Source organism: Bombina bombina, chromosome 2 (genome assembly GCF_027579735.1).
Source record: "Bombina bombina isolate aBomBom1 chromosome 2, aBomBom1.pri, whole genome shotgun sequence".
Lineage (NCBI taxonomy): Eukaryota > Metazoa > Chordata > Amphibia > Anura > Bombinatoridae > Bombina > Bombina bombina.
This window is the reverse complement of record NC_069500.1, coordinates 358621996-358694084: the sequence shown is the minus strand read 5'-3', so window position 1 is coordinate 358694084 and position 72089 is coordinate 358621996. Positions and strand designations below refer to the sequence as shown.

The 72089-nt window shown below is 38.3% G+C and overlaps 1 protein-coding gene across 1 annotated transcript; it reads left to right on the top strand.

Annotated features, from left to right (window-relative positions):
- The first annotated feature begins 47352 nt into the window (after nucleotides 1-47352).
- Nucleotides 47353-59979, top strand: LOC128648863 (uncharacterized). The gene is made up of 5 exons (XM_053701757.1): nucleotides 47353-47426; nucleotides 47669-47826; nucleotides 48949-49078; nucleotides 49588-49721; nucleotides 58127-59979. The coding sequence occupies exons 2-5, from the start codon at nucleotides 47707-47709 to the stop codon at nucleotides 58928-58930; spliced, it is 1188 nt and encodes a 395-aa protein (XP_053557732.1). The 5' UTR covers nucleotides 47353-47426; nucleotides 47669-47706; the 3' UTR covers nucleotides 58931-59979.
- Nucleotides 59980-72089: the final 12110 nt, after the last annotated feature.

Below are 72089 nucleotides of genomic sequence, written 5' to 3'. Positions count from 1 at the left end.
GGGGGAACTCTCAGTTCCTTGAAGGAGGTTTTCTCGGATTTTGTACAATTTATGCAAATCACTTTCAGGTTTGAACACCTAGGAGGTGGATTACCTCAGTCGATTATCTCTTCATCTTTTCAGCAGGTCTCTTCATTAGAAGTTTTTTGACCAGATTGTGAGGCAATAGGGTCTCTCAGACTAGACCTAATACCTCTTGTTTACTCCACAAACTTTACAGTTATTGTGCCAGATCCAGTGATCCACGAGCAGAATTTGTGGATGCTTTTAGCAGTTCACCAGCTGTTCTACTTCCAGATTCATAGATAGGATCATACAGTAGTTCTATTTGATCAATCTAAATCCGCAGATCATGGTATGCAGATCTGATTCAGTTTTCAAGTCTTCCTCTTTGGTCTCTTCCTTAGGTTAGATGACCTTCCAGGTCTCCTTTTTTCATCAGGATCTCAAACCTTTCAACTTAATGGCTTAGAGATTAAACACTTAATCTTAAACAGACATTTTTTTTTAAAACACATTTGTGGAGACATTAACCCCTTAGTGACCACAGCACTTTTCAATTTTCTTACCGTTTGGGACCAGGGCTATTTTTACATTTCTACGGTGTTTGTGTTTAGCTGTAATTTTCCTCTTACTCATTTACTGTACCAACACATATTATATACCGTTTTTCTCGCCATTAAATGGACTTTCTAAAGATATAATTATTTTCATCATATCTTATAATTTACTATAGAAAATTATAAAATATGATGAAAAAATGGAAAAAACACACTTTTTTCTAAATTTGACCCCTTAAATCTGTTACACATCTACAACCACCAAAAGAAAACCATGCTAAATAGTTTCTAAATTTTGTCCTGAGTTTAGAAATACCCAATGTTTACATGTTATTTGCTTTTTTGCAAGTTATAGGGCAATAAGTACAATTAGCACTTTGCTATTTCCAAACCATTTTTTTTTTTTTAAATTAGCGATAGTTACATTGTAACACTGATTTCTTTCATGTAATTGGCAAGAGTCCATGAGCTAGTGACGTATGGGATATACAATCCTACCAGGAGGGGCAAAGTTTCCCAAACCTCAAAATGCCTATAAATACACCCCTCACCACACCCACAATTCAGTTTTTACAAACTTTGCAAGTGGCAAGTGGGCCTGGCACACACGCTGGCAGGCAGTCAACTGCAATTAGATTACACTAGCAGACTGATGTTTAACAGTCAAAAAAGTTTTTTTTTTAAATTTACACTACTGTTACAACAGATATGAGTGGTGGCACTAGTTGGCAAGTGGGCCTGGCACACACGCTGGCAGGCAGGCAACTGCAATTAGATTACACTAGCAGACTGATGTTTCACAGTCAAAAAAGTTTTTTAAAAAAATATTTACACTACTGTTACAACAAATACAGGGAGTGCAGAATTATTAGGCAAGTTGTATTTTTGAGGATTAATTTTATTATTGAACAACAACCATGTTCTCAATGAACCCAAAAAACTCATTAATATCAAAGCTGAATAGTTTTGGAAGTAGTTTTTAGTTTGTTTTTAGTTATAGCTATTTTAGGGGGATATCTGTGTGTGCAGGTGACTATTACTGTGCATAATTATTAGGCAACTTAACAAAAAACAAATATATACCCATTTCAATTATTTATTTTTACCAGTGAAACCAATATAACATCTCAACATTCACAAATATACATTTCTGACATTCAAAAACAAAACAAAAACAAATCAGTGACCAATATAGCCACCTTTCTTTGCAAGGACACTCAAAAGCCTGCCATCCATGGATTCTGTCAGTGTTTTGATCTGTTCACCATCAACATTGCGTGCAGCAGCAACCACAGCCTCCCAGACACTGTTCAGAGAGGTGTACTGTTTTCCCTCCTTGTAAATCTCACAATTGATGATGGACCACAGGTTCTCAATGGGGTTCAGATCAGGTGAACAAGGAGGCCATGTCATTAGATTTCTTCTTTTATACCCTTTCTTGCCAGCCACACTGTGGAGTACTTGGACGCGTGTGATGGAGCATTGTCCTGCATGAAAATCATGTTTTTCTTGAAGGATGCAGACTTCTTCCTGTACCACTGCTTGAAGAAGGTGTCTTCCAGAAACTGGCAGTAGGACAAGGAGTTGAGCTTGACTCCATCCTCAACCCGAAAAGGCCCCACAAGCTCATCTTTGATGATACCAGCCCAAACCAGTACTCCACCTCCACCTTGCTGGCGTCTGAGTCGGACTGGAGCTCTCTGCCCTTTACCAATCCAGCCACGGGCCCATCCATCTGGCCCATCAAGACTCACTCTCATTTCATCAGTCCATAAAACCTTATAAAAATCAGTCTTGAGATATTTCTTGGCCCAGTCTTGACGTTTCAGCTTGTGTGTCTTGTTCAGTGGTGGTCGTCTTTCAGCCTTTCTTACCTTGGCCATGTCTCTGAGTATTGCACACCTTGTGCTTTTGGGCACTCCAGTGATGTTGCAGCTCTGAAATATGGCCAAACTGGTGGCAAGTGGCATCTTGGCAGTTGCACGCTTGACTTTTCTCAGTTCATGGGCAGTTATTTTGCGCCTTGGTTTTTCCACACGCTTCTTGCGACCCTGTTGACTATTTTGAATGAAACGCTTGATTGTTCGATGATCACGCTTCAGAAGCTTTGCAATTTTAAGAGTGCTGCATCCCTCTGCAAGATATCTCACTATTTTTGACTTTTCTGAGCCTGTCAAGTCCTTCTTTTGACCCATTTTGCCAAAGGAAAGGAAGTTGCCTAATAATTATGCACACCTGATATAGGGTGTTGATGTCATTAGACCACACCCCTTCTCATTACAGAGATGCACATCACCTAATATGCTTAATTGGTAGTAGGCTTTCGAGCCTATACAGCTTGGAGTAAGACAACATGCATAAAGAGGATGATGTGGTTTCATTGACTATTTTGAATGAAACGCGTGATTGTTCGATGATCACGCTTCAGAAGCTTTGCAATTTTAAGAGTGCTGCATCTCTCTGCAAGATATCTCACTATTTTTGACTTTTCTGAGCCTGTCAAGTCCTTCTTTTGACCCATTTTGCCAAAGGAAAGGAAGTTGCCTAATAATTATGCACACCTGATATAGGGTGTTGATGTTATTAGACCACACCCCTTCTCATTACAGAGATGCACATCACCTAATATGCTTAATTGGTAGTAGGCTTTCGAGCCTATACAGCTTGGAGTAAGACAACATGCATAAAGAGGATGATGTGGTCAAAATACTAATTTGCCTAATAATTCTGCACTCCCTGTATGAGTGGTGGCACTAGTTGGCAAGTGGGCCTGGCACACACGCAGGCAGGCAGGCAGGCAACTGCAATTAGATTACACTAGCAGACTGATGTTTCACAGTCAAAAAAGTTTTTTTTTTAAATATTTACACTACTGTTACAACAAATATGAGTGGTGGCACTAGTTGGCAAGTGGGCCTGGAACACACGCTGGCAGGCAGGCAGGCAACTGCAATTAGATTACACTAGCAGACTGATGTTTCACAGTCAAAAAAGTTTATTTTTTTTAAATATTTACACTACTGTTATAACAAATATGAGTGGTGGCACTAGTTGGCAAGTGGGCCTGGCACACACGCTGGCAGGCAGGCAGGCAACTGCAATTAGATTACACTAGCAGACTGATGTTTCACAGTCAAAAAAGTTTTTTTTTAAAAATATTTACACTACTGCTACAACAAATATGAGTGGTGGCACTAGTTGGCAAGTGGGCCTGGCACACACGCTGGCAGGCAGGCAACTGCAATTAGATTACACTAACAGACTGATGTTTCACAGTCAAAATTACACAGGCAAAAAAAACAAAAAATGACTGATGTTCTAGCCCTAAAAAGGGCTTTTTGGGTGCTGTCCAAACAGCAGAGATCAGATGAGTCCTTCAGGACTGTAGTGGACACTGAATACACTAGCCTAGCTATCAATTTCCCTAAAAAATCAGCAGCAGCTACACTGTCCCTCCTCTCACTAACAATGCAGGATCAGAATGAATCTAAAATGGCTGCTGCCCAGGAGCTGGGAGGGTCTGGGAGGGAGTTTCTGCTGCTGATTGGCTGTAATGTGTCTGCAGACTGTGAGATACAGGGTCAAAGTTTACTCAATGATGACGAATAGGGGGCGGATCGAACATCGCATATGTTCGCCCGCCGCTGCGAACGCAAACAAGCTATGTTCGCCGGCGAACAATTTGCGACATCACTATTTATTATTCTTTAGTAGAAAGCTTATTTTTTGTTATATACATTTCTTACATTTGGCTAGAGAGCTGCAGAATGGTGAATATCAAATTATAAACAAAGTTAAATCAAATAATTGTGTTGTTATTAAAATTTTGGTTATGTAAAAGTATAGACTGGATTCTAGCAGCTTTTCACAAATTATTTGTGCCACACCTGATTTATTTAAAGGGACAGTCTACCATATAATTGTTATTGTTTTAAAGATAGATAATCCCTTTATTACCCATTCCCCAGTTTTGCATAACCAACACAGTTATATTAATATACTTTTTACCTCTGTAATTACCTTGTATCTAAGAACCTTCTTCCAGCCCCCTGATCACATGACTGTGACTGTTTATTATCTATTGTCTTAAATTTAGCATTGTTTTGTGCTAAATCTTAAATAACCCCCTGTGCCTGAACACAGTGTTATCTATATGGCCCATGTGTACTTTCTGTCTCTTTGTGTTGAAAAGAGATTTAAAAGCATGTGATAAGAGGCAGCCCTCAAAGGCTTAGAAATTAGCATATAAGCCTACCTATGTTTAGTTTAAACTAAGAATACCAAGAGAAAAAAACAAATTTGATGATAAAAGTAAATTGGAAAGTTGATTAAACTTAAAAGTCCTATCTGAATAATGAAAGTTTAATTTATACTAGACTGTCCCTTTAACAGTGAATTTGCATGGTGCATGCGAGCAGGAGCTATATAGAACAGTGGCTGTACCATTGTTATCTAATCTTTCCCAAATTAGGATACTTAGGTGTTTGTGTGTTCCTTTGTAAATTTATGGTTAGGGATTTTATTTGTAAATATGCAACTGGAGTTTATTGAGCATCTGCAGTGATTGCATCATTAGTATGATCTTATAGTATTGTGCATAGTAGAATTTGCAAACCAGGGTATAGATGGTTCTTTTAGGATTTTAATTATTTGTAGTGTTTTGTGAGTGCTGTGTTTCAGTGAATGTCAGTATATGTGTTGAATTTCAGGTTAATTGTGATTGTTTAAAGTTTGTGTCGGCTGTTAATGTTTTGTTGTGTGGAATGTACAATTGGTTTTAAATGTTTTCTAAGAGATTGTTATGTTTTTCTCTTTTGTGACTGCGTGTGGAAGCGTGCTGTATGAATGGCATATTGAATAGTGAGGTGTATTTGATGTGGCTTGCTATTGCGAATAGTATTCTGCATGCATGAGTGGAGGGCATGATTTGTCTTTTAGTTTATTGTTATATTGTGTTTGCGTGCCACATGGGATGTTTCACGCAATCAAGGGGGAAATATTGATGAGTATTGATGAGTATCTTTATGTGAGTTAGGTGATTATTATTTTAAGTAAGAAAGTGAACCTAAAATGTTTTTGTTTTTCTATTTTGTTCTTAACACAATATTTGTATTTGCAGGATGAGATCATGCCGCTGTATCTAGAGATTAAAGACACTAACTGAATTATTTTTGAGTTTCCATATTTAGGTAAAATCTGTACAGATAAAATTCCATAAGTGCACTCTTCAAAAGATTGAAGATTGAATGCAAGTAAACCTTTTAAAGAGAAAAAATGAAGATAAAATACCTTTTGTCAAGCTTGTTTTAACCACCATACTGCAGTAAAAGGTGCTGAACTATCTGTGGATCCATTCTTTGCTTTGCATGCTGGTACCAGCCCCAGAACTGGACTCTGGGTAATCCATGACTGTTTCCTCTGATGTGTGTCGTCAGAACATAAAGACTATCCTTCTCTGGACTGTGCCTTGCCGGTTGATATTGAGGACCTGTTATGCTGTTATAGGGTCAACCAATTAAATTAGGGGAGTATTGTTTTAACTCGAGTACTTATATTTCTTGTTTTGTATGCTATTGTATTGGTGTTATTTTCTGTTGATCATATTAGTTATAAGAAGTCATAAAGTTTTGTCTACAGAAAAGCATGCCTTATTGGTATTAGTGTACATTGTAGTTTATGTACTTAAATAAAGTAACCCTTTAGATAAGCGTCACTCTAAACCTTGCAGTATTGTAACCTATTGAATGGCCCACTGAGTATAAAAAAACAGAATTTATGCTTACCTGATAAATTACTTTCTGTTACGGTGTATTCAGTCCACGGATTCATCCTTATTTGTGGGATATTCTCAATCCCTACAGGAAGTGGCAAAGAGAGCACACAGCAAAGCTGTCCATATAGCTCCCCTCAGGCTCCGCCCCCCCCCAGTCATTCGACCGACGGTTAGGAGAAAAAGGAGAACCATAGGGTGCAGTGGTGACTGTAGTTATTTTAAATTAAATTTGAACCTGACTTAAATGTATTCATTCCACGGATTCATCCTTACTTGTGGGATACCAATACCAAAGCTTTTAGGACACGGATGAAGGGAGGGAACAAGTCAGGTCACCTAAACGGAAGGCACCACTGCTTACAAAACCTTTCTCCCAAAAATAGCCTCCGAAGAAGCAAAAGTATCGAATTTGTAAAATTTGGCGAATGTATGCAGTGAAGACCAAGTCGCTGCCTTACAAATCTGTTCAACAGAAGCCTCATTCTTAAAAGCGGATGTGGAAGCCACTGCTCTGGTGGAATGAGCTGTAATTCGTTCAGGAGGCTGCTGTCCAGCAGTCTCATAAGCCAATCGGATGATGCTTTTCAGCCAAAAGGAAAGAGAGGTAGCAGTCGCTTTCTGACCTCTCCTCTTACCAGAATAGACGACAAACAAGGATGATGTTTGTCTGAAATCTTTAGTTGCTTTTAAATAGAATTTTAAAGCACAAACCACGTCAAGATTGTGTAAAAGTCGTTCCTTCCTAGAAACTGGATTAGGACACAGAGAAGGAACAATAATTTCCTGGTTAATATTCTTATTAGAAACCACTTTTGGAAGAAAACCAGGTTTGGTACGCAAAACAACCTTATCTGCATGGAACACCAGATAGGGTGAATCACACTGCAAAGCAGACAATTCAGAAACTCTTCGAGCAGAAGAAATGGCTACTAAAAACAAAACTTTCCAAGATAATAACTTAATATCTATGGAATGTAAAGGTTCAAACGGAACCCCTTGAAGAACTGAAAGAACTAAATTTAGACTCCAAGGAGGAGCCACAGGCTTGTAAACAGGCTTAATTCTAACTAGGGCCTGCGCAAACGCCTGAACGTCTGGTACAGCTGCCAGGCGCTTATGTAACAGAATAGACAGAGCAGATATCTGTCCCTTTAAGGAACTAGCCGACAGACCTTTCTCCAATCCTTCTTGGAGAAAAGCCAGTATCCTTGGAATCCTAACCTTACTCCACGAGTAGCCCTTGGATTCACACCAACCAAGATATTTCCGCCATATCTTATGGTAAATTTCCCTAGTGACAGGCTTTCTGGCCTGTATCAGAGTGTTTATAACTGATTCAGAGAAACCACGCTTAGCTTGGATTAAGCGTTCAATCTCCAAGCAGTCAGTTGCAGAGAAACTAGATTTGGATGCTTGAAAGGACCTTGAATTAGAAGATCCTGCCTCGATGGCAGTTTCCATGGTGGGACCGATGACATGTCCACTAGGTCTGCATACCAAGTCCTGCGTGGCCACGCAGGCGCTATCAGAATTACCGAAGCCTTCTCCTGTTTGATTCTGGCTATTAGCCGAGGGAGAAGAGGAAACGGTGGAAAGACATAAGCTAGACTGAATGACCAAGGCGCTATTAAAGCATCTATCAATGCCGCCTTGAGATCCCTGGATCTGGATCCGTAAAGGGGAAGTTTGGTGTTCTGACGGGACGCCATCAGATCCAATTCTGGAATGCCCCATAGCTGGGTCAGCTGAACAAAAACCTCCGGGTGGAGTCTGATGACTTAGAAAATCTGCCTCCCAGTTGTCTACCCCTGGGATGTGAATTGCAGATAGATGGCAGGAGTAATCCTCCGCCCATTTGATGATCTTGGATACTTCCTTCATCGCTAGGGAACTCTTTGTTCCTCCCTGATGATTGATGTACGCTACAGTCGTGATGTTGTCCGACTGAAATCTGATGAATTTGGCCTCCGCTAGTTGAGGCCATGCTTGGAGCGTGTTGAATATCGCTCTCAGCTCCAAAATGTTTATCGGGAGAAGAGATTCTTCCCGAGACCATAGACCCTGAGCCTTCAGGGAGTTCCAGACCGCACCCCAGCCCTACTGGTGTCGGTCGTGACAATGATCCACTCCGGTCTGCGGAAACTCATTCAATGAGACAGGTGAACTTGAGACAACCACCAGAGAAGAGAGTCTCTGGTTTTCTGGTCTATTTGTATTTGAGGAGATAAATCTGCGTAATCCCCATTCCACTGCTTGAGCATGCACAGTTGCAGTGGTCTGAGATGAATTCGGGCAAAAGGGACTACGTCCATTGCCGCCACCATTAAACCAATTACCTCCATGCACTGAGCCACAGAAGGCCGAGGAATGGAATGAAGAGCTCGGCAGGTGTTCAACAGTTTGGACTTCCTGACCTCTGTCAGAAAGATTTTCATTTCTTCCGAGTCTATTAGTGTTCCCAGGAAGGGAACCCTTGTAAGCGGGGACAGAGAACTTTTATTTTTACGTTCACCTTCCACCCGTGAGACCTTAGAAAGGCCAGAACAATGTCCGTATGAGCCTTGGCTCTGTGGAAAGACGACGCCTGTATTAATATGTCATCTAGGTAAGGTGCTACTGCAATGCCCCGCGGTCTTAGCACCGCCAGAGGGGACCCTAGCACCTTTGTGAAAATTCTGGGAACGGTGGCCAACCCGAAAGAAAGGGCCACAAACTGGTGATGTTTGTCCAGAAAGGCGAACCTTAGGAACTGATGGTGATCTTTGTGGATAGGAATATGTAGGTACGCATCCTTTAGATCCACGGTAGTCATATATTGACCTTCCTGGATCATCTGTAAGATTGTCCGAATGGTTTCCATCTTGAAAGACGGAACTCTGAGGAATTTGTTTAGAATCTTTAGATCCAGGATTGGCCTGAAAGTTCCCTCCTTTTTGGGAACTACGAACAGGTTTGAGTAAAAGCCCAGTCCTAGATCTGCAATTGGAACTGGGTGTATTACTCCCAGTTTTAGGAGATCTTCTACACAGCGTAAGAACGCCTGTTTCTTTGTTTGGTCTGAAGACAAACGAGAACTGTGGAACCTTCCCCTTGGGGGAGAATCCTTGAATTCTAGAAGGTACCCCTGAGCAACTATTTCTAATGCCCAGGGATCCGGAACGTCTCTTGCCCAAGCCTGAGCAAAGAGAGAAAGTCTGCCCCCTACTAGATCCAGTCCCGGATCGGGGGCTACCCCTTCATGCTGTCTTGGTAGCAGGAGCAGGCTTCTTGGCCTGTTTACCCTTATTCCAGCCCTGCAAGGGTTTCCAGGTTGCTTTGGGCTGGGAAGCGTTATCTTGCTTTGCGACAGCAGAGTTTGCAGCAGGTCCGCTCCTGAAGTTGCGAAAAGAGCGAAAATTAGCCTTGTTTTTGGCCTTAAACGGCCTATCTTGTGGAAGGGCATGACCCTTGCCCCCAGTGATATCTGAAATAATTTCTTTCAGCTCTGGGCCGAAAAGGGTCTTCCCCTTGAAGGAAATATTTAACAGTTTTGTTTTGGACGACACATCCGCCGACCATGATTTGAGCCAAAGCGCTCTTCGCGCCATGATGGCAAAACCTGAGTTTTTCGCTGCTAGTTTAGCTAACTGGAAAGCGGCATCAGTGATAAAAGAATTAGCCAGCTTTAGAGCATGAATTCTATCCATGACCTCATCGTATGAAGTCTCCCTCTGGAGCGACTCCTCCAGGGCCTTCGAACCAAAAAGCCGCTACAGTAGTTACAGGAATTATGCAGGCAATTGGTTGAAGTAGAAAACCTTGCTGAACAAAAATTGTTTTCAGCAATCCTTCCATGAAAGCACAACTGTCCTCTATTGGTATAGTTGTACGCTTAGCAAGTGTTGAAACAGCCCCCTCTACCTTAGGGACCATCTGCCACTCGTCCCGCCTGGGGTCGTTTATGGGGAACATTTTCTTAAAGATAGGGGGGGGAACAAAGGGTACACCTGGTCTCTCCCACTCCCTAGTCACAATATCCAACCACCCTCTTTGGGATCGGAAATGCCTCAGTGTAAACAGGGACCTCTAAAAACCTGTCCATCTTACACAATTTTTCTGGGACCACCATGGGGTCACAATCATCCAGCGTAGCTAAAACCTCCTTAAGCAGTACGCGGAGGTGTTCCAGCTTAAATTTAAACACTAAGGAATCTGAATCTGCCCGCTGAGAAACTTTCCCTGTATCAGAAATTTCTCCCTCAGACAGACCTTCCCTCACTGCTACTTCTGAGTTTTGTGAGGGTACTACAGATAAATTATCCAAAGCGTCTGATTGCTCATCCTCTGTATTTAAAACTGAGCTATCGGGCTTTCTTGGAAAAACTGGCAGTTTGGATAAAAATGCTGCAAGGGAATTATCCATGCGGTACTAGAGGTACTAGGCATCGCTTGCGCGGGCGTAACTGGTGTTGACACATGGGGAGAGGAAGAAGGACTATCCTCATTACCCTCTGTTAAAGAATCATCTTGGGCTACATTTTTAAGTGTCACTGGATGGTCTTTAAAATGCTTAGATGTTTTAGCACACTTTACACAAAAATGCAAAGGGGGTAACGCCATAGCTTTTAAACATAAAGAACAAGGTCTATCTGAAGTCTCAGACATGTTTGACAGACTTATACAGCACCACAATACAGAAAAAAACACTTTTTGTGTCTTTAACCCCTTAGTGACCAGACCACTTTTCAATTTGTTGACCATCTGGGACCAAGGCTATTTTTGCATTTCTGTGATGTTTGTGTTTAACTGTAATTTTCCTCTTACTCATTTACTGTACCCACACATATTATATACTGTTTTTCTCGCCATTAAATGGACTTTCTAAAGATATGATTATTTTCATCATATCTTATAATTTACTATAAAAAAAATATAAAATATGAGGAAAAAAATGAAAAAAAATGCACTTTTTCTAACTTTGAGCCCCAAAATCTCTTACACATCTACAACCACCATAAAATACCAAAGCTAAACAGTTTCTAAATTTTGTCCTGAGTTTATAAATACCCAATGTTTACATGTTCTTTGCTTTTTTTGCAAGTTATAGGGCAATAAGTACAAGTAGCACTTTGCTATTTCAAAACCATGTTTTTTCAAAATTGGCGATAGTTACATTGTAACACCAATATCTGTCAGGAATCCCTGAATAACCCTTCAAATGTATATATTTTTTAAAAGAAGACAACCTAAGGTATTAAACTTGGGGTATTTTGACGTTTTTCATGCAACCATTTTACCACCAACCTATGCCAAAGTTTGGGGGGGGGGGAAAAATAATTTGATTTTTTGACAAAATAGCAATTTAAGAATACATTTACTGATAATATTAAGGGTTACTGCTAAATAACACCCTAATATGTCTTCAGCAGCATCTCCTGGGTACAGTGATACCACCCATGTATAGGTGTGTCGGGTTCTCGGGGGGCTAAAAGCTCTTATTTTTAGAGAGCGCATTCCAGTTTTTCAACTTGGAATTTTCACATCGGTCATCATGCACCAATGTCCTATTTGGGACATTTCTGAAGCTGGCCAATGGAATTTACCCCCATAAAACCATATATTTTTGAAAAGTAGACACCCTAGGGTATTTCAAATGCTGGTATTTTAACACTTTCCATGCACTAATTCAACCACCAGTCTTTGTCAAACTTTTGGGTAGTCATTTTTTTGTGTTATTTTTCACACACATTGTACTTTAGGCATGGATTCTCAGTTCCTGTTATGTGTTACTGCCAAACAACACCTCAATATGTGTTCAACAACATCTCCTGAGTACAGTGATACCACCCATGTATAGGTGTGTCGGGTTCTCTGGGGGCTAAAAGGCCTTAATTTTAGGAAGCGCATTCCAGTTTTTCAACTTGGAATTTTCACATCGGTCATCATGCACCCATGTCCTATTTGGGACATTTCTGAAGCTGGCCAATGGAATTTACCCCCATCAAACCATATATTTTTGAAAAGTAGACACCATAGGGTATTTCAAATGCTGGTATTTTAACACTTTCCATGCACTAATTCAACCACCAGTCTTTGTCAAACTTTTGGGTAGTCATTTTTTTGTGTTATTTTTCACACACATTGTACTTTAGGCATGGATTCTCAGTTCCTGTTATGTGTTACTGCCAAAAAACACCTCAATATGTGTTCAATAACATCTCCTGAGTACAGTGATACCACCCATGTATAGGTGTGTTGGGTTCTCTGGGGGCCAAAAGGCCTTAATTTTAGGAAGCTCATTCCAGTTTTTCAACTTGGAATTTTCACATCGGTCATCATGCACCCATGTCCTATTTGGGACATTTCTGAAGCTGGCCAATGGAATTTACCCCCATAAAACCATATATTTTTGAGAAGTAGACCCCCTAGGGTATTTGAAATGCTGGTATTTTCACACTTTCCATGAACTTATTTAACCACCAGTCTTTGTCAAATTTTTGGGTAGTCATTTTTTTGTGTTATGTTTCACACACATTGTACTTTAGGCATGGATTCTCAGTTCCTGTTATGTGTTACTGCCAAAAAACACCTCAATATGTGTTCAATAACATCTCCTGAGTACAGTGATACCACCCATGTATAGGTGTGTTGGGTTCTCTGGGGGCCAAAAGGCCTTAATTTTAGGAAGCGCATTCCAGTTTTTCAACTTGGAATTTTCACATCGGTCATCATGCACCCATGTCCTATTTGGGACATTTCTGAAGCTGGCCAATGGAATTTACCCCCATAAAACCATATATTTTTGAGAAGTAGACCCCCTAGGGTATTTGAAATGCTGGTATTTTCACACTTTCCATGAACTTATTTAACCCCCAGTCTTTGTCAAATTTTTGGGTAGTCATTTTTTTGTGTTATGTTTCACACACATTGTACTTTAGGCATGGATTCTCAGTTCCTGTTATGTGTTACTGCCAAAAAACACCTCAATATGTGTTCAACAATATCTCCTGAGTACAGTGATACCACCCATGTATAGGTGTGTTGGGTTCTCTGGGGGCTAGAAGGCCTTATTTTTAGGAAGCGCATTCCAGTTTTTCAACTTGGAATTTTCACATCGGTCATCATGCACCCATGTCCTATTTGGGACATTTCTGAAGCCGGTCAATGAAATTTACCCCCATAAAACCATATATTTTTGAGAAGTAGACCCCCTAGGGTATTTGAAATGCTGGTATTTTCACACTTTCCATGAACTTATTTAACCACCAGTCTTTGTCAAACTTTTGGGTAGTCATTTTTTTGTGTTATTTTTCACACACATTGTACTTTAGGCATAGATTCTCAGTTCCTGTTATGTGTTACTGCCAAAAAACACCTCAATATGTGTTCAACAACATCTCCTGAGTACAGTGATACCACTCATGTATAGGTGTGTTGGGTTCTCTGGGGGCTAGAAGGCCTTATTTTTAGGAAGCTCATTCCAGTTTTTCAACTTGGAATTTTCACATCGGTCATCATGCACCCATGTCCTATTTGGGACATTTCTGAAGCCGGCCAATGAAATTTACCCCCATAAAACCATATATTTTTGAGAAGTAGACCCCCTAGGGTATTTGAAATGCTGGTATTTTCACACTTTCCATGAACTTATTTAACCACCAGTCTTTGTCAAACTTTTGGGTAGTCATTTTTTTGTGTTATTTTTCACACACATTGTACTTTAGGCATGAATTCTCAGTTCCTGTTATGTGTTACTGCCCAAAAACACCTCAATATGTGTTCAACAACATCTCCTGAGTACAGTGATACCACCCATGTATAGGTGTGTTGGGTTCTCTGGGGGCTACAAGGCCTTATTTTTAGGAAGCGCATTCCAGTTTTTCAACTTGGAATTTTCACATCGGTCATCATGCACCCATGTCCTATTTGGGACATTTCTGAAGCCGGTCAATGAAATTTACCCCCATAAAACCATATATTTTTGAGAAGTAGACCCCCTAGGGTATTTGAAATGCTGGTATTTTCACACTTTCCATGAACTTATTTAACCACCAGTCTTTGTCAAACTTTTGGGTAATCATTTTTTTGTGTTATTTTTCACACACATTGTACTTTAGGCATAGATTCTCAGTTCCTGTTATGTGTTACTGCCAAAAAACACCTCAATATGTGTTCAACAACATCTCCTGAGTACAGTGATACCACCCATGTATAGGTGTGTTGGGTTCTCTGGGGGCTAGAAGGCCTTATTTTTAGGAAGCGCATTCCAGTTTTTCAACTTGGAATTTTCACATCGGTCATCATGCACCCATGTCCTATTTGGGACATTTCTGAAGCCGGCCAATGAAATTTACCCCCATAAAACCATATATTTTTGAGAAGCAGACCCCCTAGGGTATTTGAAATGCTGGTATTTTCACACTTTCCATGAACTTATTTAACCACCAGTCTTTGTCAAACTTTTGGGTAGTCATTTTTTTGATATTTTTCACACACATTGTACTTTAGGCATGGATTCTCAGTTCCTGTTATGTGTTACTGCCAAAAAACACATCAATATGTGTTCAACAACATCTCCTGAGTACAGTGATACCACCCATGTATAGGTGTGTTGGGTTCTCTGGGGGCTAGAAGGCCTTATTTTTAGGAAGCGCATTCCATTTTTTACACTTCCCATTTTCACATCCCATGCACCCATGTTCTATTTAAGACATTTCTGAAGCCGGCCAATGTAATTTACCCCCATAAAACCATATATTTTTGAAAAGTAGACATCCTAGGGTATTTCAAATGCAGGTATTTTAACACTTTCCATACACTAATTCAACCACTGGTCTTTGTCAAACTATTGGGCATTCATTTTTTTGTGTTATTTTTCACATACATTGTACTTTAGACATGGATTCACAGCTCTTGTTATGTGTTACTACCAAAGAAGACACCAATATGTGGTCACCAACATCTCCTGAGTTCAGTGATACCACCTATGCATAGGTTTGGTGGCTTGTTTGGGCGGTGCAATGCCAAATGTCTGACATGTGTTTGTGATTTTTTTTCACATTTAACATATTTTCTTTGCCTATCGTCTATCGCCTATCGTCTATCGGCCAATGAAATTTACCCCCATAAAACCATATATTTTTGAGAAGTAGACCCCCTAGGGTATTTGAAATGCTGGTATTTTCACACTTTCCATGAACTTATTTAACCACCAGTCTTTGTCAAATTTTTGGGTAGTCATTTTTTTGTGTTATTTTTCACACACATTGTACTTTAGGCATGGATTCTCAGTTCCTGTTATGTGTTACTGCCAAAAAACACCTCAATATGTGTTCAACAACATCTCCTGAGTACAGTGATACCACCCATGTATAGGTGTGTTGGGTTCTCTGGGGGCTAGAAGGCCTTATTTTTAGGAAGCGCATTCCAGTTTTTCAACTTGGAATTTTCACATCGGTCATCATGCACCCATGTCCTATTTGGGACATTTCTGAAGCCGGTCAATGAAATTTACCCCCATAAAACCATATATTTTTGAGAAGTAGACCCCCTAGGGTATTTGAAATGCTGCTATTTTCACACTTTCCATGAACTTATTTAACCACCAGTCTTTGTCAAACTTTTGGGTAGTCATTTTTTTGTGTTATTTTTCACACACATTGTACTTTAGGCATGAATTCTCAGTTCCTGTTATGTGTTACTGCCAAAAAACACCTCAATATGTGTTCAACAACATCTCCTGAGTACAGTGATATCACCCATGTATAGGTGTGTTGGGTTCTCTGGGGGCTACAAGGCCTTATTTTTAGGAAGCGCATTCCAGTTTTTCAACTTGGAATTTTCACATCGGTCATCATGCACCCATGTCCTATTTGGGACATTTCTGAAGCCGGTCAATGAAATTTACCCCCATAAAACCATATATTTTTGAGAAGTAGACCCCCTAGGGTATTTGAAATGCTGGTATTTTCACACTTTCCATGAACTTATTTAACCAGCAGTCTTTGTCAAACTTTTGGGTAGTCATTTTTTTGTGTTATTTTTCACACACATTGTACTTTAGGCATAGATTCTCAGTTCCTGTTATGTGTTACTGCCAAAAAACACCTCAATATGTATTCAACAACATCTCCTGAGTACAGTGATACCACCCATGTATAGGTGTGTTGGGTTCTCTGGGGGCTAGAAGGCCTTATTTTTAGGAAGCGCATTCCAGTTTTTCAACTTGGAATTTTCACATCGGTCATCATGCACCCATGTCCTATTTGGGACATTTCTGAAGCCGGTCAATGAAATTTACCCCCATAAAACCATATATTTTTGAGAAGCAGACCCCCTAGGGTATTTGAAATGCTGGTATTTTCACACTTTCCATGAACTTATTTAACCACCAGTCTTTGTCAAACTTTTGGGTAGTCATTTTTTTGTGTTATTTTTCACACACATTGTACTTTAGGCATAGATTCTCAGTTCCTGTTATGTGTTACTGCCAAAAAACACCTCAATATGTGTTCAACAACATCTCCTGAGTACAGTGATACCACCCATGTATAGGTGTGTTGGGTTCTCTGGGGGCTACAAGGCCTTATTTTTAGGAAGCGCATTCCAGTTTTTCAACTTGGAATTTTCACATCGGTCATCATGCACCCATGTCCTATTTGGGACATTTCTGAAGCCGGTCAATGAAATTTACCCCCATAAAACCATATATTTTTGAGAAGTAGACCCCCTAGGGTATTTGAAATGCTGGTATTTTCACACTTTCCATGAACTTATTTAACCACCAGTCTTTGTCAAACTTTTGGGTAGTCATTTTTTTGTTATTTTTCACACACATTGTACTTTAGGCATGGATTCTCAGTTCCTGTTATGTGTTACTGCCAAAAAACACATCAATATGTGTTCAACAACATCTCCTGAGTACAGTGATACCACCCATGTATAGGTGTGTTGGGTTCTCTGGGGGCTAGAAGGCCTTATTTTTAGGAAGCGCATTCCATTTTTTACACTTCCCATTTTCACATCCCATGCACCCATGTTCTATTTAAGACATTTCTGAAGCCGGCCAATGTAATTTACCCCCATAAAACCATATATTTTTGAAAAGTAGACATCCTAGGGTATTTCAAATGCAGGTATTTTAACACTTTCCATACACTAATTCAACCACTGGTCTTTGTCAAACTATTGGGCATTCATTTTTTTGTGTTATTTTTCACATACATTGTACTTTAGACATGGATTCACAGCTCTTGTTATGTGTTACTACCAAAGAAGACACCAATATGTGGTCACCAACATCTCCTGAGTTCAGTGATACCACCTATGCATAGGTTTGGTGGCTTGTTTGGGCGGTGCAATGCCAAATGTCTGACATGTGTTTGTGATTTTTTTTCACATTTAACATATTTTCTTTGCCTATCGTCTATCGCCTATCGTCTATCGCCTATCGTCTATCAGCCAATGAAATTTACCCCCATAAAACCATATATTTTTGAGAAGTAGACCCCCTAGGGTATTTGAAATGCTGGTATTTTCACACTTTCCATGAACTTATTTAACCACCAGTCTTTGTCAAATTTTTGGGTAGTCATTTTTTTGTGTTATTTTTCACACACATTGTACTTTAGGCATGGATTCTCAGTTCCTGTTATGTGTTACTGCCAAAAAACACCTCAATATGTGTTCAACAACATCTCCTGAGTACAGTGATACCACCCATGTATAGGTGTGTTGGGTTCTCTGGGGGCTAGAAGGCCTTATTTTTAGGAAGCGCATTCCAGTTTTTCAACTTGGAATTTTCACATCGGTCATCATGCACCCATGTCCTATTTGGGACATTTCTGAAGCCGGTCAATGAAATTTACCCCCATAAAACCATATATTTTTGAGAAGTAGACCCCCTAGGGTATTTGAAATGCTGGTATTTTCACACTTTCCATGAACTTATTTAACCACCAGTCTTTGTCAAACTTTTAGGTAGTCATTTTTTTGTGTTATTTTTCACACACATTGTACTTTAGGCATAGATTCTCAGTTCCTGTTATGTGTTACTGCCAAAAAACACCTCAATATGTGTTCAACAACATCTCCTGAGTACAGTGATACCACCCATGTATAGGTGTGTTGGGTTCTCTGGGGGCTAGAAGGACTTATTTTTAGGAAGCTCATTCCAGTTTTTCAACTTGGAATTTTCACATCGGTCATCATGCACCCATGTCCTATTTGGGACATTTCTGAAGCCGGCCAATGAAATTTACCCCCATAAAACCATATATTTTTGAGAAGTAGACCCCCTAGGGTATTTGAAATGCTGGTATTTTCACACTTTCCATCAACTTATTTAACCACCAGTCTTTGTCAAACTTTTGGGTAGTCATTTTTTTGTGTTATTTTTCACACACATTGTACTTTAGGCATGAATTCTCAGTTCCTGTTATGTGTTACTGCCAAAAAACACCTCAATATGTGTTCAACAACATCTCCTGAGTACAGTGATACCACCCATGTATAGGTGTGTTGGGTTCTCTGGGGGCTACAAGGCCTTATTTTTAGGAAGCGCATTCCAGTTTTTCAACTTGGAATTTTCACATCGGTCATCATGCACCCATGTCCTATTTGGGACATTTCTGAAGCCGGTCAATGAAATTTACCCCCATAAAACCATATATTTTTGAGAAGTAGACCCCCTAGGGTATTTGAAATGCTGGTATTTTCACACTTTCCATGAACTTATTTAACCACCAGTCTTTGTCAAACTTTTGGGTAGTCATTTTTTTGTGTTATTTTTCACACACATTGTACTTTAGGCATAGATTCTCAGTTCCTGTTATGTGTTACTGCCAAAAAACACCTCAATATGTGTTCAACAACATCTCCTGAGTACAGTGATACCACCCATGTATAGGTGTGTTGGGTTCTCTGGGGGCTAGAAGGCCTTATTTTTAGGAAGCGCATTCCAGTTTTTCAACTTGGAATTTTCACATCGGTCATCATGCACCCATGTCCTATTTGGGACATTTCTGAAGCCGGCCAATGAAATTTACCCCCATAAAACCTTATATTTTTGAGAAGCAGACCCCCTAGGGTATTTGAAATGCTGGTATTTTCACACTTTCCATGAACTTATTTAACCACCAGTCTTTGTCAAACTTTTGGGTAGTCATTTTTTTTTTATTTTTCACACACATTGTAATTTAGGCATGGATTCTCAGTTCCTGTTATGTGTTACTGCCAAAAAAACACATCAATATGTGTTCAACAACATCTCCTGAGTACAGTGATACCACCCATGTATAGGTGTGTTGGGTTCTCTGGGGGCTAGAAGGCCTTATTTTTAGGAAGCGCATTCCATTTTTTACACTTCCCATTTTCACATCCCATGCACCCATGTTCTATTTAAGACATTTCTGAAGCCGGCCAATGTAATTTACCCCCATAAAACCATATATTTTTGAAAAGTAGACATCCTAGGGTATTTCAAATGCAGGTATTTTAACACTTTCCATACACTAATTCAACCACTGGTCTTTGTCAAACTATTGGGCATTCATTTTTTTGTGTTATTTTTCACATACATTGTACTTTAGACATGGATTCACAGCTCTTGTTATGTGTTACTACCAAAGAAGACACCAATATGTGGTCACCAACATCTCCTGAGTTCAGTGATACCACCTATGCATAGGTTTGGTGGCTTGTTTGGGCGGTGCAATGCCAAATGTCTGACATGTGTTTGTGATTTTTTTTCACATTTAACATATTTTCTTTGCCTATCGTCTATCGCCTATCGTCTATCGCCTATCGTCTATCGGCCAATGAAATTTACCCCCATAAAACCATATATTTTTGAGAAGTAGACCCCCTAGGGTATTTGAAATGCTGGTATTTTCACACTTCCATGAACTTATTTAACCACCAGTCTTTGTCAAATTTTTGGGTAGTCATTTTTTTGTGTTATTTTTCACACACATTGTACTTTAGGCATGGATTCTCAGTTCCTGTTATGTGTTACTGCCAAAAAACACCTCAATATGTGTTCAACAACATCTCCTGAGTACAGTGATACCACCCATGTATAGGTGTGTTGGGTTCTCTGGGGGCTAGAAGGCCTTATTTTTAGGAAGCGCATTCCAGTTTTTCAACTTGGAATTTTCACATTGGTCATCATGCACCCATGTCCTATTTGGGACATTTCTGAAGCCGGTCAATGAAATTTACCCCCATAAAACCATATATTTTTGAGAAGTAGACCCCCTAGGGTATTTGAAATGCTGGTATTTTCACACTTTCCATGAACTTATTTAACCACCAGTCTTTGTCAAACTTTTAGGTAGTCATTTTTTTGTGTTATTTTTCACACACATTGTACTTTAGGCATAGATTCTCAGTTCCTGTTATGTGTTACTGCCAAAAAACACCTCAATATGTGTTCAACAACATCTCCTGAGTACAGTGATACCACCCATGTATAGGTGTGTTGGGTTCTCTGGGGGCTAGAAGGACTTATTTTTAGGAAGCTCATTCCAGTTTTTCAACTTGGAATTTTCACATCGGTCATCATGCACCCATGTCCTATTTGGGACATTTCTGAAGCCGGCCAATGAAATTTACCCCCATAAAACCATATATTTTTGAGAAGTAGACCCCCTAGGGTATTTGAAATGCTGGTATTTTCACACTTTCCATCAACTTATTTAACCACCAGTCTTTGTCAAACTTTTGGGTAGTCATTTTTTTGTGTTATTTTTCACACACATTGTACTTTAGGCATGAATTCTCAGTTCCTGTTATGTGTTACTGCCAAAAAACACCTCAATATGTGTTCAACAACATCTCCTGAGTACAGTGATACCACCCATGTATAGGTGTGTTGGGTTCTCTGGGGGCTACAAGGCCTTATTTTTAGGAAGCGCATTCCAGTTTTTCAACTTGGAATTTTCACATCGGTCATCATGCACCCATGTCCTATTTGGGACATTTCTGAAGCCGGTCAATGAAATTTACCCCCATAAAACCATATATTTTTGAGAAGTAGACCCCCTAGGGTATTTGAAATGCTGGTATTTTCACACTTTCCATGAACTTATTTAACCACCAGTCTTTGTCAAACTTTTGGGTAGTCATTTTTTTGTGTTATTTTTCACACACATTGTATTTTAGGCATAGATTCTCAGTTCCTGTTATGTGTTACTGCCAAAAAACACCTCAATATGTGTTCAACAACATCTCCTGAGTACAGTGATACCACCCATGAATAGGTGTGTTGGGTTCTCTGGGGGCTAGAAGGCCTTATTTTTAGGAAGCGCATTCCAGTTTTTCAACTTGGAATTTTCACATCGGTCATCATGCACCCATGTCCTATTTGGGACATTTCTGAAGCCGGCCAATGAAATTTACCCCCATAAAACCTTATATTTTTGAGAAGCAGACCCCCTAGGGTATTTGAAATGCTGGTATTTTCACACTTTCCATGAACTTATTTAACCACCAGTCTTTGTCAAACTTTTGGGTAGTCATTTTTTTTTTATTTTTCACACACATTGTAATTTAGGCATGGATTCTCAGTTCCTGTTATGTGTTACTGCCAAAAAACACATCAATATGTGTTCAACAACATCTCCTGAGTACAGTGATACCACCCATGTATAGGTGTGTTGGGTTCTCTGGGGGCTAGAAGGCCTTATTTTTAGGAAGCGCATTCCATTTTTTACACTTCCCATTTTCACATCCCATGCACCCATGTTCTATTTAAGACATTTCTGAAGCCGGCCAATGTAATTTACCCCCATAAAACCATATATTTTTGAAAAGTAGACATCCTAGGGTATTTCAAATGCAGGTATTTTAACACTTTCCATACACTAATTCAACCACTGGTCTTTGTCAAACTATTGGGCATTCATTTTTTTGTGTTATTTTTCACATACATTGTACTTTAGACATGGATTCACAGCTCTTGTTATGTGTTACTACCAAAGAAGACACCAATATGTGGTCACCAACATCTCCTGAGTTCAGTGATACCACCTATGCATAGGTTTGGTGGCTTGTTTGGGCGGTGCAATGCCAAATGTCTGACATGTGTTTGTGATTTTTTTTCACATTTAACATATTTTCTTTGCCTATCGTCTATCGCCTATCGTCTATCGCCTATCGTCTATCGGCCAATGAAATTTACCCCCATAAAACCATATATTTTTGAGAAGTAGACCCCCTAGGGTATTTGAAATGCTGGTATTTTCACACTTTCCATGAACTTATTTAACCACCAGTCTTTGTCAAATTTTTGGGTAGTCATTTTTTTGTGTTATTTTTCACACACATTGTACTTTAGGCATGGATTCTCAGTTCCTGTTATGTGTTACTGCCAAAAAACACCTCAATATGTGTTCAACAACATCTCCTGAGTACAGTGATACCACCCATGTATAGGTGTGTTGGGTTCTCTGGGGGCTAGAAGGCCTTATTTTTAGGAAGCGCATTCCAGTTTTTCAACTTGGAATTTTCACATTGGTCATCATGCACCCATGTCCTATTTGGGACATTTCTGAAGCCGGTCAATGAAATTTACCCCCATAAAACCATATATTTTTGAGAAGTAGACCCCCTAGGGTATTTGAAATGCTGGTATTTTCACACTTTCCATGAACTTATTTAACCACCAGTCTTTGTCAAACTTTTAGGTAGTCATTTTTTTGTGTTATTTTTCACACACATTGTAATTTAGGCATAGATTCTCAGTTCCTGTTATGTGTTACTGCCAAAAAACACCTCAATATGTGTTCAACAACATCTCCTGAGTACAGTGATACCACCCATGTATAGGTGTGTTGGGTTCTCTGGGGGCTAGAAGGCCTTATTTTTAGGAAGCTCATTCCAGTTTTTCAACTTGGAATTTTCACATCGGTCATCATGCACCCATGTCCTATTTGGGACATTTCTGAAGCCGGCCAATGAAATTTACCCCCATAAAACCATATATTTTTGAGAAGTAGATTCCCTAGGGTATTTGAAATGCTGGTATTTTCACACTTTCCATGAACTTATTTAACCACCAGTCTTTGTCAAACTTTTGGGTAGTCATTTTTTTGTGTTATTTTTCACACACATTGTACTTTAGGCATAGATTCTCAGTTCCTGTTATGTGTTACTGCCAAAAAACACCTCAATATGTGTTCAACAACATCTCCTGAGTACAGTGATACCACCCATGTATAGGTGTGTTGGGTTCTCTGGGGGCTAGAAGGCCTTATTTTTAGGAAGCGCATTCCAGTTTTTCAACTTGGAATTTTCACATCGGTCATCATGCACCCATGTCCTATTTGGGACATTTCTGAAGCCGGCCAATGAAATTTACCCCCATAAAACCTTATATTTTTGAGAAGCAGACCCCCTAGGGTATTTGAAATGCTGGTATTTTCACACTTTCCATGAACTTATTTAACCACCAGTCTTTGTCAAACTTTTGGGTAGTCATTTTTTTGTTATTTTTCACACACATTGTACTTTAGGCATGGATTCTCAGTTCCTGTTATGTGTTACTGCCAAAAAACACATCAATATGTGTTCAACAACATCTCCTGAGTACAGTGATACCACCCACTGGTCTTTGTCAAACTATTGGGCATTCATTTTTTTGTGTTATTTTTCACATACATTGTACTTTAGACAGTGATGTGCAGTCGCTAGAGGCAGGTGAGGCAGTGCTTCACCTCTCATATGTGCAAAAATATATATATTTTTTATGGGCTTTAAAAAAATAAAATAAAAAAATTGCAATTTTTTTCCCCAGCATTTTTTTTTTCACAGCTACATGTTGTGCAATGGAGAGGCACAAGCAGGTCTGCCCACCAATACACAACATGCTGCGCCACCTACTGGATTAAAGTGGTTAAGCTCATTGCATGTCCCATAATTGCTTATTTGAGGCAGTCCTATTTGGGCTGAACCAATCTAGTGAGAGGCATTAGTCAGTGGAACTTAGGGTTGGGGCTGGATGTTAAATCATATAAAACAAAACAAAAACGGAAAAAAAACTACTTTCATTTATTTTGTTGCTGTGCTGTGAAGCTGCCAGCTTTTGCTAAAGTGAAAAAGAGAGTTCTGTATTTCCCCTCTAAGTGCAGTGGAATGTTCCACTGTCACTTCCTTAATACAGACAGAGGCAGAGCAGGAAGAGATTCAGTCAATAAGCAGTGTTTAAGACACATCTTTGAAGTAAGTTCTACAACCTTAAATTTCACTTAAAGGGATTCTGTTAGTGAAAATTATAATTTAATGAATGTGATTTAGTGTTTTTTGTGTTTTTACTCTTTAACAGCAGTTGAAGGATCGTTTTTGTATTTTGTTTCCTCAACCTTTACACCCACTAACTTAACAGCTTGCCTTCACTTTCTGAACTCTCTGTAGCTCTGCTGTTTTATTACATAAAAATGCAGTGGTCTCTCTCCCTCCCCCCTTGTGTGTGTGTCTCTCTCTCTATCTATCTATCTATCTATCTATATCTATCCATCTCTCTCCTTATGTGTTGTTCTCCCCCATGGTCTCTCTGTCTCGCTTCCTCCCCCTCTGACTCTCTCATCCCTTATGTGTCTCTCTAACCCTCTGTGTTTGATTGTGTCTCTCTCTCTTTCTCTAACCCTCTGTGTGTGATTGTGTGTCTCTCTCTCTTTCTCTCTCTCTCTAACCCTCTGTGTGTGTCTCTCTCTCTCTCTCTTTCTCTCTCTCTCTTTCTCTCTCTCTAACCCTCTGTGTGTGTGTCTCTCTCTCTCTAACCCTCTGTGTCTCTCTCTCTCTCTCTTTCTCTCTCTCTCTAACCCTCTGTGTGTGTGTCTCTCTCTTTTTCTCTCTCTGTCTCTCTCTAACCCTCTGTGTGTCTCTCTCTCTCTTTCTCTCTCTCTCTAACCCTCTGTGTGTGTCTCTCTCTCTTTGTTGCTCTCTCTCTCTGTCTCTCTCTCTCTCTTTCTCTCTCTCTCTAACCCTCTGTGTGTGTCTTTCTCTTTCTCTCTCTTTCTCTCTCTTTCTCTCTCTTTCTCTCTCTAACCCTCTGTGTATGTGTTTCTGTCTACCTTTTATTTATTTAATTAATGAATTGGTAGTGCCATCTGATGGTGTGGCTTTATTTAAAGGGGTGGGGTCAAGCGCCCCACCATCTTTAAATTTCACCAGCTGCCACTGGATCAAGAAATTTTTATATTTACTGAATAATGAAAGAATCTATAATCATAATTTGCAGCATTAAAGTAAAAAGTATGTTTTAAACATATTTTAATGGGCATGGATTTCTAGATCTCATAATAAGAGCAAGCATTTTGTTATCTGGCAAGTGTTTCTGTTACAATCCTTTAGACTAAAATCAGATGTTTACTAAGTTGACCAGTTTTCTAAGACACCATTTAAAGGGACATGAAACCCATATGTTTTCTTTCATGATTTAGAAAGAACATGCAATTTAAATAACTTTCCAATTTACATCTAATATCTAATTGTCTTCATTCTTTTGATATCCTTTGTTGAAAATCATATCTAAATATGCTCAGTAGCTGCTGATTGGTGGATTCACATAGATACCTCATGTGATTGGCTCACCCATGTGCATTGCTATTTCTTCAACAAAGGATATCTAAAGAATGAAGGCGTATCCAAGCCACTGCCTCACCAGCCTCTGACGTCACTGCACGTCACTGACTTTAGACATGGATTCACAGCTCTTGTTATGTGTTACTACCAAAGAAGACACCAATATGTGGTCACCAACATCTCCTGAGTTCAGTGATACCACCTATGCATAGGTTTGGTGGCTTGTTTGGGCGGTGCAATGCCAAATGTCTGACATGTGTTTGTGATTTTTTTTCACATTTAACATATTTTCTTTGCCTATCGCCTATCGCCTATCGCCTATCGTCTATCGGCCAATGAAATTTACCCCCATAAAACCATATATTTTTGAGAAGTAGACCCCCTAGGGTATTTGAAATGCTGGTATTTTCACACTTTCCATGAACTTATTTAACCACCAGTCTTTGTCAAATTTTTGGGTAGTCATTTTTTTGTGTTATTTTTCACACACATTGTACTTTAGGCATGGATTCTCAGTTCCTGTTATGTGTTACTGCCAAAAAACACCTCAATATGTGTTCAACAACATCTCCTGAGTACAGTGATACCACCCATGTATAGGTGTGTTGGGCTCTCTGGGGGCTAGAAGGCCTTATTTTTAGGAAGCGCATTCCAGTTTTTCAACTTGGAATTTTCACATCGGTCATCATGCACCCATGTCCAATTTGGGACATTTCTGAAGCCGGTCAATGAAATTTACCCCCATAAAACCATATATTTTTGAGAAGTAGACCCCCTAGGGTATTTGAAATGCTGCTATTTTCACACTTTCCATGAACTTATTTAACCACCAGTCTTTGTCAAACTTTTAGGTAGTCATTTTTTTGTGTTATTTTTCACACACATTGTAATTTAGGCATAGATTCTCAGTTCCTGTTATGTGTTACTGCCAAAAAACACCTCAATATGTGTTCAACAACATCTCCTGAGTACAGTGATACCACCCATGTATAGGTGTGTTGGGTTCTCTGGGGGCTAGAAGGCCTTATTTTTAGGAAGCTTATTCCAGTTTTTCAACTTGGAATTTTCACATCGGTCATCATGCACCCATGTCCTATTTGGGACATTTCTGAAGCCGGCCAATGAAATTTACCCCCATAAAACCATATATTTTTGAGAAGTAGACCCCCTAGGGTATTTGAAATGCTGGTATTTTCACACTTTCCATGAACTTATTTAACCACCAGTCTTTGTCAAACTTTTGGGTAGTCATTTTTTTTGTGTTATTTTTCACACACATTGTACTTTAGGCATGAATTCTCAGTTCCTGTTATGTGTTACTGCCAAAAAACACCTCAATATGTGTTCAACAACATCTCCTGAGTACAGTGATACCACCCATGTATAGGTGTGTTGGGTTCTCTGGGGGCTACAAGGCCTTATTTTTAGGAAGCGCATTCCAGTTTTTCAACTTGGAATTTTCACATCGGTCATCATGCACCCATGTCCTATTTGGGACATTTCTGAAGCCGGTCAATGAAATTTACCCCCATAAAACCATATATTTTTGAGAAGTAGACCCCCTAGGGTATTTGAAATGCTGGTATTTTCACACTTTCCATGAACTTATTTAACCACCAGTCTTTGTCAAACTTTTGGGTAGTCATTTTTTTGTGTTATTTTTCACACACATTGTACTTTAGGCATAGATTCTCAGTTCCTGTTATGTGTTACTGCCAAAAAACACCTCAATATGTGTTCAACAACATCTCCTGAGTACAGTGATACCACCCATGTATAGGTGTGTTGGGTTCTCTGGGGGCTAGAAGGCCTTATTTTTAGGAAGCGCATTCCAGTTTTTCAACTTGGAATTTTCACATCGGTCATCATGCACCCATGTCCTATTTGGGACATTTCTGAAGCCGGCCAATGAAATTTACCCCCATAAAACCATATATTTTTGAGAAGCAGACCCCCTAGGGTATTTGAAATGCTGGTATTTTCACACTTTCCATGAACTTATTTAACCACCAGTCTTTGTCAAACTTTTGGGTAGTCATTTTTTTGTTATTTTTCACACACATTGTACTTTAGGCATGGATTCTCAGTTCCTGTTATGTGTTACTGCCAAAAAACACATCAATATGTGTTCAACAACATCTCCTGAGTACAGTGATACCACCCATGTATAGGTGTGTTGGGTTCTCTGGGGGCTAGAAGGCCTTATTTTTAGGAAGCGCATTCCATTTTTTACACTTCCCATTTTCACATCCCATGCACCCATGTTCTATTTAAGACATTTCTGAAGCCGGCCAATGTAATTTACCCCCATAAAACCATATATTTTTGAAAAGTAGACATCCTAGGGTATTTCAAATGCAGGTATTTTAACACTTTCCATACACTAATTCAACCACTGGTCTTTGTCAAACTATTGGGCATTCATTTTTTTGTGTTATTCTTCACATACATTGTACTTTAGACATGGATTCACAGCTCTTGTTATGTGTTACTACCAAAGAAGACACCAATATGTGGTCACCAACATCTCCTGAGTTCAGTGATACCACCTATGCATAGGTTTGGTGGCTTGTTTGGGCGGTGCAATGCCAAATGTCTGACATGTGTTTGTGATTTTTTTTCACATTTAACATATTTTCTTTGCCTATCGTCTTTTTTGGGGGTCTTTTAACATACCCCAATTTATTTGTTTTCCATAAATGTGATTATATTTAAAAAGTTGACACCCCAAGGTATTATACATGGAGTGGTTTGATGACTTTGATGCAACCGTTTTAGCCCAAAAAATTTGAGAAAGTATATGGTGGTAATTTTTCAATTTTCATTGTTACAGACACATTGCTTTTTGACTATGATTTAGGAGAGATTGTTGTAAGTTATTGTAAAAGAATACTTCAGGTTGTTTTCTGCAAGGCACCCTGAGTACACCTATGCCCCCCATGCATAGGTTTGCCAGGATTTTGGGAAGGTTATGTTACATGATTTTAGTTATTAAAAATGAGAGTATTTCTTCTGATAGGCCTATCTTTAGTTTGGGGCCTATCGCATACCCCACTTTTATTTATTGCATTCAAAGTGTATATTTTTTAAATGTTGACACCCCAAGGTATTGTATATGGTGTGCTTTGATGCCTTTGAAGCAACCGTTTTAGCCCAAAAAATTGGAGAAAGTGTATGGTGGTAATTTTTCAATTTTCATTTTTACAGACACATTGCTTTTTGACTATGATTTAGGAGAGATTGTTGTAAGTTATTGCAAAAGAATACTTCAGGTTGTTTTCTGCAAGGCACCCTGAGTACACCTATGCCCCCCATGCATAGGTTTGCCAGGATTTTGGGAAGGTTATGTTACAATTTTATGACTTGTGATTTTAGTTATTAAAAATGAGAGTATTTCTTCTGATAGGCCTATCTTTAGTTTGGGGCCTATCGCATACCCCACTTTTATTTATTGCATTCAAAGTGTATATTTTTTAAATGTTGACACCCCAAGGTATTGTATATGGTGTGCTTTGATGCCTTTGAAGCAACCGTTTTAGCCCAAAAAATTGGAGAAAGTGTATGGTGGTAATTTTTCAATTTTCATTTTTACAGACACATTGCTTTTTGACTATGATTTAGGAGAGACTGTTGTAAGTTAGTGCAAAAACATACTTCAGGTTGTTTTCTGCAAGGCACCCTGAGAACACCTATGTCCCCCATGCATAGGTTTGACAGGGGTTTTGGTTAAAAAAAAACAGGCCCAATTTTAGAAAAAAATAGAGTAGTGAAATGTAAAAATCTGGCACAGTAAAAGTAAAAAAACCAATAAAACATCTAACTGTAAACATAACCAAAAAAAAATAAAATATATATATATATAACAGCAAATGTATTTATTTTTTAAAAAATTGACCATTGTATGGTACCGCTTGAAGCAGTCCCCAATGCAGAGTGCAGGCTGTCCAGGGCAATCAGGACAGTGATATATGGTGTCCCTTCTCTTCCCCCTCTTGGTACAGACTTTGCATTTTTTTTGTGGTTTCTGCTTTGGCAGTAGGGGGGATTTTAAAAATAAAATGAGTAGCCCCAACTCTGCTCTCTCCCATCACCGCCCGGGGAGCAGGTGCATCATGGTACAAAATCCCCGTAATAATCTGGAGCTGAAACTGTAAAAAAGTCTTTTTAACTCTGGGGTTTGCTTTTTTGAACAACAAAAAAGCGTTGTGGGTTGCAATCTGCATTAGATAAATTGCAACCTTTTTGTACCAGGCCCTTGTCTTCCGCATAATTAGGTAGGGCTGCAGCAGCTGATCAGCCAGATCAACCCCACCCATATGCCGGTTATAAGACTTGATGCACACTGGCTTCCTTATGATCTCAGCTCTGCCACGTACAGAAACCGCCACCGTCCTCTCTGTGTGGATGGTGGTAAGAAGGTATACATCCTTCTTGTCTCTGTACTTAAGTGCCAACAGCTCCTCTTGGCGCAGAGCTGAGGTCTCCCCCCTTCGTAGCCGGGTGCGTACAAGCTGTCCTGGGAAACCTGCGCGGTTCTTTTTAATTGTACTGCAAGCTACTGTATCAAAGCAATACAGTAGCTTGAACAAAAGGACACTTGTATAAAAATTGTCTAAGTACAAGTGATACCCTTTGTTCATTAGGGGTAATATCAGGTCCCAGACAATCTTGCCAGTGGTTCCCATATGTTCTGGGCAACCTGGAGGGTCAAGTTGGCTATCCTTTCCCTCATACACCCGGAAGGCCTGAGTATACCCATTCTCGCTGTCACAGAGCTTATACACCTTTACCCCATATCTGGAGCGCTTGGAAGGAATAAACTGCTTGAATCCCAGCCTTCCCTTATACTTCATTAGGGATTCATCAACGCATATATTCCTTCCAGGTGTATAAGCCTCTGCAAACCTGGCAGAAAAGTGGGTTATCAGGGGGCGGATTTTATACAGCCTGTCAAATTGGGGATGCTCCCTAGGGGGGCACAGGCTGTTGTCGCTGAAGTGCATGAAATGCAGAATCATTTCATACCTCTTCCTCGACATAATCTGGGAGAAAATGGGGGTAGAGCAGATGGGGCTAGTACTCAAGTAGGAGCGAATGGAGGGTTTCTTTATGATGCCCATCAGCATGGTCAATGCCCAGAATTTTTTGAATTCTGGCACATTGATGGGGGCCCATTGCTGCTTTGCCAAATATGTTCCAGGCTTTGCAGCACGGAACTGATGGGCATATAAATTAGTTTGGGCGACAATGTTCCCCAATACATCATCACCCAGAAACACTTCCAGAAACTGCTGGGGGCTAAAACCTGCCACATCTATATTTATGCCAGCATTTGCTGTGAAGGGTGGGATATCTGGCCTCTGGAGATGAGTTGTTACCCACTCTTCAGCAGCAATGGCAGCAACACGCCTCCTTCTGGGGGGCTAGCAGGGGGGTTGGTAGGGGGTCTAGCAGCCACAGATACATCACTATCAGTTGAGACTGCATCTAGTGATGTATCTGAGCATATGGCAGGGTCAAAATTGGGGTCTGAGTCAGACATAGAGGCATCTGACTCTGACGCAAGCATGGCATACGCCTCCTCAGCACTATATATTTTCTGTGACATTTTTGTATCTGTCACAGAAAAAATGTACTAAATTTTTTTAAATTAAATTAATTAACTAAATTAATTAACTAAATAAACTAGCAAAAAAGTACTGCTATGCTACTGCCAGTGATTTATAGCGATCACTGGCAAGCTAGGGGTTAATGGCTCTGAAAATTAAATTAACTAAATGGTTCTGAAAAGAGCCTCTGGATTTTTAAAAAATTACAACAACAAAATTAACCCCTAAAAAAATGCACAGACAGCAAAAAAGTACAACTATGCTACTGCCAGTGATTTATAGCGATCACTGGCAAGCTAGGGGTTAATGGCTCTGAAAAATAATTTAAATTAACTAAATGGTTCTGAAAAGAGCCTTTGGATTTTTTAAAAATTACAACAACAAAATTAACCCCTAAAAAAATGCACAGACAGCACAAAAGTACAGCTATGCTACTGCCAGTGATTTATAGCGATCACTGGCAAGCTAGGGGTTAATGGCTCTGAAAATGAAATTAACTAAATAGTTCTGAAAAGAGCCTCTGGATTTTTAAAAAATTACAACAACAAAAATTAACCCCTAAAAAAATGCACAGACAGCAAAAAAAAGTGCAGCTATGCTAATGCCAGTGATTTATAGTGATCACTGGCAAGCTAGGGGTTAATGGCTCTGAAAAGAGCCTTTGGTTCTATATTTTTTTAACAAATAAAATAATTAAATCTCTCTCTGCAAAAAAACAGGTCTCTCTCTCTCTCCAACAAAATCGCAATTGAGGAGAGGGAGGGAGATCCACACTGATCAGTGTCAATATTTACAAATATTGACATGATCAGACAAATGGGGTATTTTATTATTATTATTTTTTTTGGGTGGGAGGCTCAGATTGGGTGACCCTAGCTTGCCCCTATGATGAGGCAGGCTAGGGACACCCCCAGAGGCCCCATGATGCACTGGGCATCGCCATCTTGGATGCCTAGTGAAGGGGGGGGCTATTTAGGGCTTTTTTTTTATTTTATACGTTTTTGTTTTTTTTTAATTATTACTTTTATTTTATAACTAACTAAGTGCCTCGACCCACCGAGGCACTTAGCACACAAGCAGAGCATCGGAAGCGTGTCCGATCGCTTCCGATGCTCTGAAACACTGCCGGGCTCCACGTGGAGCGAAATCGGAAGTGATCACTCGTGGGGGAGTGATCAATCCGGTCCCGGCACTCGGGAACAGTATTGCAGGATGCCTAGACCTCAAGGCAAAGCCTGCAATACTGTTAGAGCAGCTGGAAGCGATTTCGATCGCTTCCAGTGCTCTGTTTAACCGACGACATATGCCATACGTCCTCGGTCGTTAAGTGCTTTTTTTTTGAGGACGTATGGCATACGTCGTCGGTCGTTAAGGGGTTAAATAATAAAAAGCACACACTTTCCAAATCACCAAAAAACATCCGATCTTTATGAAAATTTCACCACATGATCCTAATGTTTTGAAATGATTGCACACAAATTAACCCCTTATTAACCAAACCGGAGCAAATTGCAGTAAACAACCGGTTAAACACACTACAGCACGGTGCCACAGTCTTTGCTGCAGCCCTACCTTCCCTTAGGGTTATTTGTAGCAGAAATATAAGCCTCCTTGATGTCCTCCTGCACTCACAGGACTCTACACATGAAGCTGCATGAGCTGTCTTGAAAATCAACTGCGCAACTGAGGCGCGAAAATGAGGCCCCCTCCCTCTTCAGTCCAGAGTTATGGGGCCTTCCTGAGTCAGACTAGGCGTCTGATAATATGCCAGGTGAAATAAAAAACCCCAAAAAGTGTTTACAACGTTTAAAACACTTAAATAAATATAATATTCCATTAATAAAATAATCGATTTCGCCCATCACAGTATCTACCAGTATTTAAGCCCTTAACTGAAGCCATCCTTCTATACTGCATTTCAGAAAATGGCTTACCTTCCCTCATGGGGATTTCTGTCAGTCTTCTAGCATTACCAGGTCTTGTTAGAAATAAATGACTGAGCATACCTTAAGCAGTTAAGCCTGCAAACTGTTCCCCCCAACTGAAGTTCTCCGGTACTCAACAGTCCTGTGTGGATTTTAGTTACAACATGCTAAAATCTTTTTCCTCTCAGCAGAAATCTTCATCACTTTCTGCCTCAGAGTAAATAGTACAAACCGGTACTATTTTAAAATAACAAACTCTTGATTGAAGAAATAAAAACTACAAATCTAACACCACAAACTCTTTACCCTCCCATGGAGATGCTACTTGTTAGAGCGGCAAAGAGAATGACTGGGGGAGCGGAGCCTGAGGAAGCTATATGGACAGCTTTGCTGTGTGCTCTCTTTGTCACTTCCTGTAGGGATTGAGAATATCCCACAAATAAGGATGAATCCATGGACTGAATACACCAAGTAAGAGAAAATGTGTTTGCACCTTTATAGTTTAAAGAAAATGCTGCAATATATCAGAATATTTTAGACCCTGCACCCTATGGAACATAAAGAGGACATGTCTCAGCTTGAAGTTTATATTAATTATACAGAGAAATATTTATTTAGGGAGTAGCATAATTATAGTTTATGAAAGCAAATATATTTTCCATTTTATTAATTGGTATGGTATCTGCAATTTGAATTTGGTAATTTCAGATGTTTGTCAAAGAAAGGATTTATCTTACCATAAAGATGTGTTTACCTTTAAGAGATTTTGTAGTTTTAAATGATGTTATGATTGCATTCTTTCCTCATACAGGAGTGTGAGAGAATTTAGGTTGCATAAAATAATTAGTAAACTAGTAGTGTTTATATCAGATGAGATTGTTGACTATTAGGATCATATTTGGAGAATTATAAACATTATAGATAGTAGCTGTGCAGAATAAAGCAACACTAGGTTATTTTATGCTTAGTAGTTCCAAGTAACCGTGTAAAGAAATTAATTTGAGAGACAATATTTTTATTGGCTGTTTTATTTTTATTTTTCATTTTTGCTACAGGGCAGGCCTTAGCATAAGTTTTAGTATAGCCATGCAGCCTCTTGATGAAGTCTAGCAGTTTTCACTTGCTTAATATTCATGAAGTATCGTTTAAATTGTATAGAGAAGCTGCAAATTATTCTCTGTAAAGTCAATCAATCAATGTATTTAGTTTGTATTATATATCAACAATGTTTTTCCTTGGTTTTAAATGACATAGGATGAGTTAAGCTAAAGGAATTGTGATGCTTACAAAAAAAGATGAAAGTTTTATTTGGACATAATTGTGATTGTTTTGGGGTGTGTACTCATCTTGTATTGTTTCTTTTTCCTTCGTAGACTCCTTCTGACTCGAGTGTCTGCTTGCCATGGGGATCCACTGGCTGCCTTGTTTACCCCATGAACAAACCATCAGATTTCCAGCATCTCCCTGCGGAAGAGCACTGGATAAGCACCCCTACTGCAAATGAACTGTATTAAAGCAAAGTGTCTGAGGAAGGTGAAGCGCTCTAAGAGGACAAAGACTGTTCTTAAATTGATCAGAGGCCACCTAGAGACAGTTGTGCTGTTACCATGTCATGCTTTACTGTGGAGAAAGAACTGTTGGACATATTGGGGAGGTGCTAGCAATGCAGATGGAGAAATAAAAGATGCAGCGTTGTTTGGGGGTAGATGGGGGGCTGGTTGGGTCTTTGTGTAGATAGACCGGTAGTTTTGGGGATGCTGGAGGGTAGACGGAAAGTATTGGAGAGGCCGCACCTATGTGCAGTGACAAATTGTGCCCTATTAGCCAATAAAATTATAACACGACATGTGAATATTTTGCTCTATAGTATTCTCACATAGAGTCCTGTTACAGTAGTATTAAGTTTATACTGTTGTTAAAGGCTTTACTAATTTTCTGCTCCTGTCTATTTTTATGTTATTCTGAAAAAAAGGGTGGTATGTTAGGAATTGTTAGCATAACTAGCTCCATCTTGTTCTTCACCGCCATTTTGTCTTAGGCAATCCATCTTGTCTAATGAATCTTTTATTATAGTGGTTTATTATGTAGTGGGAAATATGCTGATGTTAGGGAGACTTGCATAGCTAGAATAGCCCTGACAATGTGCTTGGATGCATTGTTATCTCTACAAGATGTCAAACGGCTTTGATTTGTGCTGGGCTAGGAGGCCCAGTTACTGTTATCTGAAGTTAGGTATTTCTGTAGAAATGACTCCCTAACACTCCTTTTCTTCTAATTATATTTTAAATGAGTTTCTTTGTTCTTGAAGAAATACTATGTAAGATGATGTAATTATGAATACGTCACTTGTTAACACTATATGCTGTAACTCTTGGCTATAAAAGGTGCCTTTCAACTTGCAATAAACAGAATAGCTTTTGGAATCATAGCTGCATGGTCTGAATTCTATTCTCCTGGATATTCTGAACAGATAAGTACTAATTTCCAGCTGGTACGGTGTGCCCAATGCCCAGTTCTGAACTGACACCCCCCTCCTGAAAACAACACCTAACAGCCCTTATTTGTTAAGTTAGCATAAACTTGGTCTATGCTTTGAATACTACTATGTGCATAAAATGTATGTAAGCCTTTATGTTCTGTTAAATGGGCATTAAACACTTTCAGATGATCATATAAAATGATTAATCATATATTTAAAACAAACCTCTGCAATATACTTTTATTATTTATTTTGTCTCCTCTTCCTGTAATTCTATTATGAAATTGTGAACTTTTCAGTTCCTGTTAGAAATGGAAGTGCAGAACACTGTTATATTCCACACAACCATTGGCTGCACACTCTAGTGACTTATTTATAACCATCCCTTATTGGCCACAGCAGAGAAGGTAACCTAAGTTACAACATGGCAGCTCTCATTGTTTTATAGACACTAAACCTTTACACTTATTTTGTCACTATTTAAACAGCTAACAAAATTTTTAAAATCCATCTACATGTTATCCTCAGACTAATCTTTTATTTGATTGAATCATTCTATCTAGTATTTATAAACACCTAGATTACAAGTTTTACGTTTGTGTTTTAATGCTGAAAAAATAATTTCAGCATTAAAACAGCACCGCAGCCATTACAAGTCTTGTCGGTATAGCTTGTCAGTATATACCAGGGTTATAAATACAATTTATTTATATTATTCTTCAATACAACCTCCAATTAAAATGTATATACGAAACAATTGAAATTAATATTTATTACTAAATTCTTGAGATTAGTTAAATTTATAAACACATTGAAATATATTAAGTATAGACTAGCTTTGAATCAACTATGCACGCTTATTCCGTTACAATATTCTATACAACAGATCATAAAAATATACCTTCAAAATTAACCTTACTCACAATAATTGCATTAAAATACCACAATAAAATACCAGAATTTGGACCGCTAAGTTCACAGTGTTTAGATAAACAATATACCAAGATACTTCACCCAACTCTTACTGGATTTCAATAGATTTAAGATAACTTTCAGACAAGTATAATTAAGTTATTTAGCCCACAAATGATTCTATATAACTTCAATTAAAAAAAAACACCAGAAATTGTATATATTATTAATGCAAATAGCCAAGTTATATGCCAATATGTCTGACCTGAAATTACCTCTTATTTAGCTACAATAAGGCAAATTCTAAAAAATATATATATAGCAATAACTGTAATTAATTTATGATATTAAAATACAAAGTTCTTTCTAAACATTAATATTTAATGCCAGTATACTTACTACCCTTGGTCTAATTAACATTAAATATAAGAATAAACTCTCCTTTTAAATCACAACTATGATATAACTATAGTTTTAGAATACCTTGGATTTAAATATTATATATATTTAGCTTATACTTTACCAAATAACCAAATTTCTTCTTGTGGGTCATCTAAGAAGGATTTATCCACTATGCGCAAAGGTACAGTCCTCAAAATTGTTATCTTCCTTTATTCAAGAAAGTGTCCCAAAATGGCAGAGAATATACTTGGCACAAAGCCTGTGTATTTTTCTCTCCAAAAATGAAACGTATGCTTCTTTGAGTCTGTGTGTCCTTTGTCTAATGTGTGTGGGCATTTATCAAAGATATAACCCCTCCTTCTTCTCTTTAATCATTCCCACAAGAATTGGATAGGCCCTTACCAATGCTTGTCCCTGATTCACCCTTAACGGAGCTTAGCATTGATTGGTTATTTGGGAGATGTCTCCCTGGTTGGCTTATTTGGATTAGCATATGTTCTAATAGTTAATTTGTTTGGCTGTCATACCATTTCTGAACTATTGGTGGCAGCAGATAACCAGAAATGCAGTTTTACCATCAAATATTGCTGCAGTTTAAATATCTAAAGGAAAATATTTATCAAATACACTATTTTTTGATATTAATAAACCTGTCTGGTCATATAGCTGTCCCATCTAATATAATCTAGCATGCATATATAGATACCAAACATGAGTATATCACTTATCATATTTTAGAAAATGTCTTTAAAGTTGCATTTTTATGAGGGACCAGTAGTATCAATCAATAAAATACATATGTCTATCTGACTTATTCTGTATATCAGCTCTTTTGATATACTGGTACATATTTAATTTTCTAGTCACATCTTATATCATAGTTATACATGAGTATTATAGTTATGTATTAATGCATGTCTCAACAGTGTTTAAGACATGAGCTCAACATCTATGCATTTATATATTAGCTTATAGTATCTTACATAGAAACCTCATCTTCACATCAGATTCTTCCCTGTAATGTTCACTAAACTTTATATTAAAATTACAATTTCCCTATCTTAAATTAAATCTTATCTGTCAAATTAAAAAAACTAAGTTTAAACTAACAATTAAACTAATATATCTATTTAACTAATATTAAACTAACTACCAATTAAATAAAACTAAAATACACATTTAAAAAATCCTAACACTACTCTAAAAATTACAAAAAATAAAAAATACTAAATTACAAAAAATAGCAAACACTAAACTACAAAAAATAACAAACGAAATTATAAAAAATAAAAAAGAATAACACCAAATCTAATAGCCCTATTAACATAAAAAAGCACACCCAAAATAAAAAACTAGCCTACAATTAACTACCAATAGCCCTTAAAAAGCCTTAAGTTAAACAGCTCTTTTACCTGTAAAAAAAATACAAAGACCCACCCAACAGTAAAACCCACCACCCAACCAACCCCCCAAAATAAAAAAAACTAACTCTAACAAAAACATTTAGCTCTTTGCATTGCCCTGAAAAGAGCATTTAGCACTTTTAAGAAAAGCCCAAATTCTAAACTAAAAAAAAAAACCCCTAAAAAACAGCCAATAGACTGATTTGAACAGTCAATAGAATTTCAGAAGCTCTCATCCTATTGGCTGTTTTGAACAGCCAATAGGATTTCAGTAGCTCTCACCCTATTGGCTGATTTGAATTTCCAAAATCAAATCAGCCAATAGGAATGCAAGGGACGCCATTTTGAATCACGCACCTTGTATTGAAAATTCAGTGTACGGCGGCGACTGTATGAAGAGGATGCTCGTCACTGGATATCTTCAGGATAACCCCGCTCCGCCAGGATGAAGATAGAAGATGCCGCCTGAAGACTTCTCGCCACCTGGATGAGGACTGTTCAAGCGGGACTTCAAAAACTGTAAGTGGATCTTCGGGGGTTAGTGTTTTTTTTTTTTTTAAGTTTAGGGTTTGGGCTTTTCTTAAAAAAGCTAAATGCCCTTTTCAGGGCAATGGGTAGCTTAGGTTTTTTAGATAGGTTTTTTTATTTTGTGGGGGTGGGGGTTTGTAATTTTAGTGGGTCTTTGTATTTTTTTCAGGTAAAAGTGCTGTTTAACTTAGGGCAATGCCCTACAAAATGCCCTTTTAATGGCTATTGGTAGTTTATTCTAGATTAGGTTTTTTATTTTGGGGTGTTTTTTTTTTATTTAAAAAAATGGGTATTAGAATAGGAATAATTTTTATTATTTTTGATAATTTGTTTGTTATTTTGTGTAATGTATTTTTTTTTTTCATTTTGGGTGGGTTTTTATTTTTAGATTTGGGCTTGGGAATTTCATAAAAGAACTGAATGCCATTTTAAGGACAGGAAAAAGAGCCAAATGCCCTTTTCAGGGCAATGAGTAGATTAGGTTTAACTTTATTTTTATTTTGTGGGTTTGGGGGGTGGGGGGTTTGTTTTGTAGCAAAAGAGCTGTTAACTTTAGGGTAATGCCCTACAATAGGCCCTTTTAAGGGCCCACAAAAGGCCCTTAGTAGTTTATTCTAGATTAGGCTTTTTTTTTTTTTTTTTTTAAAAAGGGTATTAGAATAGGAATAATTTTTATTGTTTTAGATAATTTCGTTTGTTATATTTTGTAATGGTAGTTTTTTATTTTTAGTAATTTTAGGGTTTGTTTTTTTAATGGTAGTTTTTTTTATTTTTTTGTAATGTTAGGTTTTAGTGTAAGGCAACTTAGGTTTTATTTCACAGGTAAGTTTGTATTTATTTTAACTAGGTAGTTAGTAAATAGTTAATAACTATTTACTAACTAGTCTACCTAGTTAAAATCAATTTACCTGTGAAATAAAACCTAAGTTAGCTACAATATAAATATTATTTATATTGTAGCTAGCGTAGGGTTTTATTTCACCGGTATTTTGTTCTAAATAGGAATTATTTAGTTAATAATTGTAAGATTAATTTAGCTCTATTTGAATTATGTTAAAGTTAGGGGGTGTTAGGTTTACGTTAGAGTTAGGTTTAGGGGTTAATATAGTTTAATTTAGGTTGTTGCATTGTGGGGGGCTGGTTTAGGGGTTAATACATTTATTTAGTGGTAGTGATGTGGGAGGCCAGAAGTTTAGGGGTTAATAAGTTTATTTAGTAGGTGCCGGCGATGACGGTGAGGGGCAGATTAGGGGTGTTTAGACGTGGGATTTATGTTAGGGTGTTAGATTTAAACATAACTTTTTTTCCCCATAGACATCAATGGGGCTGCGTTACGGAGCTTTTCTTTCCGCGATCGCAGGTGTTAGGCTTTTTTCTGAACCGCTCTCCCCATTGATGTCTATGGGGAAAGCGTGCACAAGCGCGTCAAAACAGCGCTTGAATTGAGTGCGGTATGGAGCTTAAAAACACATATCGTACGCACAAGCTGGCTGTTTGAAAACTTGTAATGGCTGCACTATAGAGGGTTAAATAACGCAACTTTTGTTGCGTTCGTTAATTTCCCTATAGCGCCCATAACTCGTAATCTAGGTGTTAGTGTTTAATGTCCCTTTAATGCACACTATTTTTGGATAGATAAATTGGAATTTTGATGCAACCTTGTCATACTTTAGCATTGATTTTTTTTTTTTTGATCAGGTGCTCTTTTAATTTTTAATTTCTTTCCAATGTACTTTGTTATCTAATTTGCTTTGTTTTCTTGGAATTCTTAGTAGAAAAGCATACCTAGGTAGGTTCAGAAGCAGCAATGCACTGCTTGAAGCTAGCTGCTGATTGGTGGCTGCACATATATGACTTGTTTTTGGTTCAACTGATGTGTTCAGCTAGGCCCCAGTAGCACATTGCTGTTTCTTCAACAAAGGATACTAAGAGAATGAAGCACATTTTATAAAATAAATAAATTGCACACCAGACACCAGGGGAGGACTGACAGCCCTAGGCCTGGGGGGGGGGGGGCAAATCCAGTCAAGTGGCCCATTGCACCAACGAATCAGCTCACACCCCACAGGACCCACAGCCAGCAGGACCCACAGCCAGATTGACCCACCACAGGCCACAGCATGACCCACTGCAGGACTCATGGCCAGCAGAACCCACCACAGGCCACAGCAGGACCCATGGCCAGCAGAACCCACCACAGGCCACAGCATGACCCACCGCAGGACCCATGGCCAGCAGAACCCACCACAGGCCACAGCATGACCCACCGCAGGACCCATGGCCAGCAGAACCCACCACAGGCCACCGCAGGACCCATGGCCAGCAGAACCCACCACAGGCCACAGCATGACCCACCGCAGGACCCATGGCCAGCAGAACCCACCACAGGCCACAGCATGACCCACCGCAGGACCCATGGCCAGCAGAACCCACCACAGGCCACAGCATGACCCACCGCAGGACCCATGGCCAGCAGAACCCACCGCAGGCCACAGCATGACCCACCGCAGGACCCATGGCCAGCAGAACCCACCGCAGGCCACAGCATGACCCACTGCAGGACCCATGGCCAGCAGAACCCACCGCAGGCCACAGCATGACCCACCGCAGGACCCATGGCCAGCAGAACCCACCGCAGGCCACAGCAGGACCCACCGCAGGCCAAAGCAGGACCCACCGCAGGCCAAAGCAGGACTCACAGCCAGCAGGACTCACCAGGAATAACCTTTACTGAAGCCTACTGGGAACAGATAGTGCATGTTCCCTTCCAATTCTTTGAATTAGAAAAAAACTTCATTTTTAAAGTCTAATTGCAGAAAAGGGTGCAAATAATGAAGTTTATTGCAAAGGTGTTTTACTAGACGTTATTTAAAATGTTGTTGTATTGTAATATCAAAGTGTTTACATTCCTTAAATAAATGTGGGCTGGTGGAATGTGCCAGCCAGGGGATGTTTTCCAGGGGTTAAAGGAAAGCTTTTGAGCATTTTTTTTCTGCAATGATTTTAAACCACTGATTTTTTTAAATTTTTTTTTTTTTTTTAGCATTCATTGCCTCTTTAAAAATATGGTAACCATGTAGGCTGGTAGAATTGACGGTCTGTACACACCGGATTAACAACGAAATAAAAAAACATTTTACATTTCTTCTAAACTAAATAAGCCTACAGTTAGAGCAATCACACGTTACCTATTATTTTTCATGCTGCATGGAGTGTGTGCAGCCCTCATGTACACCTCAAGCCATGTTGCTTTCCTATTTAAATTACAGATCTCTCGTATTAACACCTTGAATGCTACAATCACCATATGCCAATGAGACTCAAAGAGGAGCCCCATATGTATTCTAACCTAATAAACAGTAAATATTATAATATATGAATGTACATACAAAGTACTCACTGCATCCCACACCAGCGCTGCAACCCCGAGGTTGGCGCCATAGTGCTGGGTTATATACGCAGGGCAGCCACTAGAAGTTTTGGGGCCCCTTACTAAAGCAGTGTCCATCCCCCCTAAAATTAAAGTGTTTTTATTTTAAATTTCACTTTGTTGTCCTTGCAAGCATCATTTATACACATCTCATGAGTGCTGCAATTAATATCCACAATTGATCTCATAGTATGTAAACTGAGCACTAATTGGTTTGCATACATAAAGTTTATACCATACTTCAGAGAGGAGAAGCCTTTCAAGTATAAAGAAGGGGAAAAGAAATAAACAGCAACAAGGAAAGAAATCCAGCAAAAAGAATTAAAGTGTCTCTACCTAACTCCAGAGAGGAGAAGTTTGTCTGAAATACCAACATATTTCTACTCCAGGGATATCAAGATTTCCACCTGCTAAAAGTTTCTGCATACCAGCTGGAAACATCTTTACCACAGATAGAGATTACATCCCCTCCATGCTTCCAACATACCTCACATGTTTGAGGTTAAACAAGGTGAGCACATTTAAATCTCACGTTTAGTTTTTGATTGCCCAGTACTGACATACTGCACCATAATTTGTTTTTCTCTATTCTATGTGCGCTGAACTCTGAAACTCAACATATATATATATATATATATATATATATATATATATATATATATATATATATATACACACACACACATACTTCTTGTCATTGTCTCACCTGAAGTGTTTATCTAGCTCCCAGTAGAGCAATGCTGCCCCTTCAAGAAAAGAAGCAAATTTGATAAAATACTGTAACTCAACTGGAATGTTTTTTTAAAACTGTTTGCTCTATCTGAATCATGAAAAAAACAACAGCATTGGGTTTTATGTCCCTTAAAGTTACAGATTAATAATACTGCAAGAATGCTAATGCAATCAAAAGCTCCACAAACGATGCACACGTTTAATAACTTAAAAGGACACGAAACCCAATTTTTTTCTTTTAAGATTCAGATAGAGCATACATTTTTAACAACTCCAGTGTACTTTTATTATCAATGTTGCTTCATTTTCTTGGTATCCTTTATTGAAAGAGCAGCAATATACTACCAGGAGCTAGCTGAACACTTTGTTAAGCCAATGACAATAGATATATATGTGCAGCCACCAATAAGCAGCTAGCTCCCAGATCCTAAGCTTACCTAGGTATCTTTTTCAGCAAAAGATATCAAGATAACTAAGCAAATTAGATAATAAAAGTAAATTGGGAAGTTGTTCAAAATTGTGGGCTCTATCTGAACCATGAAAAAAAAATATGATGGGTTTCATGTCCCTTTAATAAAAATGCTCCAGGAAGCCTGGTTGTTAGCTAATTCCTCCTAGAAACCAAGACATGAATAAACAGCACAGGCACAGCTTATCTGAATTAACACTAACACAAAATGATTTTAAAAGATAATATGGTTCCATATTTCCATGCAGCCCTGCTCACTAGCCCCTCCCATTGCAGAATTGTGTATAAATGTACATGTGCAGCCTAGCAAGGGACTGTTAACTACAGTTAAACATCACACAGTAAATCAATGCAGAGGTGACAAATACTGCTGCTGCGAATGGTAAAAAAACTGTTTTATTATTTTCCCTTGTCACAGGAGCCACAGATAATAAACAACATAAACTGAAATGGCTTATCCCAAGGCTTCCGCTAAAATAAAAGCTGCACACTGCATATTATTAGCTGTATTATACATGAGGATCTCACTGCAGCCCTGAAGAAACCCCACACACTTGCTGAGAGCACATTTATGTACTTACTGTTTAGTTGTTGGCTGGAAGCTGACCAGGTGAATCTCAGCTATATCAGTTAGTAGAGGTGGCCACACATGCTTCTAGTAGCTCACACTAATGCAAGCAGTCTTTCCCTCCATTCATTGAGACTGCGGTCTGAGTCTGTTTGACTAGGGAAAGCCTGTGTTCTATCGAGAACGCCAATTCATCAAAAACTCCAATCTGACGTCACTTCTGGTGATTCCATACATCTGATTGTTCGAGTCTCAGTGAGTGACAGGATTCGCAACCAATCAGATGGGCACTGTAATCGCCTGTTTTCACTATCTATTTTGCCTCTGCTTGTGGGGTTCAAGGTTTACTTGGGGTGTATGCCAGAGGATTGGCAAGCTGCTCCCCAAGATAGGCAAAACAGATAGTGAAAATAGAAGAGTCACCGAAAGTGACGTCAGATTGGAGTTTTCGAGGAATTGGAGTTCTCAACAGAACACCTGCCCTAAGCCTTTCTCTCTCAGCACATGGCCTTTCAGTGCCATAGAGAGACAGGCTGCTCTACTGCTCCTTAAGTATGTACAGCTGCTCCCCCTGCTGGCCGCTATTAAAACTACAATAAAAAATAAAGCAACAGCCGTTTCAACATGATTTAGGGCAGCCTGGGGGCAATTGCCCCCCTGCCCAGTCCGCCCCTGAGCCTCCTCAGTCAGCAGGGAGTTGTTCTGGTATCTTGGCACACATAGCTTTTTACTTAGGTAGGGTCAACAGAACCGATGCAACTGCTAAGCTCGATTTTCCTACTGGTTTTGAGGAGACAAAACTTTAGGGAAGGGAGCAGGGGATTCACGACTACTGAGATATAATGGAAATAAGCAGGGGATTCCCTACTTCTGAGCCACCATGGAAGGGTGTGGGAGATTTTCCACTACTTAGACTTTGTGGAAGGGGCCAGGGAATTTCCCACTACTGAGTCACCATAGATAGGTGCAGGGGATCACCCACGAAAAGTCAATTTTTGGCTTCCTGTACCTGCATTTTAACTTGTTCAATTTAGTCTGTATGTAGTTTACTAATATTATGTGCAGTGCAGTACTCCCACCACAGGGATTGCTGTAGTGTTAGTCTCATTGATTACAGTATGTTTTTTTTCCAGAAGTTTTCTTTATCTCTATTCTATTCTGTATGTATTCTGTTACACTGAAGTTTAGCAGTGTGAGGTTATGTGTCAGATAAGGGGAATCCATGATATGTGATATACAATACCAGGGAGGGTAGAAGGTAAGAGGTGAGGAAGTAAGACGGCTCAATTGTGTTTCACAACTGGGGACATGTTTAATTTCCCCCATGTATATACTGAGGTTTTGCTTAGCAGGGGCTTAAGATATCAGGCTTTTTAAGTGCTGGGATTGAAATTCTCAGAACAACAGATTTACTGGGGCATTTCTGGGTCTATTAACCTATTGCCAGCAATTACTGCAGCAGCAAAGATAAAAAACATGAATAGTTACCTGCCACCTACTAGTAAAACTTTCAATAGTGTCTTAACAAGTCATCAACATATCTGCATATATTGTTCTCAGCAGCCCTAAGACAGCAGTTAGTTAGCAGGTTACACATACTGGGCTAATATCACTGTTTAATTTCAGGCTGTATAAGATCTATTTAAACTAGGGTGTTTGTGGTGTCCTGCTATACAGATGCTAAAGGGTTAATAATGTAACCCTTGATTGCTTATTTTGGTACTTGCTGTAAGTGTATAATTAATATGTCAGTTGTGTGCTTGAGAGTAAGGGAGGTGATAAACCATTTATCCTTAAATATTTATACATTAATCATTAATAGGAAATAAGTCCAACTGAGAAGATGATGTGCTATTTATGTGGTTTCAACAATTTAGCTACTAAAGACTCGAAAATGCACTGCCATCTTTAATGTGGGCCACATATGAATTTTTTTTAAATTATTAAAATAAGCTTGATTTCTTCTTAGATCCATGCCAACTTTTTAACATAATGTCTGCAATTACCTATTAAACTGATATTTAAATAGACAGTCTAGACAGTCTAGTCAAAATTAAACTTTCATGTAAATGTATATAATTGTATATAATTGTAAATGCACACAATGTAATTGAAGCATAGTTATAAGCACAAGGATGCTGCAAAAAATATTCTAAGTATATTTGATATGCAAAGCTGATCCTTTAAAAGAGGAATAAAGAATGAGGATCTGTATTTTGTGCAATAAAATAGATGATCTGTTTTCTTTTCTTGAAGTAGCAGTGGTGGATTATCTGATAGGGCCTGCAATTTTAAACAACTTTCCAATTTACTTTTATCAAACAATGTGCTTTGTTTTCTTGGAATTCTGGAATTCTTTGTTGAAAGCTAAACCTGGGTAGGCTCATATGCTAATTTCTAAGCCCTTTAAGGCCGACTCTTATCTCTGTGCATTTTAAGACTTTTTCACAGATAGACACTGCTAGTTCATGTGAAGTAGCAGTGGAGGAATATCTGATAGGGCCTGCAATTTTAAACAACTTTCCAATTTACTTTTATCAAACAATGTGCTTTGTTTTCTTGGAATTCTGGAATTCTTTGTTGAAAGCTAAACCTGGGTAGGCTCATATGCTAATTTCTAAGCCCTTTAAGGCCGACTCTTATCTCTGTGCATTTTAAGACTTTTTCACAGATAGACACTGCTAGTTCATGTGGGCCATATAGATAACATTGTGCTAAAATGCATGTCTGTCAAAAGAACTAAAATAAGGTGGCAGTCTGCAGAGGCTTAGATACAAGGTATTAACAGAGTTAAAAAGTATATTAAATTAACTGTGTTGGTTATGCAGTATTGGGGAATGGTTAATAAAGGGATTGTCTATCTTTTTAAGCAATACAAATTCTGGAGCAGAATGTCCCTTTAACTATTTTGCCCCCACTCTGGAACAATTCATATTTTTGTTTTCACTCTGGTGTAGCGTTATAATTTTGCCCAATTTAAAAATGGCCGCGGGTGATTCACAATGGTTTGATGGAAAAACGAATACTTTGTTTTGTTTTCTTCTTCATTATAACGCTCGAGCTGCAAATAACTGTGGTGAGTAGTCTCAATATTCTTAACCTTGTAATAGTAATAGTTTCACTTTCGCTTGCCAGAAAGCATTACACTGTTACCGCAGTACAATTTAACACATTTATAATTTTGAAGCGTGTCATTTGACACGGCAAATAGCAGGACACTGAAACAACATAAACCACAACACACATACGGTAGGGACTCTTGTCATAACGTTTATGTTGAGTTGCAGTACTCACTACGACCTTCTGTTCTCTAATTAGGTTTTATTATTGTGAAGAATATCATACTGGTTGAAGCAATGTCTTTTGAGACAGCAACGCTCCAGTTTTCAGAATGGGACACTGGCAGGAGGAAGCTGAGATACTTGTTCCTAAGTCCACCCTCTTCCTTCAAATTATACAGTAGGCATTTAGACGAGGTCTGTACGGCAAAAGTTGTCCTGTTTTATCCAAAATGAATTATTTTAGAAAATAACACAACCTTCTTTATCTTTATATATTTATAATAATATGATGTACTTATTTTGGGCGTAATAATCCGTGCTTATCTGATATTTTCATGTTTTTTTCCCGATAATAATATTTGCATGCAAGAATGTTTTACTATTTAAATAAATGATCACAAACCACAATTATTAAAAGGGAGCATAGACTACTAAGTCCCCAAATGGTTACTTTTTTTGATATTACTATTTTATTCTTGTTACAGTAGCTAACTTGGGTAAAAGGAAACTAAAAGGTCATTTAAAATACTTAGCTGTGGATTTTAAATGCAATTCTCTTTTTCCCAATATTTTGTATATGTTTTAAAAAAAAAAAAAGTTTATGTAAGATCATAATTGCTATAATTGTAAATGCACACAATGTAATTGAAGCATAGTTCTAAGCACAAGGATGCTGCAAAAAAATATTCTAAGTATATTTGATATGCAAAGCTGATCCTTTAAAAGAGGAATAAAGAATGAGGATCTGTATTTTGTGCAATAAAATAGATGATCTGTTTTCTTTTCTTGAAGTAGCAGTGGTGGATTGGATAAAGGGCTATATGCTATCCAAGAAGAAGTATTTTTCCAGCCACCAGTTGAATTTAAAAAAGACCTTTATTCATTTCTTACAGGGTCCATCATATCAACAACGTTTCAAACCTATGCCAGGTTCTTAATCATGTCTCTTACATGATTAAGAACCTGGCATAGGTTTGAAACGTTGTTGATATGATGGACCCTGTAAGAAATGAATAAAGGTCTTTTTTAAATTCAACTGGTGGCTGGAAAAATACTTCTTCTGGGATATACATTGGGGTCTGGCTAACCCTTTTCCCGTGCCCCACAAGGAAAATAGGTGCTGTCTTTCACTATCATATTCACTATATGCTATCCAAGCCATAAATGCCCTGCTAGTGCTTCAGCTTTTACATTTATTTACTGTTTTAAATATAAATCAAAAGTCTGCTTTGCAAATGTTTGGGGGGGGTGGGGGGGGGGTGTTAGAAAGGTTCAGATATTTAACAAATAACAAAATAATATTTTTATGTTTTCCAGGAAAATATGATCCCACTTTTTCTTGGTGCTGATGTAGTTGCGCAAACAAGAATTCGGACCGAAAATCACCCAAAACTTCATGCAAAATTTGCAAAGAGGGGTTTAGCAACAAAACTTACTTTTAGCCCTGGTAATATTTCTCTATATTCATTATATATAGATAATCAGAATAAATTAGACAAGTGTTGCCTTTTTAGTGAATCCATTACTGCAGGTTCTAACCAATCTGGGGAGCCAAGGAGCCGCAGCTCCCAGATTTTTGGCTCTTAATTATTATTATTTGTATATAGCTTTGTAAATTTAATGCATTTATCTTGCACCAAAAAAAAGTATGGATTGCTCCAAATATTGCAATATATTTGTCAACCCTTGCTTTACAGTTGAGGTTTAGTCATGGGATAGCAAGAGTGGTTGCACCATTTCTTGACTTAGCTAATATACAGATACAATATCTAGATATTCTCCTCTCCCCATATAATACATTAGTAGACAATACAAATAATTCCTGTTGTCGTGTGTTTTTAACTTCAGTCATTAATTATAAATCTTATTTTATTTGTTCTGTTTTGGAATAATGTGCTTGATGCCTTCTGCTGTCTATAAAGAATATGCAGGTAATTATACCATGTGTTGTTCTAGATTTCAAGTTTGAGAGACTGAGGCTTCCCAACAGTGTGAATAGTCTGTGGTTTTATAGCATTCAAGGTGTGTTTAGAGTGGCTTTTGACATGTACAATGGAGAAGATCAGCTGGCAGTCATTGAAAGTTTGCAGGTACATTAGCGTTATATTCAATTGAATAATAATACAGTTTTGATAATATTTAGACCAGTGATAGGCAACTGGTATAATTCAGAGAGTTATATGTGCATCTACTTGTTTTGTGAGTCCAATTTTATTATTAAAAGTAACAGCAGAAGTATTTGAATACATTGGTTTTTTGGAGAGAGTGGGTTAAAGGGACATGAAACCCAAACATTTTCTTTCATGATTTAGGTAGAACATACAATTTTAAACAACTTTCCAGTTTACGTCTATTATCAAATTTCCTTCATTCTCTTGGTATCATTTGTTGAAGGAGCAGCAATGCACTACTCATTTCTAACTGAACACATGGGTAAGCCAATGACAATTAGTATTATGCAGCCACCAATCAGCAGCTAGAACCTTGGTTCTTCGCTGCTCCTGAGCTTACCTAGATACACCTTTCAGCAAAGGATAACAAGAGAAGGAAGCAAAATAAATAATAGAAGTAAATTGGAAAGTTGTTTAAAATTGTATCTTCTGTCTAAATCACGGATGTCTAATTATGACTTTAAGAAAATGCTCTATAGTGTGTTAGGTATAAGCAAGCAGTAGTGTTGTCAGTGCTCTGTGTATTTAACCCCCACAAACTCACCTCTAGAGCAGCAATACACATTACAGTACAGTGCTGATCCTCAGCTGAACAAGGCTGGTGCTTTGTGTCTCGCACATATGCCACCCCAGTTGGCCACTACTTATTTGGACACAATGGCTTTTCTAATTATTCATTTATTAAATACTTTATTAGTCTGTGTTGAGTAAGTATTATTTCTTTCATATAGGTGGCGAGAGTCCACAAGCTATTACTTATGGGATATATATTCCTACCAGGAGAGGCAGGCAAAGTTTCCCAAACCTCAAATGCCTATAAATACCTCTCCTACCTCACTCATACCTCATTTTAAAAACTTTGCCTCCTTAGGAGGTGGTAAAGCATGTGCTTGATTTTTTCAATTAAAGGCGCTTTTAAGCATTTTGAAGCCCAGTTCCTCTCAAAGTACAGTGTTTGTCTGATGGATGTGAGTATTGCCTGATGACACCATGTTTTCACCTATGGGAAATCTATTCATAAGACTCTCTGTAAATTTGGTTGCAGGGATTGATCTTCTGTCTCCCTTTACAGATCGACATTATACTCCTCTCCCATTACCTCTGCTTATATGTTTCAGTACTGGTTTGGCTGTCAGCTATATGTGGATGGGTGTCTTAAGGTAAGCATGTATTTTCTTTTTTGTTTGACACTCTGAGTTATGGATTGGGCACTTTGGTAAAAGTTTATTGTATGTATATTTATATGTAATATTAGCCCTGGGACAGGCATTATACTCCTTAAATAATAAAGACAGCGAAGGTTTGAGGAAAGTTGCAAAATGAATATAAACACTTTATTTGGAGGTGATTAAGGAGGCAATTTAACAGTTATCTTACCTCCGTTGTTTTGGAACTCATTTAATTACGCATCATCCTTTTGCACCGTTTTTTTCACGCCATTTTCGATTATTAAAAAGCCAGCCCCCTCTTCACTCCGTGCCCTCATTTTTTCAGAGGGCTATATTGCAGCACTTGTTTTTTACTTTATATATGAGATAAAATAATGTTAATAAATACTATTTATTTTTGTAGCGCTAATTTAAAGGGACACTGAACCCAATTTTTTTCTTTCATGATACAGATAGAGCATGCAATTTTAAGCAACTTACTAATTTACTCCTATTATCATTTTTTCTTCGTTCTCTTGCTATCTGTATTTAAAAAAGAAGGCATCTAAGCTTTTTTTTTTTAGGTTCAGTACTCTGGACAGCACTTTTTTTTTATTGGTGGATGAATTTATCCACCAATCAGCAAGCACAACCCAGGTCGTTCACCAAAAATGGGCCGGCATCTAAACTTACATTCTTGCATTTCAAATAAAGATACCAAGAGAGTGAAGAACATTTGATAATAGGAGTAAATTAGAAAGATGCTTAAAATGGCATGCTCTATCTGAACCACAAAACAAAAAAATTGGGTTCAGTGTCCCTTTAAGCATTATTTCCCATTCCTCTTAAAAGCTTTCTGTATTAAGGGACTTATGATATAACTTTGCAACTAAATCTATTTTTTGCTATGATGTATCAAACTGAACCTGCCTCAGAAGTTACCATAGGAACTGAGCTGTCTGAACATGTTTCTACCAAAGCTAAGTGTGTTTATTGTACAAAGCTGAACTGATTTCTTCAGCTCAATTATGTGGCTCCTGTTTTGAAATTGTATTACATTCAGAAAATATTTCTATGAGTACAAATGCTTCCACTGTTTTTCCCTCTCAGTCTAATGCAGAAGGCATTCCTGCAGCTATGAAGGATTTTATTGCTGCATCCATAGAGAAGGCCATGACTGCTATACTGCCTTTAAATAAATGTAAAAGGGCATCACATTTTTCACCTAAATCTATTGAATTTTGTGAACCTGCCTCAGAAGTTACCATAGGAACTGAGCTGTCTGAACATGTTTCTACCAAAATACTCCATGAGTATCTTCTACTCATGGAGGTTCATCTGATTCAGAGGATCTTGCATCAGAGACAGAAAATGATAAATCTTTTTTGTTCAAAATTGAACATATTTGCTCTAAAGAAAATATTATTTACTTTAGTGATTAAGGAGTCTAACACTGATGATAAACCATGTAATCATTTAAATTCTTTGTTTAAAACTACTGTTGTTATTCCTGAAGTTTTTCCTATTCCAGATGCTATCGCTAATGTGATTGCTAAAGAATGGTCTAAACCTGGTACCTCTTTTAACCCTTCTTCTAGGTTTAAAAAAATGGTATCCTTTACCTATTGCTAATTTGGAACTTTGGAAAACAGTCCCTAAAGTTGATGGTGATGGAGCTATTTCCACTTGCTAAGCCGACTACCATCCCTATGGAAGACAGCACTTCTTCAAAGACCCTTTAGATAGGAAGCTTGAATCTTAAGAAGGTCATACTTGCATACTGGCTACATTCTTAGATCATTTATATCTATTGCTGATGTTGCTGCTGCCCTCTACCTTTTGGTTAGCCAGCATCACTCAGCAGTTGTCTTCAGTCCCTGAATTATCTAATATTCTTATTTTACTTCAACATGTGAATAATTTTATTTGTGATGCAATATTTGATGTCATGAAAATCAACACCAAATCTATGGCTTTGGCTATTCTTACTAGAAGAGCTTACTGGCTTAAATCTTTGATTGCTGATATGGTGTCTAAAACAAGATTACTATCTTTCTTTTCAAGGTAAAAACGTTTTTGGTTCACAATTGGATTAAATTAGTGCTGCAACTAACGATTATTTTCTTAATCGATTAATCGGATAGAAAAAGAATCAATAATTATTTCCTATGTTTAAATAAAATCCACATACTGAGTGTTACAAATATAAAACTTCAGACTAAAACGTTACATTAACTGTTTGTCCAATTTTTAAGCAGCCGAACACATTTTTATAATTAAGCAAAACAAAACCACAAACTGTTTGAAAAGAGGTAGCACTAGAAAGAGGTAAACTATCACGGTTCATAACATTCTGTTATTCACTCTTTCAGAAACTTAGCATTGAAATGCAAAAATGTCAACATGTCCACATACTCCTGGCTGAGACTGGCTTTCTTTTTGCAAGCTGTTACCTGCAGCAGATAAGAGGTGCTCACATGGTGTTGAGTTGTCTGAGATGCATAATTAGGGTTTTGCCAATTCTGCCAAAGCGGGGTAGTTATCTTTGTTAGCTTTTCACCATTGCTAAGTGTTTTCCACCTTGGCAAAGGGCCTCTCAACAAAGTAAGCCTGGACTTAATTTTAACATAAACAATATCTTGAATATCTATATGCAATGGTAAATAATCAGCTATAAGGTTAGGGAAAAATATCCAGTCAGCTCTAAAAATAACATATATACTTATAGAGGATGAATCTGGTACATATTATCACAATTTATTAAAAATATATAAAAAAAAAAAGTCAAAAGCAGTAAGGACAGAAAAAAGCCTTACACATTTATCTATACAGTACATATAATTAGAAATACCAAGCAATCTGCTAATAATGGTCCAAACAGATAATAGTGCACAACAATTCAAATAACTCCACAATCAATCTAGGGCTAAGGGTAAAAAATAAGCTTGGCACTATATCATGCAAAGCATAGTCCCAAATCACCTGATTTAAAATAAACAATCAAAATGATGATTCCTATTATTTCTGGCTTGCACATAAGCCAGGAATATTTGTAAACTTATACTGTCTTGAAAAAGTGAAAAGTGAATGTCTGTAGACGTCCTTTAGGCTAAGGGCATAACCATAAAACACAATACCATGTGCATAAGCTAATTGGAGTAAAGTAGCTGGTGTCGAGCACAGACCAACTAATTGCAAACCAAGTAATTGATTATGAGATTCATTGACAACTATTTTCATAATCGATTATTATTGATTATAACGAGTAGTTGTAGCAGCTCTAGATTCAATTATTTCCACTGTTACTGGGGGTAAAGGAGTTCTTCTCCCCTAAGGGAAAATTTAAAGCTGCCAATAGTTTTCGTTCCTTTTTAGATAAAAGAAAACTGCTCCCTCCCTTAAAGCCTCTGGCTCTAGCTGGAGACCCTCTCCGAATTGGAATAGATGCAAACAATATAAAAAAAGGAGTGCGGCCCCCGATCCAGTTTTTCTGGTGGGGCAAGACTTAAACACTTTCCGTGGATTCAGAATATAATTTCTCAGGGGTATTGAATTGGATTAAAAACAAGACCTCCTATGGGAAGATTTTCTTCTCACCCATGTTCCACGTCAACCAATAAAGGCCCAAGCATTTCTAAAATGTGTTTCAGATCTACAATTCTTGGGGGTAATTGTCCCAATTCCTCTTCAGGAACAAGGGTTGGGTTTTTATTCAAATCTTTTCATTGTTCCGAAAAAGGAAAATTCTTTCAGACCAATTTTGGATCTGAGAACTTTAAATCGATTTGTAAGAGTCCCAACTTTCAAGATGGTGACTATAAGGACTATTCTGGAATAGATACAAACAATATAAAAAAACGAATCTGACCCCTAAGCCAGCATGAAGGTGCGGCCTCCAATCCAGTTTTTCTGGTGGGGGGCAGACTAAAACACTTTCTGTGGATTCAAAATATAATTTCTCAGGAGTATTGAATTGGATTAAAAACAAGACTTCCTATGGGAAGATTTTCTTCTCACCCATGTTCCAAGTCAACCAATAAAGGCCCAAGCGTTTCTAAAATGTGTTTCAGATCTACAACTCTTGGGGTTAATTGTCCCAGTTCCTCTTCAGGAACAAGGGTTGGGTTTTTATTCAAATATTTTCATTGTTCCGAAGAAGGAAAATTCGTTAAGACCAATTTTGGATCTGAAAACTTTAAATCGATTTGTAAGAGTCCCAACTTTCAAGATGGTGACTATAAGGACTATTCTGCTCTTTGTTCAGCATGGTCACTTTATGTCCACAATAGACTTAGAGGATGCTTATCTTCACATCCCAATCCACCCAGATCATTATCGATTTTTGAGATTATCCTTTCAAAAGAAGCATTACCATTTTGTTTATTCTCAAAGGTTCTCGGTGCCTTTCTATCTGTAATCGGAGAGCAGGGTATTGTGGTGTTTCCTTATTTAAACAATATCTTGGTACTAGCTCAATGTTTTTATTTAGCAGAATCTCACACGAAACAACTATTGTCATTTCTTCAAAGACATGGTTGGAGGATCATTTTACCAAAGAGTTTCTTGATTCCTCAGACAAAGGTCACCTTTTTAGGTTTCCAGATAGATTCAGTGTCCATGACACTATCCCCAACAGAAAGGAGACAATCAAAATTGATTTCAGCTTGTCTAAACCTTCAGTCTCTATCATTCTCTTCAGTGGCCAAGTGTATGGAAGTTTTAGGTCTCATGATTGCAGAATCGGACACAATCCCCTTTGCTCACTTTCATATGAGACCTTTACAGCTTTGCATGCTGCACCAATGGTTCAAGGATTACACTCGGATATCACATCTGATATTCTTAAATCCCAAGAATCCTACCTGGTCTGTGATCACCACAGATGCAAGTCTTACAGGTTGGGGAGCAGTCTGGGGGTCACTGAGAGCTCAAGGAGTTTGGAATCCTCAAAAAGCGAGGTTACCAATCAATATCTTGGAACTCTGTGCTCTCTTCAAAGCCCTTCAGGCTTGGCCTCTGTTGCAGAGAGAACCTTGCATTCGTTTTCAGACAGACAATATCACAACAGTGTCATATGTCAATCATCAAGGGGGAACTCGCAGTTCCCTAGCTATTAGAGAAGTCTCTTGAATAATTTCTTGGGTGGAATCCAATTCCTGTCTAATCGCTGTGATTTACATCCCAGGTGTAGACAACTGGGAAGCGTATGATCTCAGCCATCAGTCTCTGCATCCAATGAAGTGGTCTCTCCACCCAGATGTGTGTGTGTATATAGTATAGTTTTAATGTGGGGCCTTCCAGAAATAGATCTGATTGCCTCTTGTTTGAACAAGAAACTTCCCAGGTACCTTTCAGGTCCAGGGATCCTCAAGCAGATATGTTGGATGCACTAGCAGTACCCTGGTTTTACCAGCCTGCTTACATTTTTCCTCCTCTGGTTCTACTTCCCAGAGTATTCTCAAAAATCCAAATGGAACATTCTTATGTGTTTCTGATAGCACCAGCGTGGCCTCACAGGATTTGGTATGCGGACCTTGTCTGAATTTCCACTTGCCCGCCTTGATCTTTTCCTCTAAGACCAGACATGTCTCAAGGACTGCTCTTCCATACAGATCTGAAATCTCTAAACTTGATGGCATGGAAATTGAATGTTTATTCCTCAGTCATAGAGGTTTCTCTGACTTTGTGATTAATACTATGATTCAGGCCCGCAAGCCTGTTTCGATGAAGATCTACCATGAAGTTTGGAAAACTTATATCTCATGGTGTTCTTCTAATGATTACTCATGGCATTCTTTTCAAATTCCTATGATTCTTCAGTTTCTTCAAGATGGTTTGGATAAATGTTTCTCTGCCAATAACTTGAAAGGACAAATCTCAGCTCTCTCTGTTTTGTTTCACAGAAAGATTGCTAACCTTCCTGATATTCACTGTTTTGCACAGGTTTTAATTTGAATTAAACCTGCTGTTAAACCTATTTCTCCTCACTGGAGTCTTAATCTGGCATTGAAGATACTACAGGCTCTTCCTTTTGAGCCTATACATTATTTGGACATTAAACTGCTTTCTTGGAAAATGTTGTTGTTTCTCTTGGCCTATTCTACTAGAAGAGTCTCTGAATTTTCTGCTCTCTCTTGTGAGTCTCCTTATCTGATTTTCCATAAAGATGTTTTGCGCTCTTCTTTCAAATTTTTACCTAAGGTTGTTAATTCTAATAGCTTTAATAGGGAAATCATTGAACCTTCTTTGTGTCCTAAGAATGCTGCTGAAAGATCTTTACACTCTCTGGATGTTGCAAGAGCTTCTAGTCTGTCTCTTTCTTTTTTCTGGTTCTAGAAAAAATTGTTTCTTTAGCATCTTCGTTAAAGCTTTTAATTCACAAAACTTATTTGGAGGCGGGCCAGTCTCTGCCTCAGATAATTACAGCTCATTCTACAAGATCAGTTGTCGCATCTTGCGCTTTCAAGAATGAGGCTTCAGTTGATCAAATCTGCAAAGCGGCCACTTGGTCTTCTTTGCAAACCCTTACTAAATTTTACCATTTTGATGTTTTTGCCTCTTCAGAAGCAGCTTTTGGTAAAAAGGTTCTTCGGGCAGCTGTCTCAGTTTGATTCTAGTGCCTATAATTTGATATTTTTTTTTAATTATAAAAAAAAAAAAAGACTTCATTATTTTTGGATTTCATCTCTCAGCGGAAATACAGTAGCTATTTTTATTTTTATCCCACCCTTTTATTGTTACTCGTGGCCCTCCACATCTTGGGTATTATATCCCATAAGTAACAGCTTGTGAACTCTTGCCACCTATATAAAAGAAAACATAATTTATGTAAGAACTTTCCTGATAAATTCATTTCTTCCATGGTGGCAAGAGTCCATGAGGCCGACCAAATTTTTGGGGGGTTATGATTTTTTTTTATAAAGCACATCTTTTTTTTTTTTTTTTTTCCTGCTCCTTTTTATGCTTTTACTCCTTCTACACCTCACTACTTGGCTATACGTTAAACTGAGGTATGTGTGAGGTGGGCGGGTATTTATATCCTTTTAAGGTTTGGGAAACTTTGCCGTCTCCTGGTAGTATTATATATACCATAAGTAACAGCTTGTGGCCTCTCGTTAACATGAAAGAAATTCATTTATCAGGTAAGTTCTTACATAAATTATTTTTTTCTTATAGGATCTCTGGAAAATTCGATTGAAGGATGATCCTCTCAACAAGGACTACAACTTGAAGTGTCTTGGATGCACAGACCAAATGGAAGAGACTTTCAGACACAATGATACATATGTGGCTAAGGAATTGTGCAGTCCATTTCCCATTTGTAAAGATGAGCAACAGAATATTCCAGCCGTAACGGAACACAATTACTGTATGACTGATCATCAGGCTAGTCTTGAAAGTCATCCCAAGGAAGCAAAAAGCAATGATTTATTTGATAAGATTAAATCATTGTTAGATGTTTCTGCCAATATAGCTACTGAATTAAATGATAAATTAAAAACATTGGTTCTAATGTTAGTACATGTCATTGAGCTAGCAATGAATGGAGAGCAATGCTTGGATAAAATAATTGTAAGCATTATATATCTTTTGGACGCGGCAAGCAATCTGAGTGCCACAGGCAGTTTATCAGGAGGAAACTCCTCAGTATATGAAAACAATTTGTTGCTTGAGGTTAGCAGCTGGCTTGGCAATAGATTTCAGAGGGAGAATGAGTACATTAGCCAACAGGTGGAGGAATTTAAAAGAAGACATATTGATCACATCTCTGATTTACCCCCGGCAGAGGAACTGGTTGATGCTTTGTTTCCTAAAGCTATGAAAGTTTTATTAGTCAACTGGATGGGGCTGTCTGGTGAGGGTTCTGCACTGAAGCTCAAGAGTGAATACCCAATCCTATTGCTAATCTTAGAATTTGCAAATCACAATCTTATCACTGGAGTTGCACATGTTTTATATTCTACGCTGATAAGTAAATAACACATTTTTACTCCATATAATGAGATGTTTTGTGTATATGAATGTAATTGTTTACATTAAATGTTATTTATATTGCACTCCTTTATTTTTTATATAATAATCCAAAGCTACTTGTTTCGGCTGTATCACCGGCCTTTATCAAGATCATGATGAAGGCCGGTGATGAGGCCGAAAAACGTAGATTTGGATTATATCGGTAAGGTGTTTTGGGTTGCGGTAACAGGACAGGTGTACTGGTCTTGTTGTGTGAAAATTATGAGTGATCATACACGTAAGCATTGTGGCGCTTAACAAGCATTTGGAACTTTTACAAGTTCCAACTTTGTTTCTCGATATTGTTTCAACATTGCTACAATATAGCTTACTACCAAAGTTTTAAAACCTAATTAATCGGACTATGGCCCGGATTAGCAGCTTTTGGATTGAAGCATCAGTCACGTGACCTCGAGAAGCTCTAAGCGGGCTCTGACACCCAGAGAGTTTGGAAACAAGCTGTAGGTATTTTCATGCTGTTCAGCAAAGAAAATAAGCAGATAAACCTAGTTTATATTTTGCAAAGACATTCAGGATCTTGAAACTGTATGTAGACATTGTGCTGCAAGATTTAGTTCAAAATGCACTTTCATTCACTGCATTTTAATATGTTTTAAAGGGACATAACCATTTAAATTATATAACCATTTTCCCATTTGTGCAGATACCAGCATCTAATTTATTGTTTATCTTGTATTTATTGTTATCACTTTGTGTACGTATTAAATAATTGTGATACATTTTGAGACCGCTCTGTTTTGGAGCACTTTCCCATTATTCTGCCACTTTCAACAAAGAATACCAAGAGAACAAATGCAAGTTTGATTATAAAAGTAAATTGGAAAGTTGTTTAAAATTGCATGCCCTGTCTGAATCATGAAAGTTTATTTTTTACTAGCCTGTTCCTTTAAGGGAAATCAAACACATTTTATATATACACAGTATTCAGCAATTAATCACTGCATTAAAAAAACATCTGGTAAAAATAAAAATGTTTTAAAAGTATTTAAAACTTTTATTATGTTAGCAAAATTTGCATTATTTTGAGTTCAATGATTTAACCTTTGAAAAGCTTTTTGCTGTAGCCAATTTGTAAGAAATACATTTGAGCTTCTACAGTTCAGCCAGTCATTGTTTGTTTATATTTTTAAAGAGGCAATTTCTGGATTTTACCTAATGTGGGGAAAATAAACAAGCATAATCACATTAGGCTAACATATAGATTATGTACATATATCACAAGGTGTATTTGCTATGTGTAATTATTTTCTGGGGAATTTTACTTTTTTATATCATGTCCCTTTAAATATTTTTTCTGTGAACATGACAGCAGTATGAGCCAGATAATCAAAGTTTCATCATAATAGCACTATGTTATAAAGGTATCCGCATCGCAAAATGACAGTGTATGTGAAATGTGCTAAAGGGATCAAATCATTGTTTGAAGGTAATTTTGCAAAGAGGCGTTTTATTACATTTATTGCCAGTAGGGTAATGTTTGCTGCAGCATCACCTTGTACAACGAAGGGTTTAATCTAAATGTTCCCTTAGACAGTACAGTTTAATTTTTAATACTTTAGTTAAAATTGCAAATGTATGATGGTAAACCTATTTAAGCTGGTCATTGTGGGTATACTGTGCATGTGTACAAGACTTGACTGGAAATAAAAAAGCAACCCTAGAAAAAAAAAATGCACTCCACCCAGGCTCAGGTGTACTCATGACAGTGTAATGGAGTTGTGTATATAAAGCCAGGGAGTCTCATACTATTATGAAGAGAAAAAGCAGGAATGATTCAGCCCATAAAGGCAAAGTGCTGTTGTGTTAGGACCAGTCAACATTGGGACACCTAGTAAGTTGGTGACTGGCTAAGCAGAATCTCATTATTTTTTTATATATATATAAGATTTTTATTGAGGTTGTGCGAAACAATACAACTTAAATTGAATAACAAGTCATAAATCAAACTAAGAATGGTGCAATACAATTCAACGAATTCTATATGGATATTCAACATTCACATTATAGTAGGTACTATACAAAAAAAAAAACTGGAACCTCTTTTTTCCTTTTAACATGGTCTAAACAGAGTATGTTTCCTCACTTGACATTGAGGGCAACTCCTGTGCCTATGTAAATGTACGATAAACTCTGAGTGAGGAAATTAAATAATTGGATGGTCACTGTAAGACCTATGGACTTAGATTAGGTTAGTAATTAACACTTGAAAGTACTATTTCTGAAATGAAGCAATATGATGAAACAGATAAAGACTCATTCAGTGCATTATGGTAAACAGTCTTGCTGAGTAAAATGTATTAGGTAGAGTCAGTACTATGATAAAATGCTGGAGTAAATGCTAAGGGAGTATTAAAGGTTGCGGCATAGGCAAGAGAAGCCGCATAGTTAGGTCTCCTCATGTAGGAGGCTCATTATATAAGGGGGAGGGGGTGGAGGAGGTAGTTGAAATTCTCAAGAGGTATATGCATATGTGACAGGGGAGGATGGTTATTTAAGTGTGGTAGGTAATAACTTTTCATGGCCATAAATAAAGTCTAGCCTTATCGATATAACAAAACGTTAACCATCCTTTAACAAGAAGAACTGTTATCTGAGAGCTTAGGATAAATACACTTCAACATTACTGATCTACATTACCATGGAGAAATGTTCCTGTACAACTGAGTCACTGAGCTGCTGGGCAATGTATAAAAAGAAAAGAGTATATTAGGCTAAGTATATAAAAGAGCCATATGTTGCTGGAAATACCAGAATAAGCGTCTGCTTCCTGACTTAATGTATGTCTATGTGAAGAGACTAAGCGGTCTGGGGACAATACCAAATCCTGTGTCATAAAACCTAGGAATCTAAGCCAACACAAAGAGCAGGAATCATGCGATTTTAGTATAAAATATAAGGGCGGGAGATGGTATACCAAGGTGGAGGTGCAGGACCAGCCTGCGTTAGGAAGCAAGTCATCCTGGCAGAATCTCAATTTTAATATAAAAGCATAGGTGATTTTTTTTTTGCAGCATTTAATAATGTGTTGTTTATTTGCAAGTGGATGTGAACCAATACTCTCTTTATATTTACAACACACCCCTTTTTCTTTTTTTATAAACAAATGCTCAATACTATCTGATGTGCTGATTCACAAACATAATTTTAATTAATAACATCCACTTGTTATATATTCTTATGAAAACAGAATTTTATACATCAAAAACCTATGACATTTTTGTTCAGTGCTGCTTTGCAAATCTAACAATTCCTGATTGCGATCGGTATGCCTCATGATCGATATTTCACCTAGAGTTCTCATGTTTGTATAGGTTGCCTTCCAATCCATCATTTTCTTACTGTATGCTACCAGTGTATCTAGTATAAAAATAACAGTGGAATGGTTGCTAGGTAAACTCTACAAACATGTTAAGTGTAAGTGATATAGGGAATATGTTTCCCCCCACAGCCCAATCTGCTCTTGGCACAGTTGCATTGCCATCCCCAGCTGCTGTGGTTCACCGTGAAATCTCATGATTTCCAGACGTGGTTATATTCTAATGTTCTAAACAATATACATTAGCTTGGGTGAACATTTTCACATCTACGTGTCTCGCCACTCTTTCATTGTCGAGGATAAACATTTTTTTAAGAAATATATGCAATTTACTGGGAATATAGATTATTTAAGATATAACAAAACATAATCCATTTTCAGATTTACAAAACACACATTATGTTGTATAATCATGCCCCCTCCACCCTGCTGAAATTCACAGTCATTAGCAATGTGCTAGGAATGTTCAAAGCTAGCGAATTCTATAGTTTTCTATGGAAACCACATCTCCAATCGTCTGTACAATTAGGGGAAGAACATTTCACCGTTCACCCGAAGATAGCTTTGTAAGACTAGCAAGACAGAAATGAACATTTCTTAGCGGACGGAGGAATTTCTGAGAAAAACTTGCCCAAAGTATGAGATTGTTTTAGCATTTTTACTATCAGTCTGTTTAAACAGAAATATAGCCTATATTTTTTTATTTACCTATGAGAACTATCTCTCTATCTATCTATCTATATATATATATATATTTAAAGTAGACAACCCAAGGTATTGATCTAGGACCATTTTGGTATATTAGATGCCTCTATTTGACTGCCAAGTACGACCATAAAAAAAAACATTTTTGGGAAACTGGGTTTCTCACTGAAATTATTTAGACACAATTACTGCAGCCATAAGACAAATGGTTGCTAAAGCTTCTCTGGGTCCCCTTTGTTCAGAAACAGCAGACCTGCATGTCTATGCCATGTTTTTTTGGAAATTAGAAGGCTGCTAATTGCAGCTGCACACCACACTTCTGATATTACTTGCAGTGAAGGGGTTAATCATTTAGCTTGTAAGGTTAATATTTGCCCTAGTGTAGGGATTGCCCTCCCACCTGACACCTCTCGATCCCTACCTGTTTTCTCCTAAACAGCTCCCCCCTCCACCGTTTAACACCATCTTAAGTACTGGCAGACAGTCTGGCAGGATGCAGTTTAGGGCTTTTTTAATATATAATTAATTATTTTTTCATTTCTGCAGTGTAAGATCCATCCCACCTCCTTATTAAAGGAATAGGAAAGTCAAAATTAAACTTGCATGATTCAGATAGAGCATGTAATTGTAAGACCCTTTTAAATCCACTTCTACTTTCAAATGTACTTTGTCTCTTGGCATCCCTTGTTGAAAATAACCCTTAAAGGGACATGAAACCCAAATATTTTCTTTCATGATTCAGATAGAACAAGCAATTTTAAGCAACTTTCTAATTTACTTTTATTATCTAATTTGCTTCATTTGCTTGATATCCTTTGCTGAAAAGCATATCTAGATAGGCTGAGTAGCTGCTGATTGGTGGCTGCACATACATGCCTCGTGTGATTGGCTCACCTTTGTGCATTGCTATTTTTTCAACAAAGGATTTCTAAAGTATGAAGCAAATTAGATAAAAAAGGAAATTGGAATGTTGTTTAAAATTGCATTCTTTATCTGAATCGTGAAAGAAAAAATGTGGGTTTAATGCCTCTTTAACTAGTGGGAGCTGAGTGCTGATTGTGCCGGCACACATATGTCTCTTGTGATTGGCTAACTAGATGTATTCAGCTAGCTGATAGAAGTGCAATGCTGTTTCTTCACCAAAGGATAACAAGATAATGAAGCAAATTTGATAATTGAAGTAAATTGGAAAGTTGTTTAAAATTGTATATTCTATCCAAATAATAAAATAAAATTGTGGGGTTTACGGTCCATTTAATAATTTAAAAAGGATTTATTTATTTTTTACACCTACTTTGTGTAGTGTCCAGTACGTTCATTCACAGCCCTACATACAAGGAGCCTGGGGTCTCTACAGGAAGGTTTATCTAGCTTAATGTCATACAGTGGGTATTGAAAAGAATCACCCCCCCCCCCTTGAAAATAATCACATTTTGTTGCTTTTCAGCCTGAAATAAAGACACCGTTTTGTTTTATCCAGTTGTAATTACTCAGTGCAACTTATAACATCCAAGTTAAAGATATAACACCAACATGTCATACAAAAATAAATACAATTCAAAAACAGAATCACTGAGTTGGAAAAAGGATCACCCCCTTTTATCAGTATTTAGTCTGTTGGGATATGTGCAATATTTGCCCAGTCCACTCTGCTTTGCAGAACTGCTCCAGTTCCGTTACTTGTGATGGTAACCGTTTATGGACTGCAGTCTTCAAGTCATGCCAAAGATATTCAAAGGGACTTTGACTAGGCCAGTGCTCCCCAACCTTTTTATCGCCGCGGACCGGTAAATGTTTGATAATTTTTCCGTGGCCCGTTTGTTTTGATTTAATAATTTTGCCAGCGTTCCCCTTTCAATACAGAGATGCCAGCGTTCCCCCCTTTCAATGCAGAGATGCCAGCGTTCCCCCTTTCAATGCAGAGATGCCAGCGTTCCCCCTTTCAATGCAGAGATGCCAGCATTCCCCCTTTCAATACAGAGATGCCAGCATTCCCCCTTTCAATACAGAGATGCCAGCATTCCCCCTTTCAATACAGAGATGCCAGCATTCCCCCTTTCAATACAGAGATGCCAGCGTGCCCCTTTCAATACAGAGATGCCAGAGTGCCCCTTTCAATACAGAGATGCCAGCGTGCCCTTTTTAATACAGAGATGCCAGCGTGCCCCTTTCAACACAGAGTTGGCAGCATGCCCCTTTCAATACAGAGATGCCCCAGCATTCCCCCTTTCAATACAGAGATGCCCCAGCATTCCCCCTTTCAATACAGAGATCATCGCGCCATAGTGCTGAATCTCCTCAATAGCAGAGAACCCCCGCCCCCCCCCTCCGTGCACTTATGCCTGAACCCGCACAAACACATTCGACCCAGGAGTTGTTGACCTAAATAAGTGCAATAGGCCTGGGTGAATGAGAGGGCATTCTAATAATAATTCTCTTTCTGTTTGATAGTGCTGAGTCCCCCCCCTCCGTGCACTTACCTCACGGCAGCTTCTCTTCAGTCCCCGCGTCTCCGACCTCGATTCCTCAGTCCTCCTGTGGCGCCTCCTCCTCGGCCAATGGCGTGAGGTTTGCCTTTCGGCCAATCAGGAAGCGGGAGGACCCGCTCCCTGATTGGCCAGGAGGAGCATCAGTGTAACAATAGCGAATTTTCATTCGCTCAATGCTCTGCGCCTCGGCCGCCCGCCACAGTGAAATGATTTGAAGTTCCTCGGGCGGCCCGGTGCCGATTGATCCGCGGCCCGGGGTTTGAGGAACACTGGACTAGGCCATGCAAGGACATTCACCTTTTTTTCCTTCAACCACTGTGTGGTCATTTTTGCTGTGTGCTTTGAGTCCTTGCCATGTTGGTAGGTAAACCTTCCAATTGACCAGGGGTCAAGTCCTACAAAAAAAAGTGTGGGAACTCACCAAGTTTTCAACACCCCTCATAATTAATATTGCTTTATATGTCACAGACACAAACATACACACGGAAACATAGTCTCTTACACACACAAAAACACACTCTTACAGTAATAACACTGTCTCAGATACAAATAAACTCTCTCACACACACAGATACACTATCTCTCTTACAAACACACCCGGAGAAACACTCTCTCCTCCAGACACAGAGAAACACACTCTTTGTCTCTCACACACACCAAAATACACACTCACACATGCACATATACGAAAATACTCACACACAAACTCAGATACTCTCTCACACACAGACTCCGATACACTCTCTCTCACACACACTCAAATACACACACACTCTCAGATACTCTCTCACACACGCACTCAGATACTCTCTCACACACACACACAAACTCAGATACACTCTCTCACACACACACAAACTCAGATACGCTGTCATACACACACACATTCAAATACACTCTCTCATACACACTCAGATATACTCTCTCAAACACACACACACACTCAGATACACTCTCTCACACACGCACACATACAAAAATACTCACACATACTCAAATGCTCTCTCACACACACTCAGATACAGTCTCTCACACACACTCTCAAATACTCTCACACACACTCTCAAATACTCACACACACACACTCAGATACTCTCTCAAACACACACAAACTCTGATACACTCTCACACACACAAATACACTCTCTCACACATGCTCAGATACACTCTCACACACACTTAAATACTCTCTCATACACACTCTGATATACACTCTCTCTCTCACACACACTCTGATATACTCTCACACACTCAGATACTCTCACACACATACAAAAATACTCACACACGCTCAGGTTCTCACACACACTCAGATACACACACACATACTCACACTCAAGTACTCACACACTCATACTCTCACACACACACAGATACACTTTCGCACACATACAAAAATTCTCACACACTCAAATACTCTCTCACACATGCTCAGATACACTCTCACACACGCTCAGATACACTCACACACGCTCAAATACTCTATCATGCGTGCACACACGCTCAGATACACTCTCTCACACACACACACACATTCTGATATACTCACACACACATACACACTTAGACACGCTCTCTTTCTCACACACACACACTCAGATACTCTGTTTCACACACACACACACACACACACACTCGGATCCACTCTCTCACACATGCACACATACAAAAATACTCTCTCTCACACACACACACATAGAAGCACTCTCAAACACACAGAGCAATGTTGGTTGGATCAGTGTCAGTACTACATAGTATTATTTTGTTTACCCCTTTGAGTGTGTGTCACTCTAACCTTTATTCTTCTCTTTTATCTAATTCTCTTTTGCATTCTGGCTCTTTCCCCACTTTGTATTTTTATCTCCATTTACGTTACACTCTCTATCCCATTGTTTTTTTTTGTTGTTTTTTTAATTTCCCCTTCCTTGTGTCTGATATATTTGTGTAATCCCAACCACCACCATTTTAATTTTGTTTTTGTTCTTCTTCTGTGTTTCTCTATCTCCCAAAAATGAAAAAGTAAAAAAAAAAACATGCTAAAAACTGAAATATAAAATCAGGTCACGTGTTTCCACTACATGATCTTGCACTGTTAGTGTGTGTTCCTTATGATAATGAAATGCATTTGGATAACTGAACTCCAAAGGGTAATCAGCCCAGCTCATTGCCTGCCACTTCTGCTGGTACTGATCCTTCAGTCCTCAGTACCAGCTGACTCACTCTGTGATGTGGCTCTGTTCACCAACCATAACATCACTTGTAAGGGTAGGGGTGAAGGATACTGCAAAAATAACACTTTATACACACACAATGCACACATATACACAAATAACATGCAACTGAGAACATACGTCATTTGAGAATGATTTGAGCAAGACTTTGTGTGTTGTGTGTCTATGTATGTATGTATGACGGTCATACATACATAGACACACAACACACAAAGTCTTGCTCAAATCATTCTGACAACGGAGTGCATCACAGTTACCAGTTGGATCTTTTGACCCACCCATCACTTACAAAGGGAAATATTACTACACTTCTTGCAGTACTATACTAGAATAAATAATGACAGTGGCATAGCAGATGAAGGCATTTGTGCACAGAACAGCAAAAAAAACTGCTGTTTCTTCCCCTTCTGTAAAGGATGTGTACAGTAACATCTTGAAGTTAGGGTTGCCACCTTTGTTTGCCAAAAAATACCATCTTTGACAATTAGTATAATTAATTATGCAAATGTGACATCACAGGAAGTGAAATCACAGGTAGTAACATTTGCCCCAAAAAAAACAAAAAGGAAGGAAAATAATAAAATATAGTTGGAAGAGAAAAAAAAAAAATCTATACATCTTCACTAAATAAATCCAGAACATCATAGCTATCGTGCTGAAATACCTATTATATGTACATATGAGAGTTGAGACCAGATTTATAGTTTAAAATACCTGTCAGTTATATGCCCATACTAAATGACAGATGATACCCATGCTTGAAAAGCAAATACACAAACAGATACTCACAGAAAAGTATACAAACATACATATCACCTGCATACACAAGTATACCAAAGGCACCCACAAGCAACCACATGTTTACACAGACACCTACATATACAAAACCAGTACAACAATCAGAAAAAGAGCAACCCACAGACAAGAAGCCACAGATATCCACACATATGCGTGCACATGTATACATCCACACACAAGCTCACACAGACTCATGCAAACACAGATCAGGTCACCCACATGCACACATAAACAGGACAACCACAGGGACTCACATGGACACACACAAACACCTATAGACATTCACATGCACACTCAACCACACATGCATACCTCCCAACATTTCAAAATTCAAAAGAGGGACACCCCCCCCCCCCCCCGCAAAAAAAAATAAAAAAATATGTGGGCGGGGCTTAAAAAAATCATAAGACCAAAGTAATATAAATAAAAAATTTAATAAATTCATAGATTTTAATACACTTAGGCAGCAAATCAAACACAAGCTCAAACCATTGGTATGGCTATGTGAGCTATGTATTTAATTATCCTTTGCACAGACATTGCTAAATATTTTTATCTTAATTGGACATTTAATAATAAATTCTTTAAAACTGCTCTCTGCATTCCCCATTAATATTCTAAATTCTGGCCTTTAAAGTCAGCAAAAATGCACAGTAGCACACTACATAGTATACACTTATACATGCAGATACACACACACTACATAGTATACACTTATACATGCAGATACACACAAACACTACATAGCATACACTTATACATGCAGACACACACACATTACATAGCATACACTTACACATGCAGATACACACACACTACATAGCATACACTTATACATGCAGATACACACACACTACATAGCATACACTTACACATGAAGATACACACACTACATAGCATACACTTACACATGAATATACACACACACTACATAGCATACACTTATACATGCAGACACACACTACATAGCATACACTTACACATGCAGATACACACACACTACATAGCATACACTTATACATGCACATACACACACACTACATAGCATACACTTATACATGCAGATACACACAAACACTACATAGTATACACTTATACATGCAGATACACACAAACACTACATAGCATACACTTATACATGCAGACACACACACATTACATAGCATACACTTACACATGCAGATATACACACACTACATAGCATACACTTATACATGCAGACACACACACTACATAGCATACACTTACACATGAAGATACACACACTACATAGCATACACTTACACATGAATATACACACACACTACATAGCATACACTTATACAGGCAGACACACACACATTACATAGCATACACTTATACATGCAGCATACACTTATACAGGCAGATACACAGACACTACATAGTATACTACATAGTATACACTTATACATGCAGACACACACACACTACATAGCATACACTTATACATGCAGATACACAGACACTACATAGTATACACTTATACATGCAGATACACACACACACACACTACATAGCATACACTTACACATGCAGATACACACACACACACACACACTACATAGCATACACTTACACATGCAGATACACACACACTACATAGTATACACTTATACATGCAGACACACACACACTACATAGTATACACTTATACATGCAGCATACACTTATACAGGCAGATACACAGACACTACATAGTATACTACATAGCATACACTTACACATGCAGATACACACACACACTACATAGTATACACTTATACATGCAGACACACACACACTACATAGTATACACTTATACATGCAGACACACACACACTACATAGCATACACTTATACATGCAGATACACACTTATACATGCAGATACACATACACACACTACATAGCTTACATTTATACATGCAGACACTACATAGCATAAACTTATACATACAGATACACACACACAGTTATGGATACAGATACACACACACACACACTACATCATATATGGGTATCTGTAATTCATTGTATGGGGTTCTGGGGATGGCAAGCACATTAGCTGGCAGTCTGCGGCTGCCACTGTTCGTTACACTGTTCGTTACCCTGGTATTAGCACTGCTCATTGTATAAAACTGAAGGCATGCTAGTATTATCACCAGGGGATAGATATCATCACTACCAGAGGTAGGTTAGAGAGGTCACCATTACCCGTGGTCAGTGTGTATACAGCCTTCTTACTCCTGCTTAACCCACACACCATTCCTTTTCCACAGGGAATATAACAGGTATGTAACCATGTGAGAGCAAAGCCAGCTGCTTCTGAGTATGGGCCCAATAGAATTTAAAAAAAAAAAATTTTTTTTTTTTTTTTTTTTTTTAAATGCCTGGGGCAAATCGGGACAGATGGCTAGCAAGTCGGGACAGAGGGACAGACCCCTAAAATCGGGACTGTCCCGCGAATATCGGGACAGTTGGGGGGTATGCACATGTATAGACAAAGGCACATATAATTACACACATACATATACATGTCACCACATACTCTGGGATATAAATTTTGGGGGATTAAAATTTTTAGAGGGATCCTTAAAATTAGCCAACAGTTGCTGAATAAGCAGAGTGAAATAAAGGAGGTGTTAATCTTCTTTTTGATAATGAACACATTCCATGGATGACTAATAAAAAAGGCTACTTTGTACACTCTTCTCAAACAAAAATCCTCAGCACTTTCTTTACAATATTTTTCCTCTGTGGTTTCTGATAACTCTTTGATAGTTTGTGTGTGTCAGCTAGACTTTAATGGGGAGAGGAAAAGGAGCAGAGCCATATTAGCATAGTTGCCAACATTTAAAAAAAAAAATTCCAGGGACACTTTGCAGCAGAGCAAGCAAGCGGGTTACTGGAGTATTGACGACCTACTGTTCAACTGCTCCGCCCACTCAGTTCTGTAATCAAAACACACCCATTTGAAAGTAATAGTATAATTTAGACTTATCTATAGTTTATTATACAGATTACAGCACCAAGCTCTTACACCCAGTCTCTGGAACACATTCTGGGCATATGATTATTTTTACAACACAGCATCAAAATTAGAAAGACAAATAATATGTGAACCCATTCAATAATAACAATATTTCATTAGGAATGAATTATATTTAAATAATACACTATATCTATTTATCATCTATCTATCTGTATATATGTATGTGTGTGTATATATATGCAAACAACAAATGTTCTGCAAAGGAGATTTTTAGGGACATTTCCAGGGACAAAAAAAAATTCAGGGACATACAACAAAATCCAGGGACTGTCCCTGGAAATCAGGGACTGTTGGCAACTATGGATTAGCTAAATCGGACATCTAATGTAGTGACTGTGAGATGAAGTGTCAGACAAGGAGCGGCAGCAGCACTGAAAGGGGAGTTAATGGGAGGGGAAAAGGAGCAGATGTGCTGACGAATACCTGTAGCTATCGGGAGGAGCACAGGAACGCTGTTAGTTGCAGTAAAAGAGGCAGGCATCCGTCTTGAAGGCTGCAATTAGCAGCGGTGCCTG

Excerpts from the sequence above, each read along its gene's own strand:
- LOC128648863 (XM_053701757.1), top strand. The coding sequence starts at position 47,707 with ATGTCTTTTGAGACAGCAACGCTCCAGTTTTCAGAATGGGACACTGGC. Across the intron at positions 47,827-48,948 it reads ACAGTAGGCATTTAGACGAG|GAAAATATGATCCCACTTTT; the intron begins GTCTGTACGGCA and ends TATGTTTTCCAG. Across the intron at positions 49,722-58,126 it reads CAGTCATTGAAAGTTTGCAG|GATCTCTGGAAAATTCGATT; the intron begins GTACATTAGCGT and ends TTTTTCTTATAG.